Below are 72,089 nucleotides of genomic sequence, written 5' to 3' on the forward strand. Positions count from 1 at the left end.
AATCCATAATATGAGCCTCATTCATTAAAAAGTGAAGAAAATATTTCAAGGAGTAATGAGAAAAAAAATTCCTCTTGACCTGAGGATAAATTGCAACAGATACATTATGCCACTTAAACTCAACATTTATAGTAAAATATGAGTTAGTATGAAATGAAAAATTCATTATTAGTCTGAAATGGACATATCAGGAAAAATCAATAGTGTAGCTATGAAGATTAAAAAAAAGTACTAAAACCACTTTTTCTGAAATTTAATTAGATGCAAGGAAACAGAAAATTTGAAGCAGTGATTTCACCTGATATTTCAAGCACTTGTATTTGAAAAAATAGTAATATTCAAATTTTTAGGCTTATCATTTCAAACTTGGGCATAATTTTTTCTTTTTAATATTTTTATTAGGTATATATTTCATATACATTTCCAATGCTATCCCAAAAGTCCCCCACCCGCTCCCCTACCCACTCCCCCACCCACCCACTCCCACTTCTTGGCCCTGGCATTCCCCTGTACTGAGGCAGATAATGTTTGCACGACCAACGGGCCTCTCTTTCCACTGATGGCCAACTAGGCCATCTTCTGATACATATGCAGCTAGAGACAAGAGCTCCGGGGTACTGCTTAGTACATATTGTTGTTCCACCAATAGAGTTGCAGATCCCTTTAGCTCCTTGGTTACTTTCTCTAGCTCCTCCATTGGGGGCCCTGTGATCCATCCAATAGCTGACTGTGAGCATCCACTTCTGTGTTTGCTAGGCCCCGGCATAGTCTCACAAGAGACAGCTATATTTTTTTATCCTCGCTATTTTTCAGAATCCTCTCTCTTCGTACCAGTGTTCTACCTTCCTATATCTTGCCTCAGATTATTGGCCATTACCTTTTTTATTGACAGGTGGTGCTTATATAAGAGATTCTCTTTGCAGAGACCAGATTTCACACTGGAATTCCACATTATGAGGTCATATTCCCTAATAGTGCCACTCCCTATGGCCAAGCATTGAAAGTATAAGGACCAAACCTATTCAAACTACCACCCAAGAATTTCGAGTTTTCAATTTCCTAAGTTTTTAAGTAACCCCTGATTTTATTGGGAAATATTCATGCATGCAGAACAATTTGATAGTTCATAAACTCAATTTTAACTTTGTAAAAAATATTCTGTCATTTTGCTAATAATAAGCTATTATGCTTATCAACCTTTGTATCAATTCAAATAAAAGTAAAGTACTTCATTGATGGGACAATTTTTATGAGTTGTATTTATGTATCAGCTAAGTATATCATATGGTTAAAAACAAAACACTTGTGTAGTTCACTTATTGGGAAATATTCTGGCAAAATAATTATATAAATACCTACATTTAAAGATGGTAGGAAAAAAATCTAGATTGCTTTCACTCTGCTATTGAGAAGTTTAAGAAGAAGAGAAAAGAAAACACATACACAAGAGGCGAACAAATAGGAAATGTTTAAATTTATGAATAATCAAGCTGAAAACAAGGGTTTCAGAAAAAGAAAATAAAGGTACAGAGATATTTTAAGCCCCAAAATGAGACTTGGAAGAAGATAATCCAACTACACAAACTTAAGGTCACACAGAGGGCAGATAAGGAAGGGGATAAAGACTTGACTGTGAAAAAAATTAAAGAATTAAAAAAATATTCTCAGTGATAAGTAATCTAACAGCAAGTCTGTCCAATAGAGAAGACATATTCACAACATACCATAAAGTAACACTTTTAGATCAGAAATTATGTTGATCTTTAAAGCAAGCCATCCTTGGAAAAGAAATTCATTATACCCTTAAACAATACCACAGGGTATTGTTAAACCACACCCATTTTGGATGGATGCTGGTAGTAGGTAGGTACTGAACCCTTTTGGGGCTAGAAGTCTTAGTGCTATGATTACTAATTAGGTGATAGGTTTATGAATTCAGACTAATTGGTTCATCCACCTAGTGAATTAATCTGTGGGATTTGAGGGCTCTGGTGACACAGAAAAGATCTCTTTGTTCTCCAAACCCTAAACTTTGAAACTAAGCCTTCATTTCACCCCATTTCCCACCAATTACTTTCTGAAGAAAGTGTCTCAGCTACTTAGATTCAGACTATATTTGGGAAATCTAGTCTAGATTTTGAGCTGTCAGGGAATGTGGTCTGTGTCTCCTTCCAAATTCATTTCAAATACAGTTGCTCAAATTTACTAATAAAACACTGAAGTTAATTAAAAGGTAATCTATTGCCTTACTCCTGGGAACATTACACCCCCACAGAAGTCTTAGAAATAACCACAACCTGCCAGTTAGGGAAAGATATTTGGTTGTGAAATGGGATCATTAATATAGATGATACTCTTAAAGGAGCTGTGAAGGTCTAAGTCCAACTATAGGAGCAGGCCACAGCTTCCTGAATCACTGTTAAATCACAAATCCCTGGATCAAACCTCCCCTTAGCAAATCTTTCAACTTGCATTTCCATTTATTTATTTATTTATTTATTTTCTGTATGTTTTCAGTTTGACCCTTCACTAGTTTCTTTCCCCTTTTTCTGAGAACATACTGCTTACTGCTCTGCTTGGAAATGATTTTACTTAGGAGCAAGAACCTGTGGAGGGAACCAAAAGGGAAGGAGAAAAAGGAAGGTACTGAGGAAGGAATAAGATAAACAAGAATTCCCCAAGGATATCAGAAGAAAAGAGAAAGAACATGAGAGGGGGACATAGAACCAAAAAGCAAAGAAAGCTTCTTCTAGGAGAGAAAAGTAATGTCTAACTGAAAAAAAAATCCAAGGCTAACATTACTAGAACTAATTGATCTATGTAATATCTTCATGAAGTACAACTCCAAACTCACATATTTCCATTTAAACCAGATCTGATAACTCATCCATTTGATTCAACTAGATTATCTGAGAGCTTTTCTTCTAGAAGCTTTCATATTTTTCTTATTATTTTATCCTGTTTCAGGAAATATTAAATCTGTAGCAGAGATATACCAGACCCAACTCAAAATACCATGAAAATCATTTCAATCAATTGCTTGAAAAGTCACTTTCCTCCAGAAGAATCTTTTCCTCATTAGAACAAGTAATCTAAACTGAGGATGCTAGCAAGTTTAACCATTTGTCAACTAGTAGGAATGTCTCAGAATCTGAGCACACAAATGTACATAAAAGCCCAACTTAAATAACTTTTCTTTGTAACAGAGACCATTCTATAAAACTACAATCAATCAATCGGAAGTTATGGAGTCCAGTCCCAATGAATACATATACAAAAACACTCCATCACCTAAATCTGAGGGTATATTGTGAAAGCAGAAGAAAGATTATTAAAAGCCCTAAGATCAGGAAATTTGCTGTGGGAATGTATCTCCTAATAGCATGGATGAACTCTCACCAACATGTCAGCCAAAACATGATCTGAACAGGACAACAAAAGACATGCCCAAGTAGACTTAGGAAAGCCCATAAGATGTCACCTACAAAAGGACTTACAGCCAACTAAGAAATGCTGAGAGTGGAAGAAATAATCCTTTCCAGGAAGGTGGACACCAATTGGTTATCCAATATCAAATGGTCCTCCCTGAAATCATACATGCAAATAACCTTATACAAACCAAGTAGAGTGTATTTAGAATATATGTATGCATATATATGGATGTAATAAAAAAACTAATGAAAAAAGAAATCATGAATTTGAAATGGAAAAGAGGAATTATGTAATTATATTATAAACTCAAAAGTAAAAAATATTCTTCCCTCAAATATAACGCTAAAGTGTGTTTTTTTCTCTTCTCTAATATCATGCATGATTATGTAATGTGAAAATCTATTTAGCATTAAAAATTCCTCTTATAAATTTGGACCTTCTATATTCCCTTCTTTCTGGCATGCATCCCCACTACAGTGGTCTTTCAACCCCAGGAAACATAATACTTTTTGAAAAAATGCATTAGTTAAGAATTAATTTTATAGCTGATAATAAATTAAGAAATATTAGAATTATAATTGAGTCATGAAAATGACAATGTTGGTGTGACTGACATCGATTTGTTGCTCCAGTTTTCCTATCTTGTCCACAATTTGGATGTTATTTCCAAATATCCTTTAATTTCATAGGGCCAGTTACTTAGACATGCCTACCATACAGAAACAGATGAAAATATAAGGTTGGACTAAGGATACGTCCTATAATCTACCATATGTCACTAAAAATATGTAACAAAAGAAGCCATTTTGGAAAACATAGCAAAATGCAGCAAAACAAATAGACAATTACCAAGATCTGTAAGTTTATAACTGCTTGTAGGAGCCAAAATTGCAGAATGCATAAAAGTATGGATGTGGAAACAGACACCATGGAATATTTCACTCCTAAAATCAGAGGAGCTTATAAGGTACACTATGACATTGCACTAGAAAAGAAGGCTACTCATAATCACACAAATCATCTGCCATTCCATTACAATGGAGTCTTTGGTGAAACTTATGTAGAAGGAAGTAGAGCCTAGTTGCTAAGAGGTGATGAAGGGTAATGCAGACAGTGGAATGGAGAGTTAGTTTTTAACAGATAGGGGTCCTTAACCTCTTAACCAGGAAATGAAGTATTCTGTAGATGAATCACAGCTGTGGTTGCACAGCACAGTGGATGTTCTTACCACCACAAGTGGAACTCCCATAAATCCAATGTAGTTAGCTGTATTCTGTATGTTTTACTAAAATTGTTAGACAATTAATTTAAAAAAACCTTATTTCATGTTGTGCAACATGCAATTCCTGGCACATTGACAGTCCGTTGAGTATCTAAATGTTTTTGAAGCTCCTTTGCCCCATCTACATGGGTTTTGTTATAGCACTTTTATCAAAACAAGCCAAACACACACACACACACACACACAGAGCAATGAAACTTGTATATTGTAATTCTTCATTACACAAGGTCTTCTCTGGTCCTTCTTTTGCTTTTTAATCCTATATGTGTAAGTACAGAAGAGAACAAGAGATAATGTATGTGCTTATTAATTTTCATCAGAAAAATCAAATATCTTATTAAGAATTATTATAAATTTAATTTTTCAAGTTACAATTTTAGTTACATGTCTAAATATTTACACCCAAGACTACATGAAACAAACATGATATTTGAAAAGTTTTTAATGTTTTAGCTACCACATAAATTATATTTCAAATTTATGAATTTCTCTGATCATAACTCATTAAATTATATAAAACCAGATATAATTCCCAGAAATTTTCAAAGCCAGCAAACAATATAACTTTATTCATTAAAAAATTGTCTACTATTTACCAATAAATATAGTTTTTAAAATATGGTACTTTTCTATCTCATTAACTATATGGATATAGCAGTATATGACTGACAGTAAAAACCTGAGTATCCTAAGACCATATCTTAACACTCTAAAAATGCTTTTTGATTCTAAATATTTATGGGTCAAGGCATGAATTAATATGTGCATGCATATTTTTATTAATTTGTAATTCAAAGGTCTTATTTGACCTTTATTGAATAGTGTAAGGGACAAAGGCAACACTGAAAAGGTGGCTTTTGTTTATTTGTTGGCTTTCTTGTTCTACTTTTGTGGTTTGCTGTTGCCTATTTCACTCACCATCTCCTTATGATGGTTTCTCAGAGTTGAAAATGATGCAATGTCAACATATTTTGTCACATCTGTACTCTTTCATTTCATTCCTATTCATCTATCTAGGTAACTATAAACAAAAGCAAAAGATCTGTGTTCTAAGGAGATGGAAAGTGACTATTTCGGGTACTCGATCTTTGCTAAAATCATGAAAAATCAGAAGAGGATAATGGTTTATACTTCTAAAATGACATATCTCCTTTAATAATTGCCATCATATCAATCTTGATACAATCCTATTAGTGATCAGTGTAAAATTGCAACAGTGTGGAGAAGGAGTTGTGTGAGTGATGGGAAACATGAAGAAAATGCATTTAGAAAGAAGAAAGAAGAGAGTTTACAGAAGAGGGTTTAGAGTTCACCTTCCCACAGGAATACTCTCTGAAGCAATGACAAGTCTATGTAGTAAAAGAAGAAAATCCATAAGAGAAGACTGAAGGTGAGATATTTTGGTCTCATGCTTTCTTCAACCAGTGTTTTCAGTGAGTATGATTAATCGTCCCAGTTAAAATTACTGCAAGGCTGTGAATAAGGAGCTGCTATATCAAAGAACATTTGGAATTACAGGGCAGTAAAGAAAATATATTGAAACTAAGTGTATTGTAAAAGTAATCAAAGTGTTTGAGAGAGCTACGTAAGTCAAGAACTTTAAACCTGCCATCCCATGTAATTTTTTTAAATTTAATTATACATATTCCTCTCAAGTAAATAACATCAAAAAATTTAAGAAGTTTAAGTACTTTGAAGACATTTAATACCAACACTTTGGTCATGTTTTTTTCCTTGATTCTTCTCCGTTCCGTGAAGAAGGTTGAAGAATTTGTTATTTACAAACTCGTATTTGACTGTGGTTGAAGATATAGGGGCTAGTGTGTAAGAAGTTAGATTGTGGTGGTTTCTGTGAAGTATTTAGTCTTGACTAAATTGTGATTGAGCAACCACTACTGCTGGAGAGTTCAGATGAGGTTAAAGCAGACCATCTGGAACTCTCTCAATGAGGCTTCAAGGCACAATTCCTTTGAGAACCTATGTGAATTAAAAACTTGGATTCCTACAGCTAATGGAAAACCAGAAATGTGTCTGAAGAAGTATAAGTCAGTCATGTTTTTACATGAATTTACAAAAATCAAAGCTACTGTTCTGGGCTCCATGCAAGGGCAAGATGAACTTCTGGCCAAGGTGTCTTTATTGCTTATATGTGTTGTGAGTTTTTAAAGGCCTGAGCTACAGAAGAATATTAGGAAAACTTATTTCCCTCTGTTTTACTGAATCTTCAGAGAGACTGAAGGAATCCAAAATATAATGGAATTAAGAAAAGTATTAGAAAATTCTAAAATCTTTTGAAGACTTACGTCTTAGTCAGGGTTTCTATTCCTGCACAAAAATCATGATCAAAAAGCAAGTTGGGGAGGAAAGGGTTGATTCAGCTTACACTTCCATACTGCTGTTCATCACCAAGGAAGTCAGGACTGGAACTCAAGTAGGTAGGAAGCAGGAGCTGATGCAGAGCCATGGAGGGATGTTCCTTACTGGCTTGCTTCCCCTGGCTTACTCAGCCTGCTCTCTTATAGAACCCAAGACTACCAGCCCAGAGATGGCACCACCACAAGGGGACCTCCCCACTTGATCACTAATTGTGAAAATGCCTTACAGCTGGATCTTATGGAGGCATTTCCCCAACTGAAGCTTCTTTCTCTGTGCTAACTCCAGCTTGTGTCAAGTTGATACAAAACTAGCCAGTACAACTTGTAAAAAGATATAAAAGAAGTTCACTGTCTTTATACAAGTGGTGATAGACAGAGATGTGGTGCTATTTTGCTCCATCAAGTTCTCTTCAAGGCCTTGCCTTTTTGTCAGAAAGCTCTAAAATGGTCTTACATGTTTCTTGCACTATTCATCTTGTGACCTTATGAGCATACATAAAGGGGTATGAACTTTAGCACAAGGATTTGGTCTTGTGCCAAGCAAACTTCACTACAGAGATATCCGGAGAGTTGCTAAGGTTTCTTTCACCTGAAGATCAGTTTGAAGCCATTCATTAACAAGTTCCATCTTTCTTCTCACTGGCACTAAATTGTAATTACTATCAGAGAACCAACACATGGATTTCAAATCTGTTTATGGAAGATATCCATTCATATAGAGCATTGTGTGTGGTGATTTGATCTGGGATGCTCCTATAGGCTCATAGATTTGAATGCTTGGTCACTAGGGAGTTGTACTTGACATATATTAGGAGGAGGATATATGTCACTAGGGGTGGAGGTTGAGGTATTATGGGCCCAAGAAAGGCACAATGGAATTCCTTCTTCCTGTAATCCAAATTGCAGGAATCCTGCCTGGCAATTTGGATGTAGAATTCTCGGCTACCTCTCAAGCACCATACATGACTGTGTGTACTTCCATGTTTTCTGCCACTATGTAACGAACAAAATCTCTGAATACTAAGCAGACTGTAATTAAATGCTTTAATTTATAATAGCTGCCATGGTCATTGTCATGGTGTCTCTTCACAGTAATATAACATTAAATAATTCTCCAGCACTGTATCATAACTTCGATGGGATAATCATCATATTTCCCTTCCATAATATATCACACTGCACTATACTGATGATATTGTACTGGTAGGACTGAGTGAGTAGGAGGAAGGAACCACAATGAACTCATTGGTAGCATTTGTGCACATCAGAATAAAAGAAAATATCTCTAATCAAATTGAAGAGCCCTCTACATCAGCAAAAAACTTTGGAGTTTGGTGGATATCCCTTCTAAGGTTAGGAATAAGTTTTTGTACATGGTTCTGCTCATCACTGTGAAAGAAGCACAGATTTTTGTGTGACGATTTGAATTCTGTAACAGCATGTTCCTCACTTAGGCATGTTTACTCCAGTCCAAATACCAAGTGACTCCAAAAGCTGCTAGTTTTATGTGGGACTTGGAACAACAGAATTCTCTTCAACATCTCCAACCTGCTGTGGAGGCTCTTCTACCATTTAGATCATATGATGCAGCAGACACAAGAGTACTTGAGGAGGCAACGGCAGATAGAAATCCTATTTGGAGTTTATAGGCTCCCATAGGTGAATCACAGAAGGTGCTTTAGGGATTTGGGGTGCAAGTTTGTACCATCATGTGCAGACATCTATTCTTCCACTGAAATACTAATATGAGCTCTTGGCCTCATATTAGGCCTTAGTTAAAATTGAATGTTTGATAATGGGCCATTAAGGTGCCTTGCTACCTGAGCTGCCTATCATGAGCTGAACCTTATCTGAATCTAGCAAGTCATAAATTAGGACTTGGAGAACATCAGTTCATTATCCTGTGAAATTGGTATATTTTTAATCAGGCCTGAGCAGGTCCTAAAGAAATAAGCAAGTTATGTGAAGAAGTTGTCCAAATGTTGATGTTTTCTACTCCTGTTAAAATACTGTCTTCTGCTGGGCATGCACCTATAACATCATAGTGGATTCCTTACGATCTTTTGATTGAGGAAGAGTAGACTACAGACTGCTTTACTGATATTTTTAAAGGTTTTGCCTTTCCTGAATGTAATTCTTCTACTCAAACTTCCATCTATGGATTTACAGGATACCTTTATGGACCATAATTTTATTACTTATGATCTTTTAATTGAGTAAAAGAATACTGCAGTCTGCTTTACTGATATTTTTACAGGTTATACAGGCAAAATCTAAAAAGGGACAGCTGTAACACTTCAACCCTAGACTGGGACAACCCTGAAAGATACCCATGATGGGAAATGTTCACAGTGGGCAGAACTTTGGGCAGCAAATGTGGTCATATATTTTATCTGGAGAAATGGCCAGATATGTGTTTGTTCACTGATTTATGGGCTATAGTGTATGGACTGGCTGTATGATCAGGTATTTTGAAAGACCACTATGGAAAAATTGGTGCAAAAGATATCTGTGGAGAAAGTATGTGGATAGACACCTCTAATGGCAAAAGGATGTAAAGATATTATGTCCCATGTAAATTTTCATCAAAAGGTGATTTCAGGCAAAGAGGAGTTGAATGATTAAGTAGATAGAATCCCATTCTGGGATCAACCAGCCTTTTTGCCCAGCCATTTCTGACATTGCCCAATGGATCCATGAACAAAGTGTCCATAGTGGCAGAAATAGGTTACGCATGAGCTTGACAGTATTGATTTTCACTCCCCAAGGCTGACCTGACCGTATGTAATACTGAGTTCCAGATATGCCAACAAGAGAGGAAATAGTGAGCCACAGATATGGGACCATTTCCAAAGGTGACAAGCCAGTGACCTGGTGGCAGTTGAACCACTTTCTCCATCAAAGGACAATGCTTTGTTCCTACTGGAGTAGATAGTTATTTTAGGCATGGATTTGCCTCTCCTGAATGTAATTCTTCTACTAAAACTTCCATCTATGGATTTATAGGACACCTTATGAATGGTAATGGTATTACTTCTGGTCAGGGAACTCAGTTCATAACTAGAAAAGTACGATCGTGGGCTCATAAAATAAGAAATCCACTAGTCTCACCATGTTCCCCACTATTCTGAAGTATCTACCTGATAGAAAGATGAGATTGACTTTGAAGACAAATTACAGAACCTATTAGGTAGTAGCAGCCTAGACAGCTGGAAGAGGGTTTTTCAGAAGGCAGTATATGGTTTGAGTCAAAGTACAATATATGTTAGGTTTTCTCCAATAGCCAGGATCAATGAGTCCAGGAATCAAAGGGTAGAAAGGGGAATAATTTCACTCACCTCTAGTGGCCCACTAGATAAAAATTTTCCTTTCCTTCTCCATGACCTTAAGTTCTTTTGGCCTAGAAGCTTTGGTTCCAATGTGGGGACACTCCTTTCAGTAGCTATGACAAAGACTCCATTTAAACTGAAGCTCAGATTTTGCCCAGGTGACTTTGGGCTTCTAATATGTTTAAGGGTCACTAATGCCCTGAAAACAAAAGGATAAGAAAAGAATAATATTGTTAGTAGGGTTCAATGAACCAGACTACCATGAAGAAATTGGATTATTTCTCCACAAAAATCAAAATTAATTTTGAGATACTTAAAGAATGTACCCCAAAGACATGGTCACTTAATATAAATTTATAAAGCATTTGCTATTGTATGAGGAATAGTTATGTTAAGACATTTTTTATTACATATTTTTCTCAATTACATTTCCAATGCTATCCCAAAAGTCCCCCATACCCTTCCCCCCACTTCCCTACCCACTCATTCCCATTTTTTTTTTTTTTTTGGCCCTGGCATTCCCCTGTACTGGGGCATATACAGTTTGCGTGTCCAATGGGCCTCTCTTTCCAGTGATGGCCGACTAGGCCATCTTTTGATACATATGCAGCTAGAGTCAAGAGCTCCGGGTTACTGGTTAGTTCATAATGTTGTTCCACCTTTAGGGTTGCAGATCCCTTTAGCTCCTTGGGTACTTTCTCTAGCTCCTCCATTGGGAGCCCTGTGATCCATCCAATAAGCTGACTGTGAGTATCCACTTCTGTGTTTGCTAGGCCCCGGCATAGTCTCACAAGAGACAGCTACATCTGGGTCCTTTCGATAAAATCTTGCTAGGATGGCAGAGAAGCACCTGAAAAGATGTTAAGACATTTTTATGGCACTGTTATAGTTTTCATTTGAAACTTAATCATGACATACAGACAGAAGAATGTGTGTCAAGGTGACAAGGGGTGGATTTGTGGTGGATGTTCTTGCTTGTCAACTTGCTAGATGTAAAATGAATTAGAACTCAGAAATACAGAATACATCTGTGTGATGTGTTTGCTTGGTTTGTTGGTTTGAAGTGGGTGAAGGAACTTCCAGCCTATATCCCTAAGATAAAACATCTGCCTTTTACCTGAATCTTGTGGCAGGAAGAAATCTTTAAACCTGACCACACCTTCTTCAGTAAGCCTATCTAAGGACATGGAAGAAGCAAACTTTTGCTATTTGCCTGATTGCTTTCACCTTTCTATCAGGTCCTATTATTATTCAATGATAATACTTCTTCAGGATTCCTGCTTCTACTGAAGATCAGTTAAGACATCCAACCTCATGCATTGAGCAACGTCTAGATTCTGAATGTGCTTAGCCAACGAGAAGTGACACTATAAGGAGTATTAGGAGGCATGACCTTATTGGAAGAAGTGAAGTCTTGTTTGATGAAGTGTGTCATGATTGGAGTAGGCTTTAAAGGTCATAAACTTAAGCTCTGCCCAGTGCAGAAGAGACACTTCCTTCCTAGCTGCCTACAGATCAAGACACATAACTCTAAGCTCCTTCTCCAGCACCTTGTCTGCCTGTATACCACCATAATCCTGGCCTAAAGAGAATAGACTGAACCTCTGAAACTGTAAGCCTGCCCCAGTTAGATGTTGTCCTTTATAAGAGTTGCCTTTGTCATGGTGTTTCTTCACAGCAATAAAACATTACCTAAGACATATATGCGTATGTACATGTATGTATATATTCTCTATGTATATGTGTTGTATATATGTATATGTGTGTATATATGTGTATATGAATTTTCCTGTAACTATGCATACACATATATGTAAAATAAATGATCTTAATAGCTATAGATTATATAGACATAGATGACATTAGCTAGATATAGGAATATATATATATATATATATATATATATATATATATATATATATGTGTGTTCTGTTTCTTTAGAGAATCTTGACTAATACACCATGATTAGCCTGACTATGGTATTTTTTAGAGTAATGTAGACTTTGGGACTTTACATTAAGCAAACAGTTGAATGCCGGTAGCAGGAGCACAGAATTGGAAGCATGGAAAACACGGTACTGAGGAGGAATTGAGCTCTGGAGCCCTAGTTCAAGATGTTTCTGAGGAGAAGAATATTAGCATGCGGCCTATAGACCATTCTTGTAACATTTTGGTGAAGAATCTGGCAGCTTTCTCCCACTGTCCAAGAACTCTGCCTGAGGCTAAGTTGAAGAGTGATATATTAACAGCTTTGAGGGAGAAGACAGCTGAATATTTACTGTGTTGCTTGGTTTTTAGTGGCTATGCACACTCAGATCTGCAATAAAAAAATTAATAATAATAAGCTGAGCATGGTAAAATAAAAACTGTATAGTTCGGGAGAAAAGGAGCATCAGGAAAGGTACTGGATTCAAATTCAGTGCTAAAGGAAATAAAAGGGATTAAAAAAATCCTCAATGCGGGCTGGCGAGATGGCTCAGTGGGTAAGAGCACTGACTGCTTTTCCGAAGGTCCTGAGTTCAAATCCTAGCAACCACATGGTGGCTCATAACCACCCGTAATCCCGTAATGAGATTTGGTACCCTCTTCTGGCGCATCTGAAAGCAGCTACAGTGTACTTAAGCATAATAATAAATAAATCTTAAAAAAAAAAATCCTCAATGGGCTGGGTGTGGTGGTACACGCTTTTAATCCCAGTACTCGGGAAGCAGAAGCAGGCAGATTTCTGAGTTCGAGGCCAGCCTGGTCTACAAAGTGAGTTCCAGGACAGCCAGGGCTATACAGAGAAACCCTGTCTCCCCGCCCCACCCCACCCCACCCCCCCAAAAAAAACAACCAAAAGACAAAACAAAAACAAACAAACAAAAAATCCTCAGTGGTAAGTGGAAGAAAGACAGTGAGGAGCATGTTCTCATGGTGTCCTCCGTGCTTTCGGATTCCTATAATCTTCTCCCCCTCTCTTCTGCAAGGTTTCCTGAGCTCTGAGAGGAGGAAACTCACAGATACATCCATTTAGACTTTCTCATAATATGATATCAAGCTGTGGGTCTCTGTGCTTACTCCCTTCTGCTGCAGGAAGAAGCTTTTCCGATTACAAATGGGCATGGCCCCATTGTATGAGTGTAGCAGAATATCATTAGGAATCTTTTTGTTGATTCTTCTGTTTTTTTGTTTTTGGTGTGGTTTAGTTTGTTTGAATTTTGGCTATTTGTGTTTGGATCTGAGCTACCCAGCCTCCAGTCCCTAGGTATCCAAGCCATGGCTCCCTCTTGTGGTAGGTGTCTCAAATTAAATGAGATATTTCTTGGCCACTCCCTCAAGTCCTGTGTGACCATTGCCGCAGCACATCTTCTCCAGCACATCTTGCTGCCGCAATGGATTATACAACAAGGGTGTGTAGCCATGTTGAGGTCCATGCTTCTCTTTTGGTAGCCTGTAGCGTACCATCCCACACCAAAGAGACTAGAATGTAGGGTTGAGGATTCCAAATAGGCAAAAGCTTGACCTTTTAATGATCAATGAGCTCTGTGATTGTTGTTCTCAGCACTGGGGCCCTGATGTCGGTTTTTAGAAAGTGATCCTCTGTCCTAGTTTCAGCCTGGGTTATTGACAAATCTCCACAGGGCTTCCTTGGCCAACAAATCAATTAAATCCAAACTAGTCCTACGTGCTGGAATCCTTGCGGGCTACAAAAGATGGCCAGGTCAAACTCCATGTCCACCATGTCACTCAAACCACAGCTTTTCCACTATACTGGGTTCCACACCTGCTCCCAAGTGACCTCCTATTCCAGACAATCTTTTAAGCAGATTTCAGGCTAGGACAGACTGTGGACTGGGCCTTCTGAAATTAGACTCATTGCATTTATTTATTTATTTATTTATTTATTTATTTATTTATTTATTTGATGTGATGTAGCTACAAACCTGCAGGATCCAGGCAGTGGAATATGGTGGTTTGAAGAAAAATATGCCCTGTGGACTGGGCCTTCTGAAATTAGACTCATTGCATTTATTTATTTATTTATTTATTTATTTATTTATTTGATGTGATGTAGCTACAAACCTGCAGGATCCAGGCAGTGGAATATGGTGGTTTGAAGAAAAATATGCCCCCATTGACTCACATATTTGAATTGTTTGTCATTAGGGAGTGAGACTAAATTATAGGTTTTAGAAGATGTGAGCTTATTGGAGGAAGGGGTGGAGTTTGAAGTTTCAAGGGCCCAAGCTAGACCCAATAGCACTTTTTCCTTTCATCTGTTGATGTGGATGTAAACCTCACAGTTACCTCTCCAGAACTATGGCTGCCTGGGTGCCACAATGTTTCTCACCTTTATACAGTGGGCTAAGCCTCTGAATTGTAAGCAAGCCCAAATTAAACGCTGTCCTTAATAAGAATTGCCATGGCCTTGGTGTCTCTTCACAGCCAAAGGACATTGACTAAGACAGAATTATCAAATAATGCAAATTCCCAGGATGGGGTAATGGGACTAGGGCAGAGGGAACGGTGGAGAGCTTTTTCAAGATAAGTGCAGTGCTTTCAGAGATTGATTAGAGAATGAAAGCCTTGAAAAAGTATTCAAGCTTCACTTCTTTATGTAGATCTTAGTAAAACTTTAGTCCTATTCAAGTCATAAAATGCTCAACCTGGGAAGAAGAACCAAGGTCAATAAAGGACCTGTTATTTGTTCAGTTGTGTGAACTTAAAGAGGTTGCTTATAATCACCCAGCTCAATTTGTATTGGCAAAATGATTCATTACTTCTAGATGACCAGTGCTTTCCTCCCTCCTCCCCGTGCCTGTATGAATGTGCATTCATTACTGCACATTCTCAGCTCCCGTGTCCTTTTGTAATTGGCCAAGAACATCCTAGTGAGCTAGGAAAACATTTATCTTCCATTACAATGACTCAGTGAAAAAAACTGAAAATTATCTTCTTTTATTGAAAGAGTCTATAAAAGCAGGGCTTGATTATACCTACGTATGAGAAATGACACGGAACCAGGATACATTTTCATAATACTTCTTTTATATTCTTTAAATTTCAAAAGTTCTTTGTGTGAACCATAAAAGGCAGAGTAGAGTATAATATAATGTACTTGGATCGTTTCTTACGTTCTTATCCTTCAAAATTGTGGATGATAATTACTTATTGTTTGGAAAATCAGTAAGAATTGGAAAATTTCAGACAAATTTTTGTTTCTATTTAAAAAATATTGTGTGAAAATTTGAAATTTCTAAGATTGTAAAATCAATTTTAGTCATACATGTGATATGTGTATTTACAGAATAATTGACAATATGCATGTGTTCATGTATATGTGTTGAGGTGCATGTATACATAATGTGATAAAAGTAGATACTTGGTGTTTCTCTCCATCATCATCATTATCCATGTTACTTTTGAGAAAGAATTTGTCATTCAACCTGAAGCTCATCCATTTGCCTGGCTGGGCAGAGACCTCAGGGTGTATACTGATATTTCTACCTTTCCAAGGCCACCCTAGGTTACAGACACAAGTCTGTACAACTTGTTTATACCATTTTGCTGGAGATAAAAACTTAGTTCTCTCTTATAGTATGACTAGCAATTCATCCACTGGGTTTTTGCCCTGTCTTGTACCTGTTCTACATTGGCTAGAATGTTGAACAGGAAGTTTTAAAAAGGAGAGGAGAGGAGAGGAGAGGAGAGGAGAGGAGAGGAGAGGAGAGGAGAGGAGAGGAGAGGAGAGGAGAGGGGAGGGGAGGGGAGGGGACAGGAGGGGAGGGGAGGGGAGGGGAGGAGAGGAGAGGAGAGGAGAGGGGAGAAGAGAGAAGAAGAGAAGAGAAGAGAAGAGAAGAGAAGAGAAGAGAAGAGAAGAGAAGAGAAGAGAAGAGAAGAGAAGAGAAGAGAAGAGAGAAGAAATTAAAAGAGAAAAGAAAAAAGAAAAAAGAAGAGGCCAATAATGCAATGGTCTTTAAAAATCCAGGGTTACTATACATCCCTGTTGGAATTTTGTTGTAGATTTTTTGTTTGTTTGTTTGTTGTTTTGTTTTGTTTTGTTTTGTTTTCTGAGACAAGGTTTCTCTCTGTAGACCTGACTGTCCTGGAACTCACTTTGTAGACCAGACTGGCCTCAAACTCAGAAATCTGCCTGCCTCTGCCTCCTGAGTGCTGGGATTACTTATTCTTCTTTTTTTTGTGGATTTATTAATATTAATTTTAATGGTATTTGGGTTGCTTATTCACTCCTTCCAAGCCAATCATTTTTAGTTGAATAGAATAAATGAATTATTCACTTAAATAACTTCAGTACATATGACTGTCAGCAAAGTAACAATGAAGAAATCTCTGTAATTCTCATAGCTGTGTTGTTGCAGAAGGTTTAAGCAAACAATGAGCTTAAAGCATCTATTGTGTTCAATAACCACATTGGGCAGTTTTTGAAAATGGTATTTCCTGGTAGAATTGAATTTCCATTGTCTTCTTTCTACCAATAATACTTAGGAGTTCATAGCTGTCATTTCCTATATAATTTTGAAAAGAATTTTTATTCCAAAAAGCAGATTAATAATTTTCTTTAAATTTTTTTCAAAACCATATAGAACACAGAGCTAAGCTTTCAGGGGTGTGAGTCTCATTAGTGGGCATTTATTAGCATAGAGGAGAGAATTAAAAGTTCAATGAGCCTCTGAAAAAAATTGTGTGAATATTAGCTTCACAGCAGATAGAGAATATTTCCAATGGCCTTATAATAAATTATAAAAAAATATTAATTTCTTTCGCTGGTACCTTGTTTTAATCTTGAAGTGCCCTCCCTCTGAAAAATAACTTTGTAAGTCCTTCCAGTGCTTCAACTGTCAGAATCAACTCTTATAAACATCTTTTCATCTTCACAGGCTTGACACAAGACAAATCGCAACACCTAAGTTCGTTCTCTCTCTCTCTCTCTCTCTCTCTCCCTCTCTCTCTCTCATACATACATACAAACGATGTGTCCTTACTCATAGGATATTCATTTATTTCCATATACAGTTGTATCATTTTTAATTTTGATAACTGCCATAATTTCAATTTCCTCTAAAATACCATATTTAAAACACCTGAGAAAACACACACACACACACACACACACAAATATAAAATTTAAAAGATAGTAACAAAATATCAGAAGTACCTCTAATGTAAACATTTAAAAAAGTAAATTGACATAATGTGTGCTTTCAAATTCAGAAGATAGACTGCTTATAGTGTGCAAGTAAAGAGCCCTCAAAGATGGTGCAATTTACTAGAAAGAACACGAGACTGATTTTGAAAGTTTCTGGATCCTGCTCAGAGCTATGTGGTTGTTTAGCTCTGGCAGGATTTAAAATATAGTCAACTCTTCATTTACTTCATGCGTATGAACTAAATTAAACGGTGCCCCTCCCAGCCGTATGCTGGTATTTCTGCACAGATGCAGTCAGTAATATACACTGTGCAAAATCCCAGCTGCACAAGGAAAATGGGGCTTTCATTTATTTTCTATTGCTTAAAAAAATGAACTTTAAAAGCAAGTGAAAAGAAAAAAGAAGATTATTATCTAGGTTCATACTTTTGTAATGGAAAACAGAAAGAGATAGAAGCAAAATGGTAAAACTTTAAAAAAATAGAAAAGGCATTTAAATGATGAGCAAATTCACAATTTGTAGTAGGTGGCCCCTGCTCCAGTGAATGACTCTGCATTTTGCTCCTTTGAGGCAACTTTAATTAGATTCAGTGGGTTTATAAAAAGAGGCAAAGAAGTCAGGGAAGAGAAATGGTGGTAGAGAATATGAGAGGAGGAGGAATGAAGAAGAAGGGAAGATGTGATCAAAATACATTATATAAGTTATGACCTCAAATACTAAATACAAACACATTGTAAGTGTGATAAAGGCACATTATTTGTAAACACTTATAATACATATCCTCCAAGTTAAAAAAAAAAAAAAGTCATTGTGCTTCAAAATAAGGATATTGAGGACAATTGTATGTCCTCTACAGTTCTGTTGGCACAATATGCTCTTGGATAGGAATCTCATGGGCCGTTTGTTTGCAACAAGTATAGATGGCCTTTAAATATACAACCACCAAATCCCAGACTCCATTGTGGGTGCCAACAAGTGCTTGTTGACAGGATCCTGTTATGGGTGTCTCCTGAGAGGCTCTGCCAGTGACTCACAAATACAGAAGTGGAAGCTCACAGCCATCCTTTGAACAGAGCACAGGGAACCCAATGGAGGAGCTAGAGAAAGTACAAAGGAGCTGAAGGGGTTTGCAGCCCCATAGGAGGAACAACAATATGAGCTAACCAGTAGCTCCCAGGTACTAAACCAACAACCAAAGAGTACACATGGTGGTACTCACGGCTCCAGCTGCATATGTAGCAGAAGATGGCCTAGTCAATTATCAATAGGAGGTAAGGCCTTTGGTCTTGTGAAGGCTTATGTCCCAGTATAGGGGAAAGCCAGGGCCAGGAAGCAGGAATGAGTGGGTTGGTGAGCAGGAGAAGGGGGGAGGAAATTGGAAATTTTTGAAGGGGAAACCAGGAAAGGAGATAACATTTGAAATATAAATAAAGTATTTAGTAAAAAAGAAACAAGGAATTTTATAGTGTTTCACATCTTAGTATTCCAATAAATCTACACATATCACCAACACATAGGATTTAAAAATTTTTATCTGTATTTTGTGTTTGTGTCCCTGTGTGTGTGTGTCTGTGTCTGTGTGTATAGTCATGTGCCATGGCGTAATTAGGAGGTCGTAAAACAAATTGTAGGAATCACATCCTTCCTTCTACCATGTGGATTCAAGGGATTATATTCAAGTTGCCAAAGCCTTATCCTGCTGAGCCATTCTACCAGCCATATAACCCTCACTAACATATTAAACTCTAAGATAGATTAATTTTATACAGAATAATTATTTTCTGTAGCTCAATTCTTCTCACGGTGAATTTATATCCAAAACACTCTTCCTTCTAACTTCCTGGAAGTTCCAACTTGTTCAACATAGTCGTTGGCCTACAATTTTTTAACATAAAATTTTATTATCTGCACACATTCATCAGAGGTGTATGTGTAGCAACAGTTTTCATTCACTATGTATGTATATTTTTGTAATGATCCATCAAAAGCATTGTCATTCAGGACTATATTTAAATAAAATAACTATTTATAAGTATACACACACACTCAGACACACACACTGTCACTATTATAGTCTCTGTCTTGTTCTCAATTTTTCTCTCTCTTCTATAATTTGCATCTTATAAGATGAGAAATAATAAAAGCTTTTCAGCATAACTTATTAGTGGCAAATATTCAAAACCTTTACTTAGGGAAAAGAACATCTTCAGTTGGAAATAATACCATTTGGTGATTAGAATAAAAATCTGAAAGCTCACATTTTCCCAAGACAGCCCACTACTTTTACTACACTGATGTATAGTAACTGATAACTGATGGCGAATAAATATAGCTGCTCCTAGAAACTCTTGATAATATCCATATTCTGGCAAAGGCCTAACATCTTTGTCTCACTAATGAACAAATGTAACTATGTAAATTATGTTCAAAGCATCTCAAATATGCTTCATTATATTTACAACAAACAGAGACTAAAAGAATATTCAAGAGGACTTCAACAAAAATGTCTGGCCAGCACCTCCACAGAAAGAAATCAAAACAAGGAAAAATCAGCAGGCTCTGCCCTGAGACAGATGCTAAGGCAGAGCATGGGGTAGCTTTTCTTCGCACTCAGAAAGGACTTGTTCAGTGTGGAAAAGTGGCCCATGGATAATCTTAAATACCATCCTAGATGCCTGTTATGTTTATTGCAGAAGAAATCTGAAGCTTGGAAGATCTGAGAGTGTCATACATAGCACCACCTTGAAGCTCCATTCAATATAGGGTCCAATAAAGAAGCCAGTTGTTCAGCCAGACTTGCCTCATCGCAAAGCTTGTGGGCCTAACTCACCCTCAAATAGATGTGAAAAACAACGAGGAAAGTTTCTTAGTTGTTTATGCAATCAGTATTGCAGTGAAACATATGGACTTCTTTGATCACAGGATTCTGTCCTGTAGAGAAGCTAGGATATCTGCCACGCCAAGAGACTTTTGATTTTAAATGGCCTCATGCACCTGTCAAGATCTCAGGAGGAAATATTAGTAACACCGAGGACCATAAAAGGTATTCATCCTCACCCAACCTTTACCTGGGATAACAACAGACAATCCTCAGTGAATAACTTAGTACCCTAAGCACCCCTGTATATACACATGGGGACTTTGGACACTAACAGGCTCTCTATTCATAGCATGCAGGCCATCCTTGACCCGAACCACAGACAGACAAGCTTTCAATTTACAGTATCAAGAACGTAGCACTAAATCTTCCTCAACTACCAAGTCCCTATCCTCACTGTTGCTAGAACCTGAGTGCTCTAAACTAGTTCCACTGTAATAAGAAGGATGTAGAAGGATAGAGCTTAGCTGATGTGACCTATAGAAATTGGCATAAGTAAAAGCTTTCAACAAGAAGCACCCACTCACAGCTACTAGAAAAAAATAATACTGCCATACTTAAGAGAGCTAGATCCTATGTGACATAGAGATCCCAGAAAAACATCTTGGAACAGTGAGACACTGGTAAGCATTTGTATCAATTAAAGCAGAACTGTATAGGTGCACTATACTACACCATACTATGGACCAATACAGTATAGATTATAAAACTAAGGTTCTGGGATATATCTCTAGAGAAGAGTTATCCATAAAAAGATGTTAGTGTAGCCATTACTAAAAACAATGAGAAGTTTCTTTTTCAATCTAAAATTAGAAGCACCAAATGGTCCAGGATTCCCACACTGCACACATATTCAAAACAAGTGAAATAAATCCATCAAAGAGACATCTGAAATCTATATTCATTCGATAACTATTCAGAGAAAACTAGATATAAAGCCAAATGTGGGTTCTACTCATAGATGAGTAAAGAATATGTGATATGTATAGAGAGAATTGTTTAGTGGTAAAAAGAATGAAGTATCATTTGTAACAGCTTATATGGAATAGGATGCAATTGGGTTTCATAAAAATATTAGTCATATTTTTCTCACATGACTTGATACATATAAAATCAAATTAGTGTAGCATCATCCGTAGAGGTTATGAATCATAGAACTGTGATGAAAAGTACCCAATTATAATTATATAAGTGGACTAAGATCTAATATTCTACAACACAGCAATGTGACTATAGTTCTCTACACATGCATAAATTTAACCATAAGTAGAAATGAAAAATTCAAAAGTGCCCAACACAAAGAAATGATAAACGTGTAAGGAATGGGAATGCATATTATACTGATTTTGTCACTCATTTTATACTGATATTTATCATTTTATTAAGTTTAATTTATTTATGGGTATGTGTGTGCAGTAACAGTACTATGTGTGTTAGGACATGTATAGGAGCACTCTGGGAGAGTAAAGATGCATATTTGTATGCTTGTGAAAAACTGGATGGTAATATTGATTCCTTCAGTTGTGCCCCATCTTCCTATGGCAATCTTACTGTCTTGTATTCAAAATTCAATAATTCAGTGAGACAAGCAACCAACTTGCCCTTGAGATTCCTCTATCTGATTTCAGAGCATTGAGGTTAGACATGGGTCAGCATACCTGCCTAATATTTGTTTGTACAAGAAATATGAACTGTGTTCCCTACAGTGTGAGAATCACATACACAAACTGAATCATCACTCTGCACTTCATAAATATGTATAATACATAAAATACTTTAAAATCAGCAAGCATAACCAAATATCATAAACAAGGAGAGTGTTGGACATTTCTATGTTGTACTAAGTAACTGGGATGATCTTCCATTTTTCTGCAGTAGTGTGGTCACACTCATAAATAACAATGTCTTAAAGCAATGCTGAACTTGATCATAGATATGCAACTCCATCAGGACTTCATTCGGATAGTTTGCACACAGTCTCAGATGATTTTGCTGGCTGGGGTGGGAAAAAGGCCTTCAACCTCTCGCTCATATTGGTGGAAGCTGAACTGAAGCTGCCATCCCTAGTTATCAGCTTCTTTCTTAATGAGAATTTCTGAAATACTGCTTGGGGCTCTTCTCAACATTTGGCTGAGCTTGAAGAGATTGTTCCAAAAAGATTAGAAGTGGGGATTGTGATCACATGCCAAGCATGAGCCTGGAAATGATCACAGCCTGATTCCTGACATATCCTCTCAGACAAATCAGTCACAGAAAAGTCCTAAACTAAAGAAGGGAGTTCAGTCCTGTCTCTTTGTTGAAAAGGTGAAGTGTTTGAAGACATCCAAGTAAAGGCAGATACATATAGCTAAATCAGTAAACAAGAATTGAATCAGCAATTGACTGTAGATGTATTATTACTCAAACCATGTTTGTATGGAATTCAATTTTTTTTAACGAATATACTTCATTTTCTAAATTTATAAGTGTTTCTAAAAATAACTGACTTTAAATGAATTTAATAATTTTTAATACCACAATGACATTCTTAGATGATAGACTGATACATATAATAAAGTTTGGTTACTCTTTTGTTAATAGAAAATTTTCAGCTCAAAGTATTAAAGAAATTATGACTGATCTTTTAAATTACAGATTAAATATTGGACTTTTAGGAATTATTGTCTGTTTCTGGTGTAATTCTCACACAGTATTTGTGAGACAAACACAATAATGATACTGTTTTCTTTTTCTGAAAACAATTATTTTTTATATAACATCATATCTCTAGCTATAACTGTTACAATATAATTAGAATATACATTTAGTACAATTATCATCCAATTTCATAAATTTTTCTCAATTTTGACTCATAGGGTTAAACTTTCACTTTATTTTCTAGTCCTTACTTGAGAAAACTCAAAAATAGTGATGTCATTGCATTGAAAATTGAAAGTTTTTTTCTTGGTTCTACTAATATTATAATATCATTTTGCCCATCTGTATGAAAGCAAGAACATGAGGTAATTATGACCAGTCATGATCAGGACTGTTTTTCTCCTAACGTGGAACAGAAAAGTGTCAATTGTGATGTAAATCCTTCATGACATTTGTTTTCCTGTGTAGAGTTCTAGTATTTGCTAAATATAATACAACATAAGCCCATGTATATGTCCATAGATTTGTGTATTTGCACGTTTGTGTGTGTGTTTATTCACTTTACCTCTAAGACAGCATGGAATATATTCATGAACTAATATTTTCTCTGTCTCCTTCATAAAAGACAGTAAGAAATTAAGAAATTATGAAATAAAGTACAAACGTTGATTCAAGCCATTTGCCTTTTTCTGTGGTTTACATTTTGATCTCATTTGTCAAGACACAGGCAAACTGAAGTGACAGGACCTTAGTGGAGGCTGAGTTGTCAACTTCCTGGTCTTTGAACCTTCAGAAATCTTCATAGTCTAGTTCACAAACTGACAAAGCTGTCAGAAGCACATTCAATTGATAGACCAAGATGTCAAAAGAAAGAAAAGATCTTAAGGTGCAGTATATCCAAAAGGAGTAGGGTAAATATGATTTTACCCAGGAGTAAATTTATCTTTGAAATATATGTTCACTAGGATGGAGAAAATAACACAGTTATTTGAGTCATAGAATCAAATTCTTAAAGTGGAAGAATATGTATAACCAACAACAATAAAACCCATTTTTTTTTGCAAGGCAGGAAGTACAGAGACTTTGTCTGGTTGGAAAGCATACCACAATCCATATAAGAAGTGGGACCCTCATTTCTGGGTGCCCTGTTTAGAAAATATTTCACTCGTATTTTCTACCAAAATACATTATTAGTCAAAGCTATGTGATAAGTCACTTGTTCATCACAGTGAGAGCTATTGCATGCAGAGATATTTTTGCTTGTTACTAGCCATCTTCTTAAAATGCAGCACACATATTCTATTCTAGGAATGCTGATGCTTACATTAATCTCAGAGAAAACAAAACATTATGTTTCTGCTATATTTAAAATATATAACGAATAAAATAAATAGTTTTTGTCATTCCTTAATATCCATGGGGTATTAATTCCAGACCACACAGACAAAGACACACACACACACACACACACACAAAAACACAATTTGTTATATAATATCTATGAAAGTGCTAGTAATTGATGCCTTAAATATTGTTACATAATCTCTGCATGTCTTCACATATGCTTAAATAATTTCCAGATGATATATTATCATGAAGACAGTGCAAACACCTATTAAATTGTTATTATATTGTATTATTTGGAAAATAATGGCAAGAGAAAGGACCCATTTAGGGGAGATGTAACTTTTTCTTCATCTGAATATTTGGCTCTATTGCCAGAGTCCCTGCAACAATGTCCACCCGAGTAATGATCTGAAGAAGAAAAGAAGGTATTTTGGTTCAACATGACTCAGCAGCTAGTGTTAGTTCAAAGTTCTGGAGCCTGACTCCAGGCATTTTATTTTAGGCATATTTAAGCACAGCACAGAGTGTTGAAAACTTTCTTCGTAATAATTAAGTCTATTGTGCACAATAAATCTTAAGACATGACTACTTTGAAAATCTTTTGTATAGTACATGTGACAGTTTCATTAAATTTAGGCTCTAGAGAAAAACTGAAAAAAAATTTAAAAAACAAGGTTATGATAAAGGTGTGGGGCATGCTGTAGAGTGAACTCACCATCTAGAAAGAACAAAAATCAGGAGGCGATTAACAAAGCCTGAACCCAGATTTCTAGGAAGATAACAGGTTATTCACCCCTCCTTTTAAAGGAACAACCCTGTGTTTTCACACTCTTGAGTCTCTTATTTGTAATTATTTGTGAGAATAAAACCTCTGTGCCTCCCAAAATCTAGGACTGGTTTAATATATGGATAAAGAACTCAGTGATAGGAACAAATGCTTACTGTGAGATGACCATATGTGTGTATCTATTTGTCTCTATATATGTATATTTTATACAGATAGATAGATAGATAGATAGATAGATAGATAGATAGATAGATAGATAGATAGACAGATAGAAAGATAGATAGGTGGATAGATGGATAGGTAGGTAGGTAGGTAGATAGATAGATAGATAGATAGATAGATAGATAGATAGATAGATCAATGTATCTATATCCATTTGTGCTATAACAAAATGTCATGACTGTGTCATATATAAATAAATGTAATTTTCTCTTACTGGTATCCAGAGAATGCAAGGAAAATTTTGTTTATATTTCCTAGAGAAGGCATTTTTTTGTGGATGATTTTATGGTGAAAATAGCCAGGCATAAAAGAAGTGGATATGAAACTCTTTCATGATAGAAAATTTCAAGAGATCCTTTCTTGTAACAAACTTTATAAAGGTATTATTATAATTATGTGAGAAAAACAGAATCATCTCCTAAGACCTTAACTTATAACATTATTACCTTGGTGGTTAATGTTTCACCTCTGATTTTGGATTTTCTATACACCTAATACACTAAATTATATTTACTATATTATGTTCATATTATATATACACATGTCAATTGTGACATGTTTGTATACATATATACATATGTATGTTAAAATATATACACCTCTAACTTATCTAATATTCTATTATCTACCTATCTACAAGTTAGAAACATTCAAGATGAAGTTGAAAATTGAAGTGTCCAGATGCCCTTAGCAGAAAATGAGGCAAGAAGTAGAAGCTGAATGGATTATGTTCATCATTACTGGGTTTCTCAGGGTTTCAGAACAACACTTCTATTGTTATTATTCTATTATTGCCTTAGTAAAAAGCATTCCTTTTTACAATACTATTTTTTGGTTGATATATATATATATATATATATATATATATATATATATATATATTACTTGGTCACTTTTTGTGTGGAATTGTAGAATCTAAATTGACTGGGCAATGATGGGTAGTGGCGATAAGAAGACTGACTATGAAAACACACAGTGGAATAATAATGACCTTGGGGAAAGATACAGCTAATGACTACTGGCAGACAGGCAGAAGTAGAGATAATGCATTGATATACTGTTGTCAACAGAGACTAAATAGGACTACAAGAGTGAAACTCAAAATCTATCATTGCAAATCATTCACTGAAAACACACATAATCATTAATCATATAGAGGCAGTTTATATAAGAAGGTCAGCCAGCCTTGGCTCTATGAGTACACAAATCCACCTTGCTAAAATAACATTTCAGTAAATATATTGGTACATTTTGTCTGTGATGTGAACTGGAAAACCAACAGAACCTATAAGAAGACATTGGATAGTGATAAAGATGCAAAGCACACACTAATATTTTAATCTCAAGCACTATGTCTGGTCGGGTGGCATCCTGTTTCCTACAATTGATGGTAGGAACGTCAATGAGAACTTCTAAGTTGCTCACCTGCCAAAGAGTCTAGAAAGAAACTTCCCTTAAATGTTTCATGAAGTCGTATTACAGGTAAACTATAACCTGCAGCTACATAGGATGCTTTGTTTTGGAAATGGAAGTTTCCTATCTCATGCTAACTATAGAGAAGAAACTTTAAAAATTAATGCACATTAACATATTGTGTTCCATATTACTGTCCCCAGCAGATACAAGATCCTCCAAGGATACATCTGTAATGATCTGGACAGAGTACAATCATCTGAGAACAGTTTCTCAAGTATAGTGTTCACACAGAAAACTGAAAAACACAACTCTGTTTCTTTTCCATGGGGTGGGGGCATCCCATGATGATTGAATCTGCACTATAAATGAAAAGTATTAATATAGCTAAATATAACAAGGTTTGAGAAAAATAAGTATGAAAAAATTGTTTTAAAATCAGATATGAATTGATTTCCTCAGGAAATGATGAACGCTGAGTGATTGCACTGGGTTCTGTGAAGAAAAATTAACACAATGATTACTTTTGTGAAACAGGTAAACAAATGTAACTTATTTCTACTTACATTAATATGTAAACAACTATAGTGATTGAACAATTGACCAAAAAATATACAGTGTTTCCCAAACAGACCAATATATTTTAAGAAAAATTTATATCTTTAAAGTTTTAGTGGGTTCATCTGAAAATTATAATAACAATATTGATTCTAGCTTTATCTAACAGATGGTTGAGTGAGAAGACAGATATTATGCTTAATATGTACCGCAGAGAGATATGCAAACATGTTATCTTTAACTATTGTTGATTTGAATGTCTAATGTCATAGCATGTATATTTCAACTTGTCACCTTTAATGCTTATTTTTAAGAATCAGTAATAATAAGCAAAAAATAAAACAATAGACACACATGGTATTTATTTGGGGCAAAAATTAAGATGATGGATGGGATGGATGGTAGCAAGAATCTGGGAGGAGTTGGGGACAGGAAACTGTAATCAGAATATATTGTATGAAAAAATCTATTTTCAATAAAAAAGAAGAATGTATAAAATATTTTACACTTACCTTTAGTTCCATTATAGAATCATAACTGTCTTAAATGATGCTATTATGTAGGTTATAATGCTGCCGTAGGAGTTCAAGTTCAAGATAAAACTGCTTTTAAGTGTAAGAATGACTAATGATGAACACTGATAGTTTCAGGTTGTTCTGACCTCAGACTAGGATATAAACACACAAATCCTTCAGCTTTTGAGACATCATACTTAATTGCCACTTCTTATGATTGAACCGCATTATATGGGGTGAATAGGTAGATTATTAACTACATTAATCTTAGCACTTATGAAATTTGTTTCTTCAAAAAGAGGGATTCAGAACATCAGAAGTAGACACAAACCTTTTTCCTAATCGTGTATGTGCTTTCTGGAGCCCTTAGACCCTGGCATTTCACTGAAGCAACCTACAGCATGAGAAAGGCATAAGAAAATGTGCAACTTTTAGAAAAATAAAGAAAATTGTCACCAGTGCTGCTTTGTGTTTATTTTAACAACATAAGTTACAAAGTGAAGCTGTGGATTGTATAAAACACAGTGAATATCAAAGAAGTTCTGTATACATATGTATATAACTGGGTATATGAAAGAAATGTTTTAACTCAAAACAGGTCAATTTACAGACTACTTATGCTTTATAAGTAGAAAATAATACTCATAGTAAAAACAGTTACCATTCTGAGCAGTTTTGATATAAAAAGCCCCTAGGATCTTTTACTTTAAAGAGATCCAAACTAGCTGTCTATGCCACAATCAAGATGAAGACTTCTTGATGCTCATTTTCTGATAGAAACTTTCCTATATCCATTTCTTTCCTATTAACAGTTATCGTCTTGGGGTTCTGCTTCTTACACAATAGTGTGTGTGTGTGTGTGTGTGTGTGTGTGTGTGTGTGTGTGTATGCATATACATATATATATATGCATACACACATATATATATATACATATATACACACACATATACATATATATTATATATAATACTTGGTATTCAATTTTTTGTAGCTTTGAAATCAATAAGAAATGATAGTGATTCGTGAGACAAGGAATTTAAAAAATTTAACATGTTACTAGGATAACAAATATATTTTTCAGTAATTGCGTTTTTGCAGGAAATTTTTGTGCCACTAAAGTTTAGCTGATGCAGTCAGTGAAGTAACAAAAGCATGTGCATTCACAAAGTAAGCTCTGTGAATGTTGATACTTTCAGTTCTCAGCAGGGAGTCCCAACCAAACAATATCAAGACTGATGAAGCAAGACCAGGAAAAGCAGACACTGTAACACAGAAACAGCAGGCTCAATGAGGGGAAACATTTAAACAGAGACAATGTTTTGAGATTGGATTCTTAAAGAGTATAGCTTTAAACATACACATATAGTAACTCCGTAAAATAGAAAATACAGTTTGGAAGTTTTCATAAAAGCCCTAAAGATACATGTCAGATAGAGAAATGGATATTTCTAAAAAGAAAAAGCGATAAGCATGTTATTTAACAGTTTTGTTCTCAGAGAAGGAAGTTGCAAAGTATGACAGAAGGTATCAGAGGCATGGGGAGATCTTATGAATGAGAATCTAAACTCCAGGGGCACTAGGAGGAAAAGTAAAAAGAATATGGAGAAATCTATGATATATAAGTCAATTCCCTCAGATCATGGCCACAAGGGATGAATTCTGTACTTGTATCATAACACACCCCTCTGTTTATATCTAGAGAAAAAAATAGTGGTTCCTGTAGCAATGCCCTCTGCTAAAAATTGGGGGATAACTATTTGAGTTACTGGAAATATCTAAAGTCACACTGTCTGATTTCTCCATCAAAAATCCATTACTCAATTCAGTATGCAACATCCAGAGTCAGGAATGGTCCAGCTGAGCAAGGAGATCTCTTTCTTGGTAAGTATTCCCTTGGCACTGTGAGCACTAGGAAGGCATTTCTGTTGAATCTGCTCACACTTTTAAAGATAGAAAAGCCTGTATGTATCTGGATATGTATAAAGGCTTTTCTTCTTCTTCTTCTTCTTCTTCTTCTTCTTCTTCTTCTTCTTCTTCTTCTTCTTCTTCTTCTTCTTCTTCTTCTTCTTCTTCTTCTTCTTCTTCTTCTTCTTCTTCTTCTTCTTTCTACAGTTTGTTTTGCCTGACTAATACAAAACAGGTTGATGGGAATCTAACTTAGTTATAAGTTTTCAGGAAGCTGATACTTTCCAAGGGTGACTACCTTTCCAATGCCTGGCCAAAAAAAAAAATTCCTACCTGTCTCAAACCATATCCATAGATAGTTGATTTTCTTACTCTTTACCTCATCACAAATCCTTCCCTTAGTTTTTGTTTTAGTCAATCAGTGAAATTGTCTTAGTTAATATTAATATTCCATGGCAAAATCCAGGTTTGCTAATTCCACAAAACACGTTGTTATAACTTCTAACTCTACGCCTGAACAGAAAAATTCTATGAAAAATGCTGTCAAAATGAATGCTGTTATTTAAATAATGATGCTTTTTCAAAGTGGATTTTTACAACAATAAATACCACATGTCAGCTACTTGTCATAAATGATACAAGATTGCTATAATGCTATTGCAGATTGGAAATATAATTCTATCTTTGAGCATCTAAAGGTCTGACTAAAATGATTCTTTATTCTGAATTCTGTTTTCTCTTTAGAACCATAGAACTGCTAACTACATATGAAGAAGAGAGAAGAGTCTAGAATTTACTGGGAACTCACCATTATGATGGACTTAATAGCACCTGAGAGACTTTTGATCTGAAGAGAAACATAAATATGTGCATTTTATTCTCAGTTGTGATATTAGCTCCCTATCTTCATGCATTTCATCAATAAGGACTATATAATATTGAGAAGCATATTTGTGCTATTTCTTTTTCTGAAGCAGATTATGGAAGGAACATATTTATGTGGCTTACAATTCCATATTATAGTCAGTGATTGAAGAAACTTGGAGCACGGATTCAGACAGACACTGGAAGATAGGAACCAAGAAGGCATATGGATCATTGGCTTTTCATACATTCATGCTAAGCTAGCTTCCTTATAAAAGAACAAACCCCATGTGAACAGAATGGGCGATGCTCTCCAATAACCATGACAGTTTGTTTGAACAACCTCAGAAAGCCAATGACTCAACTGAGACTCTTTGATGTGATTCTAGACTGTGTCAGGTTAACAATTAATGCTAACTAGAAAAGGGAGAAAATACTTTTTCCATTTGTTCTTCAATTCTTCATCACTGCCAATAAAAGTGTTCCAAGAGGAAGGATTTATAAGTCATTAGATATTCCAATGGAGTTAATAACATGATCAGGTCTACAAGCATGTCATTGGTTAAGTAGAATAGTTCATTTATAGAACTATAGAGCAAGGATAAAGCAGGGAAGGTTATATTTAACATCAGTGAATTGTTGTATGTAAGACCAATGCAAAGAGTTGTTAACAAGTAGGTACATATGCACCAAAGAGATGAGAATAGAGAAAACACTAATCAAAGTATGCTGTTGTGACTTATCTTTGATTTTTTTAAACCAAAATTTCCTTGTAATGATCAATATGCATAGATACTTTATGCAATGTTTTATAAAGTAAAGAATGAAAATATGGAGGACTATGTGATGTGGTAAATCTGTCAACAGAACAGAATTAACTGAGGAGAAAAACACAGCTTTAATGTGGATGACACCCTCAGATTGGTGAGCTGATATTAATTAAAAGTATAAAAAGAAAAACTCTGGCTTTTCTTTTGCTCCTTCTAATCTACCAGTGGATGGATAAACAGTCTCATGTACTCACTGTCATACATGAGAATTCTATGTGCCCACTCCAAAATCCATGTCTTCCTTACTATATTATTCGACTGTGGTTGAAATAAAAAATAAATAAATAAAAACTTGACGTTAAGTTATTTCTTAGAAGCGAATCTCAAGTGGCTGAGAAACACTTGAAGAAATTTCAGCATTCTTAGTCATCAATAAAATGCAAATCCGAACTATTTTGAGATTTCATCGTACACCAGATAGAATGGCTAAAATCAATAAAGCAACTGAAACTCATGCTAACAAGGATGTGGAGTAAGTGGACCAGTCACCTATGGCTGGTGGGAGTGCAAACTTGGAAGGCCACTACGGAAATCATTGTAGTGTTTTCTCGGGAGACTGGAATCCATTCCTTCCCAAAGATCCAGCTATGCCACTCTTTGGCATTTACACAAAAGTCGCTTCATTCTACCACAGAGACACTTGCTCAACTGTGTTCTTTGTTGCACTGTTGATAATAGCTAGAAACTGGACACAATGTAAGTGCCACTCAACAGGTCAATAATCTTTTAAAACAAACAAACAAACAACAACAACAACAACAAAAAACCATGATCCCTTCTGTCATTGAGACATCCCTAAATCACTGAAATTCATTGAGATGTCAAAATGAATGCTTGCGTATTTTTCCATAGGACCATTTACTAATACTTGCTACCACTTAGATGATGATAAATAAGTCTGAAGAAAAAAGTGTATAAGAAACCTTAAAATAATTTTAGATTGAAGTAAATAAACTTAAATAATATTTTTAAAAGTATGGTTAATTTACTCAATAAAATCATAAAATTCACAGGGAAATATATGGAATTAGAAAAAAGAATCATCCTGAGTGAGGACACCTGAGTGGTATCTCAGGCAAAGAAAGAAAAATATATTTCGTATTCACTGACATACAAATAATAGCTGCTAAGTCAATGATAACCAAGCTGTAACTCACAGAATCATTGAGGTTAGGAATAAAGTAAGGGACTTGGGGAGGGTAGATATATCTGCTTAAGAATTTGGATAGATCATCAAGGATGGATTGTAGGAGCTGGAATGGAATGATAAATTTTCAGAAAGAAGGAAGAGGGGGATGAAGGAGGGAATATGGGGAAAGAGAAAGTTAAGGGCCTTCTCATTAGTACTATGGAAATCTATTACAGTAAACATTCATTAATTATATACATACATGACAAGCTAAATGAAATCATCAGATGATGTGGTAATCAAGTCTCAGCCAGACAACTTTTGTCACCGTATGAAACATTCCAATTTTGTGTTAAATCTGAGTTGAGGGGACCATGAAAACAACTCTGGATGTAGCCAGAAATATGCATTGCTCCCTATAATCTGACAACAGGACCCTATTTGCTGAAGATGTTGTCTTTACAAATCACTGAATAGGGAAAAGGTGAGATGGTGCCTACCTAGACCTGCACAGCTATGCCCTCGCATGTTTAGTATAGGATCCTACTATGTACACCACCAAAGGAGAAGCACAAACATCAGCTTATTGACAAATGATTTTATCTATAATGATGATATCTTGCCTACAACATAAGATATTACAACTGTGGCACTAAGCATATTGAAATAACTCATCAATATCTGATTTGACTGAATGCCCACTTTCACAGTTGGAGCCCATACATGGAACAGTATATGTGACCAAGAACGTGAGACTAGATATCCCAGTGACTTAGGGTAAAAACAAGCATTACAGTTCTGAAACAAACCAAGCAAAAATGCAGCAATAAAGTTAATCCTACTGTATTGATTTTAGATTATATACTTGCTCAGCCATGATCAGAGAAACTTCCTCCTGCAGAAGAGAGTTACAGCTAAGATACCCACAACCAGACAACACACCAAGGTTGATAGACTTGGAATATTTAACCCTAAACCAGATCTGTCCATCGAATCCTTCCCCCATAGGGTTCAGGAATTGGTACAGAACAGGAAGCAGAGAGAATGTAAGAGCTATAGGAGATAGAGGACATGAAGCAAACAAGGCCATCTAAATGAACAGGACTGATAAATCTATGAACGCCCAGAGACTGTGCAAGCATGCTCAGGGTTGACAGCACTATGAACCAGATGTGGTCATAGATGAGTGGACTCATGCTCTCCTTCCTAACACAGAAGCTATCCAGAGTTGCAAGTAACGACTTGCAAGTGAAAACTGAGCTTCCTGGGAGTCTATCAGAACTTCCCCTCCCTTGCTTTTTAAAAAAATGTTATTGTATTTTATTTTGATGTATAGTATTTACTTATTTACTTCTATTTTTAACCTATATATCTTTTGCCTATATATTATGGATTCCAGTTTTATGGGATGTCTGAGCATAAGAACAATTAAGTGGGACTCCTTTTTTTTTTTTTTTTTAAATTTATTTATTAATTATATGTAAGTACACTGTAGCTGTCTTCAGACACTCCAGAAGAGGGCATCAGATCTCGTTATGGATGGTTGTGAGCCACCATGTGGTTGCTGGGATTTGAACTCGGGACCTTTGGAAGAGCAGTCGGGTGCTCTTACCCACTGAGCCATCTCACCAGTCCGGGACTCCTTTTTTTAATATCTATTTTGTTGTGCCTTTTCTTGGGCTCTTTTCCTTTTCTTGTTTGTCTCTTTTGTGTTTTTCTGATGTGGTAGTTTTGGTTTTCTCATTATATCTTGTTTTATATTTTATTTTCCTCTAGAAATTGTGATTGTTTTCTAATGAGAGAGAGTAAGGTATAGATCCAGGTTGGAATAGAAGTGGTAAAGAACGGGGAGGAGTGGGTTTAACTGCAATTAGAATGTATTATATTAGTGACTCTACTGAATTTGTCCTTTTCTTCTTATATACCACATAAAATATTTCTATTTCTAGCCTTCATTCATTTCCAACAGCAATACTCAAACCAAGTTATGTGTGTACTGTTAAGCTTCACGGAATATATTTTCCACTAACATTGAAAAATTGAACACATGGATTGAAGCTTCCACAGCAATCATTTCATACCATACCCTAGAGTTTCTTCAGCAAGCACATTATTAACTGGGCCATTATTCCTCCAAAAACTGAAAATGAGCATTCTTAAAGATTTGAGTTTTTAACACATAATAATAAAAGCACTTAAATGTCATAAGTAGGTTTCAAATTCACCTTTTGTTCAGCCATATAATTTTAATATAACTTGTATGGTTTGTACATGGTTCCTATCTGTAGCACTTTTGGAAAGGAATGGGAGACTTGTCAAGTAAAATGTGTAGTAATGGTTGTAATGATTACGTCAGGAAGCACTGTGACTCGTTCCTTGGGAAGGTTTAATCTTTATGGGAAGCTGTGATGAGGATACTACATTGGTTAATAAGGCTCTCAGAGAGCAGTGAGGTAAACCTATAATCACTTAATAGCAGTTAACAAGGAGATTTCTTTTGCTTATTTCTTCCTTTTCTGTCTGTTTGTGTCAGGGAGATTTCATTACCACAGTGTAGCACATCTTTTTGGCAACAATGATATGAGTCTGTTAAAAAGTAAATTGAGCAATAACGCAGAGAGAAAATGGGACTATTCAAGAGCTACATGCAATTATCTGAAGGCCCCAAGGAGAACAAAGTGTAGCATCTGCTGCGAAGGGAAAAATCAGCAGTCGACATCTACCTCCACGCAGAGAAAATCAACAGACTAACATGGGCAAACATTTTAATGCAGCAGCCATCCACAACCTCACTCCACTCTTACTTATCCAGGACCAAAACCACAGAGACCGATAAAGCGAAGGTCAGCTAGGATTGTGTAAGGGCCACTCATAAAATTCTAATCTAAAACCTTTAATATTTTTTGTTTTCTCTCTTCTATTTTTTACCCAGTTTATTACAAAGACTTTTGAGCATATAAAAGAAATAAAATGAAGAGTAAAGAAAGTACTAGTATCTATGGAAGCAATAGATAAGTAGGCTTCAGATTTCAGCAAAGCGCAGATATATGGAAACCCAGAGAAGATTTAGAAGGCACAAACACACACACACACACACACACACACACACACACACACACACACACACACACACTATATTTATATATACACGCATATGTGTATATATTACATATATATATACACACATATGAACACATATGTGTGTGTATATGTTAGTTGATATGAACAATGAAATAATGAAGATTTGGCCTGCATAAATCTAAATAAGTTTTGTAATATCCATAACAAAAATTCTGTGGTTCATAATTTTAATTTTAACTGCTAACAACCTGTACATATACAAACACAAATAGTGAATATTTTTGTCATGATTATAAGAAAAAATTTGCATAGCAATACTTCTACTTATTCTTTTCTGGAACACCATGATCAAAATGGATTAAATTAATTTTTAGATTTGCAACACTAAAATGTAAAGGCCTTAGCCATAGTCTGTATGTGAACTCTTTTTTTATATAGCTATTTTTATTGGATAATTTCTTTATTTACATTTCAAATGTTATCCTCTTTTCCAGTCTCCCACCCTGGAAACTCCCTACCCATTTTTCTCTCCCACCGCCTTCTATGAGGATGTTCCTCTACACACCCACCCACTCCCATCTTCCTGCCCTCGATGATGCCCCTACACTGGGGCATCTATTGAGTCTTCTTCATAGGACCAAGGACCTCTCCTCCCTTTGATGCCTGACAAGGCCATTCTCTGCTACATATGCAACTGGAGCTCTGTATTCCTTGGTTGGTGACTTACTCCCTGGGAGCTCTGGGGCGGGGGGTATAGTTGGTTGATATTGTTAGTCTTCCTATGGGATTGCAAACCACTTCAGCGCCTTCTGTCCTTTTCTAACTTCTCCATTGGGGATCCTGTGCTCAGTCCAATGGTTGGATGCAAGTATCCATCTCTGTATTTGTCAGGTTCTGGCCGGTCCTCTCAGGAGACAGCTATATCAGATTCCTGTCAAAATGTACTTTTTGGCTTCCACAATAGTGTCTGCATTTGGTGACTCTATATGGGATGAATTCCTAGGTGGGACAGTCTCTGCATGACCTTTCCTTCAGTCTCTGCTCTACACATTATCTCCATATTTGCTCCTGTGAATATTTTGGTTTCCTTCTAAAAGGGACCAAAGCACCCACCCACACTTTGATCTTCCTCTTTGAGTTTCATATGGTCTGTGAATTGTATCTTGAGTATTTGGAACTTTTGGTCTAATATCAACTTATCAGTGATTGCATACCATGTGTATTTTTTTTTTTTTTTTGTAATTGGGTTACCTCTCTTAGGATGATATTTTCTAGTTTCACCTATTTGCCTAAGACTTTCATGAATTCATTGTCTTTAATAGCTGAGTAGTACTCCATTACATAAATGTACCACATTTTCTGTATCCATTCCTCTATTGAGGGATATCTGGATTCTGTCCAGCTTCTGGCTATTATAAATAAGGCTGCTATGAACATAGTGGAGCATGTGTCCTTACTGCACTAGGGGGCATCTTCTAGGTATATGCCCAGGAGTGGTATAGCTGGGTCCTTTGGTAGTACTATGTCCAATTTTCTGAGGAGCTGCCAAACTCATTTCTAGATTGGTTGTACCAGCAACCTCTTGAGGCCTCTTAGCAACATTCTGTGTTCCTAAGATTGAAAATTCCACCATCAACAGTGGCCAGTCTGATAATACAGGTAATGAGTCATGCTGATATAAATTAGCTAACTGAAGCACATCCTTGTGGGCCAGGCAATGCTCCTCTACTCAGGCTACCGATATCAAAATTAATCACACAATTTTTTACCACTTCTTTCAAGAATCTAGAAATTCCTATTTCTGTGGTTCATTCACATAATACATGTAGTACATAAATGTGGCTTAAATCTGGAAAGTTGTATTTGTGCCATCTTGGAACATCCAAAACTTTTGCTCCTGTTTGTGGGCATTTTAATTAGGAAGCAACCCAGAAATTTATGAAACGTTCATCTTAATCATAATTAAGATCAGTTGTCTCTTCTACTCTTTGTTTTCTTATTCTACAGGCCTAGTGTCAAGAGGTTTAGTGCATAGTTCCAGCATCCTGTAAACAACCAAATCTGTAAAAACAGAACTTTCCCCAATCTTTTTTATTTGTAATTTGGTGACAGAAAAAAAATATGTGATTAAAGTCTACCTTTTATTGAAGGTCAATAGTGTAAGTGAAAAAATTCATAGCTGAGCTGGAGATTTATATAAAATGAGATTATTGGATTTCAACAATGATAGTCTAGTTTATAAATGCCAATCTACAGGACCCTGTGGTAAATTTCTGTCTCCAATGTTCTTTATCAATGACAGTATGACCCTCTCATCCAGGCTACATAGGTATATAATTTTAGGATAGGAATATTTGAAAAATATACAGATACTAGTTTTTATTTGGGAATGACTTAAAAATATATTAAAAATTAATGTGTGGATTTAAGACAAAATGCTAAGCAATAATAGTGTATGCTTATATTGAATACAAGTGAAAATAGTATTCTGGAGTTGAGACAGGGGAAATAAAGACTTTGTGGAGCAAATCATATTTGGGATAAAATTGTTCTGTCAGGCTAGTCTTGCATGTTATTGTCATTTATTTTTAATAACTATAGAGAAAACAATGAAATAACTACAGAAATCATAATCTCTGGGGAATGTGCTATGAAAGCAGAATTTGAGCAATTCACTTCTGTGAGGTTCAACTGTTAATTTCACACAATTAGACGTATAAGAAAGTCACTTCAACACATACATTTGGTCTCCAGTTCCAGTCAGACACAGTTCCTTTTGTTTAGCTTTACAAAATTCTGGTGCCACAAGAGAGTGATTGGTGGGAATCCAGCCATAGGTCACAAATTGTTTCCACTTTCAGTGTGTAAGAGCACACTTCTTAAAACCTAAGAGAAGAAACATGTTATATATTGGCACAGTCATATTAGTCATCTTCCCTATTCTGATGATTTATACTTGTTTATGCTTTTCCTAAGAACATTCTCCTACAAAATCAATCACCTTGGTTCAAATCAAGGCTTTGACCTTGGTGCCTCTCTCCACCACCACACTGGGACAACTGTGGTGATATTCTGTATAGTGGTGGATGTAGAGAAACTGGAAAGTCACATTGTTCCTTCTTGAGGCTTACAAGGTAAATAAGATAGTATAACAATGGTCATTTTTGTTTCATTTTACTGATGAACATATGAGACACATATAGGAATTGCAAAAATATGGTGACAACCACCTTCTGCCAAGTAGAGATTTTGATTGTTAATCATGTGAGAATTTTAATTTTTAACAGAAATTGCCAAGACCTGTATTATAGCTGTAAGAATGATTTCTTCAGTACCAATGACAGGGTCTGGTATTCTTCAATTCTACAATTAATGAATGATCACCACTGGTCTTCAAGGGAGTCACATCACACAAAAAATCATGTGGCTTACTAGGTAATAGTAGGTGGAGGTATGGTATGGTATGTTGTTTATTTGGTTTTTAGAGTAGACAGCCAATAAGATACAGAAGACTTCTAATGAAAATCATGCTATAAATATGAGGTTATATCTCGCACATGAATTCAGAAAATGTTACCTTTGAGAATGCTAAGAAGGATGGACGCATTTTGATGCTATGTTGACTTAGGTAAATGTAGTGTACATTTTAATTATGAGCTCAATTATTGAACAGATTATTTATTGTTCATATGTACATAAACATGAAAAATGCAAAAAATGATTTGCAAATAATATCAAATGAAATATTTTAAGACTTAACATTTGTTAACTTCAGGTATATGTGTTCAATTCATTTTTACTGGTTTCAAAACTTTTTAGACAAAAACACTGTCGATATCTGAAAAGATGTTTTTAGTGAGTCAAGAAGTAGGTGATGTGTAGCAATAAAGACACTTGGTAATTTTGGTTTTGCCAAGAAAACTTGATTATATACTTTGCCCTTTAATTGACTTTCAGTAACCATTCACTGTTCAATTCAAGCACATTTCCCATCAAAAAAGCATCAACCATGACAGGAGAACACCTCCCTCATAAGAACACACTAATGTCTCTTTCTTTAGAAATGTCACAGATGAAAGTCAGAAGCTCAGATAATGAATGAAAAGTTGGCTCAGCAACATAGTTATTATTGTAAAATTAGCAGAAAATCAGGTAGTTTTCAAAAAGTGGCAGGCATATTGAAGATTAAGCAAAATTTCTTTTATCATCATCACAAGCCATTATTAGTACTAGAATATATATATACAAGTCATGTTCCTACTGAAGCAACAGGGAAAGTCAAGTTCCTAATGAAGCAAAAGGGACAAAAATCACGTTCATTACTTTTATGTATACTTAGAAGAAACAGATCTCAAGTATTTATTACAGTGCCTGATACAGAGCCTTTAGCACTTTATGCTTTAAAATTGATTAGTAGATGACTAGATGAATAAATAATATTATCGTTTGAAAGATCTTGGTGAACATAAATTGGCATGGACTCCAACCGACTTTGATGGAGAATACAGTCATTGAGAATACAATTGAGACATCACAGAAAGCAAGAAATACAGAAAAACAAAATGGACAAAAAGCTTAGAAGTCAGAATCTATTAAAAACGATGAACTCATAAAATTCTTAGGCAAATGGATGGAACTTGAAAATATCATGCTGAGTGAGGTAACCAAGTCACTAAAGAACACACATGGTATGCACTTACGGATAAGTGGATATAAACCCAAAAGCTTTGTATACCCAGGATACAATTCACAGACCATATGAAGCTCAGTAGAAGGAAGACCAAAGTGTGGGTACTTCAGTCCTTCTTAGAAGGGGTAAGAAAATATTCAAGGAAGAAAATATGGAGACAAAATGTGGAGCAAAGACAGAAGGAAAGGCCATCTAGAAACTGTCCCACGTGGGGATCCCTCCCATATACAGACAACAAACCCAGACGTGATTGTGGATGCCATGAAGTGCTTGCTGACAAATACAGAGGCAGATGCTCACAGACAACCACTGGACTGAGCACAGAGTTCCCAATGAAAGAGTTAGAGACAAGACAGAAGGCACTAAAGGGGTATGCAACCACATAGGAAGAACAAACATATCAACCAATCAGAGCCCCCAAGAACTTGCAGGGACTAAACCACCAATCAAAGAGTGACCCATGGCTCTAGCTGTATATGTAGCAGAGGATGGCCTTGTTAGACATGGTGGAGAGAGCCTTGGTCCTATGAAGGCTGCATGCCCCAGTTTAGGGGAATGCAAAGGTGGGGAGGTGAGAGTGGATGCGTGGCCTAAGGAGCACCCTCATAGAAGGAGGAAGAGGGATGATGAGATGGGGGTTTCCGGAGAGAAAACCAGGAAAGGGGATAACATTTGAAATGTAAATAAAGAAAATATCCAATAAAAAGGACAAAAACGAAGTACTAATCAACTTGCGGGTGCTTCATGGAAAGGAGCAGTCTTCTGAGGGATATTGCTGTGATGTCACTCATGCAGAAGTGATGCCTCTGTCTCGTACAAATGTTAGCTCTAATTACAACAGTCTGTGTATATTCAGTCCATTCTGAAACCCATATCGAAATTTGCAACTACTTGTGATGGGTGAAAGGGGCAGTAAGTAACTAAACTCTACATGATATAAAGAACAACACTCAAGGGATGGACCAGTGTGTGAGAGCATTTGCTATGAAAGCAGGACCTGAGACAAAGTCCCCAGAATACACATGCACAGGCACACGCGCACCCAGACACACACAGACACACAGACACACACACACAGAGACACACACACACACACACACACACACAGAGACACACACACACACACACACACACACACACAGGCTGCTAGGCTGACCCATATGACCTGTAATATAACTCCAGCCTTGGCAAATGAAGAGAGTGGATCTTAGCAGCTCTTTGACTAGCCAGTCTACCCAAAATGACAAGCTTAAGGCAATAAAGCACACATCAATAAAACAAGACACCCAGTATCTTCTTTTGGCCTTCCCATGATGTGCACTGTCATGTGCATCCATACACTCTATGGTTTACACACATATATACTACCCATACGAATAGCATACAACATCCCTGCCATCACATTATTTATATTTGACATCAAATTTAGTACAAATGTGTAGTTATTTCTTAGGCACATTTGTTTTTCTCAGACAAGTGTGAAACAAAAAAAGTATTAATTATTACACACTGAAAAATACTCTAGGTCTCCATGCAAGAGAAAAGCAAGATAATTTCCATATTCCCTAAAACATTCTACTTTATCCATTATTTTGGAAAGTTTGAATATATAATTTATTCAAGGGAGGGGTTTTAATTATGTATGTACTTGTTTACATCCCAAATGGTGCCTCCCTCCCAGCCACCCCTCCCAGAATTCTTCCTCCCTCCTCTCTCTCCTATACCTCTGTGAGGATGGTCCCCCATGTCGTCCTCCCACACTGGGGCATCAAGTCCCTACAGGCTTCATCCTCTTCCAAGGCCAGACAAAGCAGTCCTTTGCTGCATATATGGCAGGAGCCACAGACCAGCCTGTGTATGGTCTTGGGTTGGTGACTTAGTCTCTGGGAGCTCCCAGGGGTTCAGATTAGATGACACTGTTCATGTTCCTATGGGATTGCCATCCACTTTAGCTCCTTCAATTCTTTTTCTAACACTTTTATAGTGCTCTGCAACACCACAGTCCAATGTTTGGCTGTATCTGCATCTGTCCCAGTCAGCTACTTGTAGAAATTCTCAGAAGACAGCCATGGAAGGAAGGTTCACGTCTGCAGACACAATATAGCATCACTGATAGTGTCAGAGATTGTTGTCCACCCATGGGATGGATCTCAAGTTGGCACAATCACTGGGTCCATTTGAGAAGGAGTTTCTAATTTGTTTTATTAGTTCTACTTCTTACAGCCAAGAAATCTCTATAGAGGATTACTGTTACTTTTGTGACTCATATGTGCCATTGTATTTGATCATGTGACTCAAAAGAAGAATACTATTGAAGAAGAAATCTTCAAGTGACTCTGTACATATAAACTGATGCTGTGACTAGCATAAGCTATCCAGTGACTGGGTGAGTTAGATACAAAATGTGTCTGCTGTGCACTTGACTCCTTGTCCATGTTCTTGGTTCCCATTCAACTCTGACAAGTTGTGACTTAGCTATTCTCATACTGTTTGAACCTTCCAACAAGCACATGCATAAGTGAATTAAATTTTCTCATTCATACAGGAAAAAAAATCCACAAAAATGTTGTGTTCGTTGCAATCTAGTTTTAGATTAGAATACATATGGAACTGAAATAATAATTTAATCACATATTTGAAATAGGTCAACTCATCAGTTTTAACTTTATTTGTATGGCATCAACAACAAAAGTTAATAGCTACATGAGGTTACTATTTTTAATTACATTGACAATTATTTTAAAAATATAAATAATTTAAATAGGAATAAAATTTTCTATAAAATATTTTAAAATAATTAAGTAATATATCTCAAGTTTAATTATAGCTTATAATTGAAGACTAGAATATGTAATATTTCAAAGTAGAATAACTATCAAAATCTCTATAGGAATTCAATATACTTCTGCATAAACTTTTGATAGTGTCTGGGTAGTTATATATAACATTATGCAAATTGATCCTAAATATGTTTGGCAAACAAACATAGCAGCTGAAATTAGAGAATTCATACTCTAAAGTGGTGAGATTCTAAATAAATATACAGAAGTGTTTGGCTACCAGACATAATAATAATACATAACAGGTCGTTGTTTCATCTAGACCTTTTTGTACTGCAAAGGCAGCAATCAATAACAACTGCTAATGACAGCCAGTGACATTTTTTCACAGCACTGACAAAAACATGTCCTAGGCATACTTTAGAAGTACATATGCATCTGTGTGGAGATCTATGGAGAAAAACATTACAATGTGAGAATAGCAAGACATTTTTGAAACTTAAAATGTCTTTCATACATATGACTAGATTATTAAATTTTAAACTATGAAATTACTTCTAAAGTAATTTTTAACACGTGAACTATATGCTAAGGAGAGGTTTGATATATTTTTACACATAATTAGTCAATAAATGTTCATTTAAGGTTTCATGTAGCTCTTCTTTAACTACTAAGAAAAATAGTCATAGTAAAATCTAAAATCAAATATCTCATGGTTCAGAAATATATGAACAACATAAAAAACATTCAGGGATCAATATGAGGATGTGAGGGCATTCTGATCATCTATCTGGTGAATGCCCTCACTATAGAAATATATGAGTTGAGTCTCAGTCTCTCAGTCTCTCAGTCTCTGTCTCTCTTTCTCTCTCTCTCTCTCACACGTGCACACACACACACAGACACACACATACATATGTACACACACATACAGACACACACATACATACATACAAACAAACATACATGCACGTACACATGCATAAACTTTGTTAAACAAACAAAACATTCATTGAACATCATCAACTATGTTAATCACCAGCTATTCAAAATAGATGTTAAGATGTGTTAAGAGAGATATATATTTAGCGGTGGGTATAATGATAAGTCATTTGGAGTTAGCTTAATACTATGTCCATTTTATATCATAATAGCAGTAGACTCTCCCCTGGGTCATGGGACCTATCCTGCCAATCTCAATCTCAATCCAATGAGAATGTTACTGCTAACTTCCATGACAGGATATATCATTATTGCACTAACTCAGTCCTTACTGGAGCTCAAGAGGTCCATTGCTGTGTAACACTGATGATTGCATTTTTCCATCAATAGCTTTTGTAGCACTTTCACCATGGTTGAAAGATAACTAGCAACAGCAGCATGATCACCAGGCTTTTTGATTTAATTATGTGCTCTCTTTCTGCCAGTGCTTGACAAATACAGAAGTAAATGCTCACAGCCATCCATTGGATAAAGCACAGGGTCTCCAATGAAGGAACTAGAGAAAGCATCCAAGGCACTGAAGAAGTATATGTAGCAGAGAATGGTCTAGTCAGTCATCAATGGAAGGAGAGGCCCTTGGTCCTCTGAAGGTTCTATGCCCCAGTATAGGGGAATGCCCGGGCCAGGAAACAGGAGGGATTGGGTTGCAGAGCAGTGGGAGGGGGAAGCAGAGAGGGGATTTTCAGAGGGGAAACTAGTAAAGGGGATAACATTTGAAATGTAAATGAAGAAAATATCTAATAAAAAAAGAAATGTGCTCTTATCCTTAAATTCTAGAAAGTAGACAGGAAACATGACTCTTGTAATGTTTGAGGCAACCATGAGAACTCGCTGGTGAACCACGCTAAAACAAGTGACCCATTCTCAATTGATTGGTGGAGCTCTCTGTCCTTTTACCAGTTTAATATTTTACATGATCCATGAGTCGAGTTTTGGCTAAATATACCTGGTTGGATTGATTTGTTCATTTTCTTTGACAGTTGGTGTTTTGAATAAAAAAGAAGCACCACTAAACTGTTTTCTCTAAGAAAATATACTTTGTTTTATATTTAAAAGTTGTTTATGTAAAACATCCTCTTTTCATATACCCTTTCTATTTTAATGTATTTTATTTAAATTATTTTTATTTTTATTTAATTTAGTTTACTTTGGCTTCCCATCTATATATTCATCTAATTAACTATCAAGTTAACTAGCTAACTATATACGTGTGTGTGTATGAACACACACACACACACACACACACACATATATATATGTGAATGATACTCCAGACTCAAATAACATATAGAAGTAAAGAGCATTTAATCCAGCATGAAAGGGTCCAATTCCATCAGGATGGGATGACCCCAAGTGAATTCACAGATTAAGCTTTAAAGCCAAATGGAAGAACATTAGGGAGGATAAGGTGACCTATACCTTGATTGATAAGTTCTATCTCTGGGGGTCTGAGTGATGCTGTGGTTCAGGCTAACTATTATTACTTCGTGGCAAAGTGTGGTAGCTCGGAACCTCTTGGCACCAAGCTTGTCTCACTGTCCTTGCACAAGCTGGGAGGGGTCCCTTTTACATAAGCCTATGATAGCTCCAGTAACTGACTTACCCATTTCTGGGAAGTAGCAACTCAGGCCTCATCTCCTGAACTGCTAATCTGTAGCCTGCCATGGAGTCAGCCTGTCTCAGGTTAATTCACCTTCACATATATACACATATATATGCAGTCTGAACTCACTTTTAAGTACAATTAAGTATTTCTAACTCTTTCCTCAAAATGTTTCCCCAATCTTTGTTTTTACCTTTATTATAGAATCAGATTTTTAAAAAAATGATTCTTATATTGTCTTTGTCTTCTATTTTGTTCTTATCCCATATTTTAGGAAACAAAATATGTATCTCTCACAAGAACAAATATTCGGATATATATTTGAGTGAATAGATTAACATTTTGCATATGGGACGAGAGTAAAAATGTCAGCGATAACCCGTTCTTCCAGTTAATTGTGAGACGTCAGCAACTTTGCTGTTAGGAGAGAAATTGCAGAGGGGGAAGAGTCAAAGCCACTCTGCCTCTGAGAAGCACACGTTAAATGGTTTAGAGCACTGCTAATAGATTGAGGCCGAAGTGTCATAAAACTTTCTTTGCTTATCTCTTTTAAGTTTTATGCTCTACATCCTGGATCTTATTATTAATTCTTATATTGGCCTCTACTTATGAATTCACAACTGCTTTGTTCTCTCAAAGGCACTCCAGTTCTCTATATTTTATGTCTGGCTTTGCTAAATCAATTAAGTTCAATTGGATTTAGCTAAATAAGTCACAAAACCAAATCCAGAAGTCTACATTAACAAAGGCAGACCACTGCATTCTTTCCCAATGAATATTTAGTAGCCTCCATATTTCTTCAATATGAAAGCACACTTGATTTATTATATAAATCTGTACATAGAATAAAATTGATTAGTCCTAAAATCATAGCCTGCATTATCTAAAGAGAATAAAATGTAGTAAAAGAAAGCTAAGTCATTCATGAGAGTTGTTCTGGTTGTTTAAACATACAATCTAAAAAGAAATCCTAGTAGGACTTGGCTTGCACCACCCTCCATGAATGTTTTTGTAGAAATCAGTGTTCAATGGGAAGCTGAGCAAGAACTATAAGTGACTTGTTTATATAAACCCAGAATGGATAACTGGAATAATGTAGACTTGTCTTTTGAAGAAAATAATCGATGGAGTTGAGGATCATTTCGTGATTCCTTTGTTTTACAAATGTACCAAGTTTCCAAGAAGAAGCGGCCAATAAAACTGGCAGAATGGAAAGGGTGAAACACAAAACAACTAATAGGGTCTCTGGGGAATCGCGGCGCTGCTGGTGGTTTTTACCACTTATGCCTTGAAAAAAGAAATTGTTGCAGGAAAAAAAGTATATACGGTTCTATGTATATAGATATCAGAACTGCATTAGAAAATAAAATTTATAGACTTATTCTGTCTTGTGTTGCTTGTTTCCAATGATCAAGGCTACCTAGCTTTCCTTTTTTAAGATTTGCTTATGAAACAATAATTTTATATTTCTCAGATATATAAAATCTGGGTAATTAATGAACAATCCCTAAGCAAACAACAAAGTATAATAAAGGGAATAATTTGAATCAGGTTATTTATTGCACATTTCTGTACTATTCCCATATGTTACATGGACACTAGATAATAGTATATTTTAGAATTGTTCTATAAAATAAACATTCTACAAATTAGATGTTGCCATGCATCATTTAATCTTCTTTGGGAGAAATGCTTCTGTCTGAGTGACTTTTGTTGCTTTGAAGAGACACAACGACCAATGCAACTTATAAAAGAAAGCATTTAATTAGAGGCTTGCTTACACTTTGAGAGAGTTAGTCCATGATTATCACGACCAAGATAGGGATCATGGTAGCAGGCAGGCATGACACTAAGACACTAAGTGAAGTTTCTATCTGATCTATTATGTTCCAGTAAAAAGAGAGCCTAGCTTTGAAACATGAAAGTCAACACCTTTGGAAGTGGAATACCTCCCCCCCCCAAAAAAAAAAGATACCTCCACCAACCTGGTAAATCTTCTTAAACAGTCCATCCAATTGGAAACTAAGCATTCAAATTAATGATCATGTGCTTACCATTCTCATCCAAACCGCCAAATTACCTTTATTAAATATAACAGTTTTTCAAATGTTACATAGTAAGAAAAATAAAATTACTATCAATAAACCTGCTGTAATTCCTAAATATTTAAAAATGTTCAGGAAAATTGGAATGTATCAATCAAATATCACAGTCATATGTATATAAATAAAAAGTAATCAAAATTAATTTATTATGGTATTCTTATTCTAATACTTAGAGTCAAATTATTAGTCCAGGTTTATCGTGTAAATTGACTATGTTGCTCTCTAGATCATCAGAGATTTAAAATTAGCATCTGTAAACTCCATTTTTTTAAAATGTAATTAAAAGTGGTGATGTGATCCTTAGATAATTGAACACTGCACTCTAAGATTGTTCAATATCTCTGATATACAAACTCCACCATGCCATCCTAGAGCTAAGTGTCAGGATAGCAAGACCAATCTAGTGTCATTTAGATTAGCTTTCATGATTCTGCCACCCGTTCCACAAGTTTCCCAATACGATACTTCTGAATTCACAGAGTATGGACAAAACCAATCACAGGTAATAACAAATACGCTGTGATATTTCCCAATAAGTTTTTACTGGTCTGTTGACAAGCTACTAGTTTCTGCAAATTAATTTTGCACCCTGCAAAATTGTATTTTTTTTCCTTTTTTGGGGGGGGTGCAGAACGGGTCCTGGAACTCACTCTATATATCAGATTGGCCTTAAACTCAGAAATCTGCCTGCCTCTGTCTCCCAAGTGATGGGATTAAAGGGAGATAGTACCTGAAGAGACCACCTCCAGTAGATACACATGGACCCCAGTGAAAAAATGGGGTCCCTGTCCAACTAAAAAGATGGAACCCAGAATTGTCCTTGTCTAAAGGAAATGCAGGGACAAAAATTGAGCAGAGTCTGAAGGAAAAGCTATCCAGAGACTGCCCCACCTAGTGAGTCATTACATTCACAGACACCAAACCCTGACATTATTGCTTATGTGAAGATGTACTTGCAGGCAGGAGCCTGGTATGGTTGTCCTGTGAGAGGCTCTACCAGCACCTAAGACAGATGCAGATACTCACACCTTACCATTGAACTGAGCCCAGAGACCCCAAAGGAAGAGTTAGGGGAAAATCTGAAGTAGCTGAAGGGAATTGCAACCCTGTAGGAAGAACAACAGTATCAATTGACTGGACTCTTCAGAGCTCTTTGTACTAAACTACCAACCAAAGAGTATATAGGGGCCAGTCTGTGGCTTCTGCTACACATGTAGCAAAGGATGGGCTCATCTGACATCACTGGGAGGGGAGGCACTTGACTCTGAGGAGGCTTTGAGGCACCAGAGAAGGCGGATGCTAGAAGGGTCAGGCAGGAGTTGATAGGTGGGAGAAGACCCTCTTAGAGGCAAATGGGAGGGAGAGAAGTTGGTGGGGTTCATGGAGGGGAGACCAGGAATGAGGATAACACTTGAAATGTGAACAAATAAAATGATTAATTATTTTTTAAAATTTAAAAAGGAAAAAAATCATTATCATTAATGTTTTGCAAAACTAGAAATTATATCTCAAATCAAACAAGTTCAAATAATCAGCTCCATGGCACTCCATTGTCCCATCATAATCATATCTAAAACCAAGTCAAGGATAAGGTTATTCATTGGTCTCTGGCAGCTAGTTGTAAGAGCAAAGACTAGGTGAATTATTACTAATATAATTTCTGAAGCCAATAATTCCATACTCTTCCATGTGATTCATTCCACTCAACTAAATTTCCTTGTGTCCTCTTTTATTATGAGCCCTGCTAACGTCATCTGCAATATAATTCCATCAGTCGTAGAACATGGCCAGAATAAAAACTACACTTACTTTCTGCTGTTCATTTCAATTATATCATGATTGTCTTTTTCTCTGACACTGTTTTATGGTTACTTCTTTATTGTATTCAAAACGAAAATTCTTCCTAAGCCCTCCATTTATTGATCAGAGGGTTATTGCTTCTATGTTTTCAAGAAACTACATGTGGTATGAAAAGTTAAACCTTCATCATAGTTCATTTCTCTATAGGATAGAATCTTATCTCTGAATGATTATCTTCAGTCATACTTATGATTAAAAAAAGAAAGTTTTATAGATAACCTATAATGAATTATTCTATTGCTTTGTAGATAGTAAGCCGGCTCTGTGGACAACACGTTTGTCCACACAATTTAGACAATTTTAGTTCTATCCCCAGAAACCTTGTAAAGGTCAAAAGAAAACCCCACTAAGTAAGCAGTAACTCACACACATGCACGCACACAACACACACAATCAAATACGTTTTATGAAAACAATAGAAACGCTTGGCTTGCAGCTTACTGTCAGGAGCCTGGTATGGTTGTCCCCTGAGAGGCTCTGCCAGTGCCTGACCAGTACAAATAAGGATGCTTGCAGTCAACCATCAGACTGAGCAGAGGGATCCCAAAGGAAGAGCTAGCGGAAGGACTAAAGGAGCTGAAGTGGATTGCAACCCAGTAGAAAGAACAACATCAACTAACCAGAGCCCCCAGATCTCCCAGGGACTAAACCACCAACCAAAGAGTACACATGTAGGGAGGGACCCATGGCTCCAGCTGCATATGCAGCAAAGGATGGCCTTATCTGGCATCAGTGGGAGGGGAGGTCCTAGGTCCTATGGAAGCTCCATGCCCCAATGTAGAGAGATGCTTGGAGGCTGAGGCAAGAGTGGGTCAGTGGGTGGGGGAGCACCCTAATGAAGGCAGGGAGAGAGGGATGGGATGGGAAGGTTGTGGTGTGAAAACTTGGAATAGGTTATAACATTTGAAATGTAAATACATAAAATAACCAATTAAAAAAATAAAAGAAGAGCTTGGCTTGCTTTAGATATCCACTTTCAATCATTATACTGAAATGAATAAAATTTTTCAAAAAAGATATGACCACAGATACTCACTCATGACATCCGAGGCAATAAGCCACTGGATTCAACTCTGTTAACTACATCATGCCCCATCGTATTCACTCAAAAGAATAGTCAGTGTACAGAGTCATCTTCCTAATGGTGCTTGTCATACATGTCATACATAATGCTGCATGTGATGTTACAATTGCTGTGATGAAACACATAGCCAAAAGCAACATGGGGAGGAAAGCCTTCACAGTTTTGTGTAACAGTTTCTTATCAAAAGCAGCGAGGACAGGAATTCACACTGGGAAGAAACCTGAAGGCACTAGTGAAGACAGAGGCCATGAAGGTGCTGCTTACTGGCCTGCTGCCAATGATTTATTCAGGCTACGCTCTTCTAGAACCCAGATTCACCAGCCCAGGGACGATACCACTCATAATTTGTTAAGCCCGTTCCATCAGTCACTAAGAAAATATCTAACAGGTTTGCCTGTAGTCTGATCTTATGGACACATTTTGGTTTTCAAATAGGGGTACCTTCTCTCTAATGACTCATTTTTTGTGCAACTTAACATAAAACTATCCAAAACAATGACCTTTCCTGGAAAGAGAAGACATACTTACTATCTCAGGGTCTTGAAGCTCTAATTTCTCCTCAATTTCTTTATTTGTTCAGTTGAAATTTTGATCAGAGTCCCTATTCTCAGCTATTTAAAACAAAGGCATCATGAATTTACATACTAATGGGTGGAACTAGAAAATATCATCTGGAGAGGGGAGGAGATAGGAGATTTTCAGAGGAGAAACTAGGAAAGGGGATAACATTTGAAATGCAAATCAAGAAAATATCTAAAAAACAAAAAGATCTAAAAATAATTAAATAAAAGGAGCGTAAAAATTTAAAAAATAAAAAAGGAATATCCTAAGTGAGGTAATTTATAAACCAAAGGAATGCATGGTATGGGTTCACTTATAAGTGGATATTAACAGTAACCTGCTACATTCTACAAATCAAAACAAACCATATAACAAGGAGCATACAAGGGAGGATACTTGAAGCTTGACTCTTACTTAAAAGGAGAAATAGATTCTTTTTGAAGGCACTCAGGGCTATGAGTTTTCCTCTTAGGACTGCTTTCATTGTGTCCCATAAATTTGGGTATGTTGTGGCTTCATTTTCATTAAACTCTAAAAAATCTAATTTCTTTCTATATTTCTTCCTTGACCAAGGTATCATTGAGTAGAGTGTTGTTCAGATTCCGAGTGAATGTTGGCTTTCTATTATTTATGCTGTTATTGAAGATCAGCCTTAGTCCTTGGTGATCTGATAGGATGCATGGGGTAATTTCAATATTTTTGTATCTGTTAAGGCCTGTTTTATGACCGATTATCAGGTCAATATTGGAGGAACTACCATGAGATGCTGAGAAGGAGGAGCTAAAATCATTCAGTGGAAAAAAGACAGCATTTTCAACAACTGGTGCTGGCACAACTGGTGGTTATCATGTAGAAGAATACAAATTGATCCATTCTTATCTTTTTGTACAAAGCTCAAGTCTAAGTGGATCAAAGAACTCCACATTAAACCAGAGACACTGAAATTTATAGGGGAAAAGTGGGGAAAAGTCTCAAAGATGTGGGAACAGGGGAAAAATTCCTAAACAGAATAGCAATGGCCTGTGCTGGTAAGATCAAGAATCGACAAATGGGACCTCATAAAATTGCAAAGCTTCTGTAGGGCAAAAGATACTGTCAATAAGACGAAAAGGCCACCAACAGATTAAGAAAGAATCTTTACCAATCCTAAATCTGATAGGGGACTAATATTCAATATATACAAAGAGCTCAAGAAGCTGAACTCCAGAAATTCAAATAAGCCTATTACAAAATGGGATACAGTGCTAAACAAAGAATTCTCAACTGAGGAATACAGAAGGGCTGAGAAGCACCTGAAAAAATGTTCAATATCCTTAGTCATCACGGAAATGCAAATCAAAACAACCCTGAGGTTCCATCTCACACCAGTCAGAATGGCTAAGATCAAAAATTCAGGTGACAGCAGATGCTGGCGAGGATGTGGAGAAAGAGGAACACTCCTCCATTGCTGATGGGATTGCAAGCTGATACAACCACTCTAGAAATCAGTCTGTCGGTTCCTCAGAAAACTGAAAATAATACTACCAGAGGATCCAGCAATACCTCTCCTGGATATATGTCCAAAAGACATTACAACTGGTAATAAGAACACATGTTCCACTATGTTCATAGCAGCCCTATTTATAATAGCCAGAAGCTGGAAAGAACCCAGATGTCCCTCAGCAGAGGAATGAATACAGAAAATGTGGTACATTTACACAATGGAGTACTACTCAGCTATTAAAAACAATGGATTTATGAAATTCTTAGGCAAATGGATGTATCTGGAGGAGTGCATCCTGAGTGAGGTAACCCAATCACAAAAGAAGTCACTTGATATGCACTCACTAATAATGGATATTAGCCCAGAAACCTAGAATGCCCAAGACACAATTTGCAAAACACAAGAAAATCAAGAAGAAGGAAGACCAAAGTTTGGATACTTCATTCCTCCCTAGAATAGGGAATAAAATACCCATGGAAGGAGTTACAGAGATAAAGTTTGGAGCTAAGGCAAAAGGATGGACCATCCAGAGACTGCCCCACCTGGGTGTCCATCCCATAGTCAGCCACCAAACGCAGATTTTGCTGAAAGGACCCTGATATAGCTGTCTCTTCTGAGGCTATGCCAGTGCCTGGCAAATATAGAAGTGGTTGCTCACAGTCATCTATAGGATGGAACACAGGGCCCCCAATGGAAAAACTAGAGAAAGTACCTAGGGAGCTGAAGGGATCTGCAACCCTATAGGTGGAACAACAATATGAACTAACCAGTACCCGCCCCCCCCGCTCCCCCCAGAGCTTGTGTCTCTAGCTGCATATGTAGCAGAAGTGGACTAGTTGGCCATCATTGGGAAGAGATGCCCCTTGGTCTTGCAAACTTTATATGCCCCAGTAAAGGGGAATGCCAGGCCCAAGAAGTGGGAGTGGGTGGGTAGGGGAACAGGTAGGGGGTAAGGTATAGGGGACTTTTGGGATATTATTTGAAATATAAATGAAGAAAATATCTAATTTTTAAAAAAAGGAGCCAGGCGTGGTGGCACACATCTTTAATCCCAGCACTTGGGAGGCAGAGGCAGGTGGATTTCTGAGTTTGAGGCCAGCCTGGTCTACAGCGTGAGTTCCAGGACAGCCAGGGCTACACAGAGAAACCCTGTCTCAGAAAAAAAAAAAAAAAAAAAAAAAGGTTAAATACATATTTGTTTTTAGACAGGTATCACTATTTATATCAAGCTTAAGTTGAACTCACCAGTCTCAGTTTGTCTTTGCCTCTTGAACACTTGGATTAAACACATATACCATCATCCCCAAACTCGTTTTTAATATGTCACTGATCTTCTTATGCTTTGTAACTTGACTAATTATAAACATGGAAAATACACTGTTTATCTCATTTAGTGGGATTCACTGTAAAAGTAATTTGGTTTCCTTTCTCACTAGTATTCTATAATTTATTGGTATTTTAAAAATATTCATTTAAAATTTAAATACAACCAACCATTTTAAATATTTTCTAAATCCAAAATTTATATCAGGATGATCTTAAAGGGATAAAGTTTCTTTCACCGGTATTTGATAAGTGATTTGTAGAAATATTTCTATCAATCTCAGAGCCTCTGAGAGGACAGGTATACCAATAAATTAAATAAAATTGTACACACACACACACACACACACACACACACACACACACACCACAGATTGATAGGTACTTACCTTGCATTATTTATTGGTAATATCATTATGGATATATATCCATATATATATGTACATATATTGATACATTCATATAATACATGTTAAATAGAATATGCTTATAAAACAACCAATCACTATTTTCTGTGTTCGACCTACTACCATGAAGTTTAGGATTTCTTAGCCCTGTTTGAATGAAGAAAAGTAAGACTTTGCAATAATTTTCTCAAATCGTATACACGTAAGTACTAAATTCAAAGAATTTTTCATCTCATTTCTTCCCCAAGGTCACTACATGGTCTACCTCAATGGAGCATGATCCATGTGGATCCTACACAATATTGTCCATCAACTACTGTCCTCCTCTGCTCTAACTGGGGAGTTTTAATACATTATCTCTCAGAGTATCAGGTTTCCTCCCAATTGTTAAGAATCCAATAGAGCCAATGGTGTGGCTTTAGAGCATATTTCTAAGGTCAGTGGAGATGGCAGGTTATGCTTTTACCCTAAATGCATTAGTGAAGAGAAACTTGCATCCTTACTACTATAACAGGTAGCTAGGCTTGCAATGTCATTCCTCTCTAACCTGACAGAGAAAGAAATGAGGAAGTCTATATGTCCATAGAGTCATCTCTAGACAATTTTATTGTAGTATGGCCAAAATCAATGTGAGTTCTCGCATCTATATTTCATCAAACACTGCCAAATATTGAGGGAGCTTCACCTCTGCTGACTGTGTTACGTTGGAAGCTAAATTCCCTGACTTTAAACTACCATTAGTAATTTACCATGAAGTTGAGGCTATGTGTCCAGACCCCAGGGAAATTTATTTTGCTTTGATAGCACGGGCTTTAGTAAGACTCCTATAATAGCTGAGTGACCTTCCTTGTTCTGCTCCTCTTGTTTAATCTCCCAAAAGAGCTCTGCTTGGGTTAAACGAGAGCCCCCAAGCTCCTGTAGATATAACCAAGCAATATTTCAGGGGCAAGAGAAGCCTTGGGAGACAGAGGAAAACAAATGGCATTTCTGGCTTTAAATAAATCCTTAAGTAGAAGTTTTAACTGCTAAATGCTTAAGTATTTACAGAAAAGGCAATTTTAAAGGAAATTACATGATATGAAAAGGGGAAATATATATAGCAGCATATTACTTTGTGACTGCTGAACTAATGTACTTTCAGCCCAAGAGTTTTACTTCTATGGAATATATTTTAAATGTTGCCTCTTTACTACTCCAACAAATGATTTATATATCATGAAATGATATTAGATTAATAATCCAAATCAAATGATGCTAAGCTATTTCAATATATCTTTTAGGTTATTTTTAATTTTTGTTTGCGGTTTTGTTTTGAGAAATAACTCTTATAATACAATCTGATCTCCTCCAACTTAGTGTGTACATGAAGACACCCTTAAACTCCCCATCTTCTTGTCTGCATATCCTAAGAGCTGGGATAAGGAAGTATACTAATACTTGAGGATAATAAACTCTCCTTTCCTTAACCTGCTGTTGTCAGGTATTATTACAATGATGATAAAAGTAACTTACAGAGCTTACTTCATCCTATCTCAAATAGTCAACTTGAAGCTCAGCAAAGTGCATGTTCCCACAGACTCAAAATGTCCATATATAGGACTTCATATACATCTTTACATTCTGTTGAGGTTTCTTTACTTTCGAATGTAGTTGACTTAGAAAAACTAAATCAGCTTCATTCTTCTACATCCTCCTAAGTCCATAAAATATGTTCCATGTTTCAAAAACAAATTATGAAACAACAGTGATCATACTAAAGGCCTGGAAAGCACCCATTTTATTGTGCTTGGTGGCCTCATGGAGCTTCCTGTTCTTAAGCATTTGTGGTAAAAATTGAAGGAATTTCTATAGAGTCTAATTTTTCATTCCTGTTGAATAGCCAAATTTCTCATATTCTTCTCCCATAGCAGTACTTGAACTTATGTTAAATAGAAGCAAAATTTCAGTGACATGGCAGCATTATAAGGTAGAATTTATTTAGAACTCTTATGAAAGAGACAGAGTCTGTGACAGTGGGGTTTTGTTGCAGGGAAAGAAATTGAGAACAGTTTCTAGAATTGGATAAAGTAATGAGAATTTTTTTTAGATATGAGAAATGAAAAAATAGGGTATGAAAAATTACAAGGAAACAACTGATGGAGGGAGAAACCTTGCAGAGCTGGGTAAGTAACATTTCAGTAACAAAATTAGAAGTCACCCACTTTTTGTAAAGGATGATAAACCTAAGTAGATACTAAAAAGGAAGTGAGATTGTATATCAGAGAAATTCTAATGAACAGATTTGAAGTTTAGTGCTATTGTTGCTTCAGCGGATTTTAAGCAATATATGGTGGGTTAGCCTACCACTAAGTTATCCTAGAAGGCACAAGAATGAGTCTTACTAAAATATGATGAAGCAGAGGTTTATGGTAGATGTCGATGTATTATCTTTTAATAACTCACTTACTTACCCAGGCAGACATGTAGGCATTCATCATCACACACACACACGTGTGCAACATATACACCTCACATACCACAGATCCACATACCCAGAAAGAAGGTAGGGGAAAGAATGGGAGAGGTGGAAAGAGAAAGAGAAATTTCTTTTCTATTCTTTGGCAAGGAGTTCATTACTATTCCTCTAGTACATGCTTAATTGCATAAAACAACAGCTAAATATAAAGAACTCAAGCATATGCTATACATACACGCTTTAAAAAACTTTGGTCAATTTAAACTTACAGATTAGACTCCATAAGACTCCATACAACTCCATAACTAAGTGTAACCTAACAAAAATAGTTTTAACTTGTAACTGTAATAAAAATTAGGAGGTAGTAATTTTCTCTTTCAAGATAGGTTAAAGCTCCACAATGAAGCTCTTGTGAGGCTATGACATTATGCAATGCATTATGATGTGTTGAGTGATTCGGCCACTGTGATGTCATGGTAGGATGCTATTGGCCTTTGGATCCATCAAAGGAGATTATGGAGGCATGAGAAGGGCAGATGCCCATGGGAAACTGAAACTGAAGAAAATAACCTTCAAGTAAACAGTATATTTCTGTATAAAAGTACATATTGACATCAGAATCTCGTGCAGAGACTAGAGCCTGGATTAGTCCCTGTAGATGGAGTAGGAAGTCAGTATCAAGAAAAGAATTGCGAGTCTGACTTGATAAATAGTGAGGTTGACAGGCAAAGAGAGGGAAGAATGGTCAGTTGACTGATAAAAAGAGCATCTATATGAAGTTAGACTTCTGGAAATTCATCAGGAAAAAGGAAAGAGTAAAATGGAAAAGTTATAAACTGACTTTGATGTGTTGTAACAGTTCTTGAGATTTTTATTTTAACTTATAATAGTAAGTACTATACATTCCATTTCAAATGGTAGAAAACAAGTTATTTCTTATTTTTCAAAGTATATTTGTTTGTGTGTGTGTCACTTGCACGGTCAGAGAGAGAGAGAGAGAGAGAGAGAGAGAGAGAGAGAGAGATCTGGTGTGAATGTTGACCATGGATAACTTTCAGGATCACATTTTCTTCTACCTTAAATGCCAGGATCAAGATCAGATAGACAGATTTCCACAAAAAGCATTTTTAAATGTCAAATGATCCCACTGCCCCCAAGTTGATATTTATGTGGGGAAAAATGCCAAAACAATGCAAAAACATATACTAATCCCCTACAGTTAACATAAACTATCAAAGTCATATTTTCATGTTTTTATGGGTTCCAGAAATTATGCATGTAAAAAATTTCTCATTCTGAAATCAAATTTATTCCACTGGAAAGTCAATTCTAATTTTTAAAAATGATGTCCCCTCTGTCTATATTAACATACATACTTAAATCATGAGAAATGGAAATTTATACTAATTCCTACATCTGGAGTCCTTAAAAACCAGGTATATTGATAGAAAAAAATTAGAAACTTGAAAAGAAAAACTTTCTAAAATAGCAACATGAAGTTGCTTATCACTTCACCAAATATTTATTGAGAACCAAGTGTAGATGGGCATACAATGGGTAACAAAATTACACGGTGTGTGGATTCAGATATATCTGACATCCTTGATAACAGAGTTTAGTGAATAGTATTCAGGAAATCTTGGGAAAAAATAGGTACAAAGTTAGAAACTAATTAGCAATGTAAAATGTCAATGAATTGTGGCTTTTGAATCTTAATTGTAGCATTTAACTATAAGCATGTTAAAGACCTTGACAGATGAAAGATGGGCACCACAGAGGGAGCTGGAGAAAGGTGTTCTATATGTTTAAAGACCATGACTCAGACAGAGATAGAGTATTTGAAATGTTGAAAATAGGTAGCAGGAAGTTGAAGAATATCCCACTAAGGCTGGTAACACTGTCAGACTTATATTTTAAGGTGAAAAATCCGTTCTGAATTGTGCAGAGCATAGATTTCCTGAGAGATTTGACAAAAAAATCCTTATACAAGAGGATGGTTTAATGTTCCAAGCACAGAAAATCATGGTGCTAGAAAGGTGGGAAGGTAAGTTGGGTACTGTTTTGTTGTTAAATTGGCAAGATCTGATAAAGCCCTGATTAGTGAGGAGTCAGATAAAGGAAGGATAGAGAGGAAATCTTCCTACATTTCAGCTTATTTATGTTGGTGGTTGAGTGAATCAAAATATACTGTATAAATGCAAAGATCATAATTTTAAGTTGATGTATGTACAATTGGAGGTGCTATGCTCAACCAAGCAGATACTAAGTACACGCCCAACACATTAGTTATAACTGTAAAGTTAATATCATATAAGAAAGATTCTCATGGAGATAATTAAACTGCATAAATTACACTAGTCATAACCAAGTCGAACTTGGAGGTGGTTGTAATTCTGTGAAGAATCTGAAAAAGAATATTGCTTTATTTTCTATTCTTTTAAGCATAAATATAATCTGGAGAACCCTAGTTCTAACTTGGTTCTCTGTCTCTCTGTCTCTCTGTCTCTCTGTCTCTCGGTCTCTGTCTCAATCTCTCTCTCTCTCTCTCTCTCTCTCTCTCTCTCTCTCTCTGTGTGTGTGTGTGTGTGTGTGTGTGTGTGTGTGTGTATTTTTGTGCTGGATGATGTTTGTGTAGCTATTTGTTCTCATATGCTCACACACACCTGGAGACTAGAAGATGTTCATTTTCTGTCACTCTTTGCCTTATTGCTTGGAGACAGGCACACTCACTCACTGATCCTGGGGTTAGACTGGCATGATCTCCATCCCTGATATCATCCCATCTCCACTGTGAGTGTTACAGATGAGAAAATGCTTGGCTTATTATGGAGGTGCTTGGGATTTGAACTCAGGTTCTCAGGCTTTAATAGCAAGTGTTCTGATCCACTAAGCTATCTCCCTAATTTCATGATTTGGTTATTCATTAGCTGCTGTGATATTTTATTTCTATTGTACTTGGGTACTAATGTTAAGGGGGTCCTCAGAGTAGTCTATGAAATGAATCTATCCCTCAGACTTCCTCTTGTAGTTCCCATGTCTCTACAAGGGCCTGCAAAGGGAGGACCTTTGTAATGCAGAGATTCTCCACCAGCACCTTCATATCCTGATACAGTGATCTCTGATGTTTCAAACTCTATCAGTGTGAAAAATAATAATTTATGCAATTTGAAACACACACACTCACGTGCACACCTCTATGTTATTATGTTACAGTATCAATTTTAACTAATAGAGAACCTATCCAGAAAGAAGCAGATACAACCTCGGACCAGTCTCCTTTCTGATTCACATGTGGTGTACACATATCTGCAACAATTATCTATGACAATATTTAGAAACATCTACTACCTAGAGAAGTTCAATACAGAATCAGTGTCTAAGATTTTCATTGTTGTCCTTTATAAAAGTTACCTAGGTAATGGTGCATCTTCAAAGCAATGGAAACTCTAAGACAAATAACAGTATCATACTTCATGTCATTTCTGTGATTACACAGGAGCCACGGAACTGCAGCTACCAGAAGGTAGAGAGTGGATGTTGGGATTTAAACACAGAACACTGGAGAAAAAGCTAATTTTGAGCATGAATTTTTCTACTCTGCTACACTAAGCATGGAGCACAATGTTGAGATTTATTTTGGAAATTCTTCAAATTAGTATTATGGTGGTTTGAATGTGCTTGGCCAAAGGAGTGGTACTATTAGGAGATGTGGCCTTGTTGTAGGAAGTATGTTACCTTGGGGATGTGCATTGAAACTCTACTCCTAGCTGCATGGAAGTCAGTGTTCTGTTTGCCTTTGGAACTAGATATAGAACTCTCAACTCCTCCAGTGTCATGCCTGCCTGCAAGCTGCCATGCTTCCTGACATGATGATAGTGGCCTGAACCTTAGAACCAGCAAGCCACCCCCCAATTAAATGTCATTTATAAGAGTTGCCATGGTCATGGTGTCTCTTTACAGCAATGGAAACCTAATAGAGATACTAAAGATTTTCAACAATAAACAAATGAAATATTTATCTCACAACAGACCAATAACTGAAGCCATCTTGTATGAGAAGAGAGTGAAGGAAAGGAGGTCTAATGACCTGCCCAATTTAGGATATGTCTCTTGGGAGGTCATAGTGGTAGTGGTGGGGACCAAGACCTGACACTACTATGCTATGATGTGCTTAGAGATAGGAGCCTGGCATGGCTGTCCTCTGAGAGGCCCTACCAGAAGCTGATGGAGACAGAAGCAGATACTTACACCCAATCATTGGACTGAAGTCAGGGACCAGTAAGGTTGAGTTGGGGGAAGGATTAAAGAAATTGAAAGGGTGGGACACCCCATAGGGAGACCAGCAGTCTCAACTAACACAGACAGAGGCTCCTGGTACAGATGCAGCAGAGGTCTCCTGGGTAGAGCCTCAGTGGGAGAAGACATGCTTAATCCTGCAGAGATTTGAGGCCCCAGGGGGTGAGAAGACCTGAATGGGGGAGGGGAGGAGAAGCACTCTCTCCGAGGCAAGGGGAGGAGGAATGAGATGAGGAACTGTGGGAGGAAGGATGGGGCAGGGGGGGGCAACAAATGGAATATAAATAAATAAAATAATTTTTAAAACAGAGAGAATCCATAGGCCTCAGCCTAGATAGGTTGATAGCTATGGTCAGAGCAGCAACTGCTATGATTTACACAGATAGAATTTTGGTGTCCTGTTTTGAGGATATGGAAGTGGCAGGTGTTGGCAGTGCTTGGGGAAAGAATGTGTACTGTGAATTACCATTACAGCTAGTGAGTCTCTTCTACCAATCTGTATTAGTGATGTGATGATCAAGTTATAACATATTTAACACAGCAACGCTACACAAAAGACCCGTTCATTTTGCTGTCTAAGTGGAAGAGTTTGAATTTTGGGAAACATATCGTCCAAAAGACAGACACTGAAATAAATGTGAGTATAGGCCATAAGTAGGTTCTAAAATATGCCTAATGTGTAAAGATGTGTCCTTTTTACAATGTTAGTTGGAACAGATGCACCAAAATTGAAATTGAAATAGATGAACTTGTTACTGTCTTGGTGAAAATATAAGAAGCATTTGAATTTTGTTATTGCTTCTTGGAATTTTTTCATAAATTACTAGAATAAACCATCTTTACTGGAAAAGAATTTCCCTTACATTAGACGGAAAAACAGATTTATAAATGAAAATGGTTGTTTTCTAAAAGTGTACTCAATTGAACTTTAGATTCCATGAGCAAAAATATTTTATAAGCATTACACATGCATACAGAAAAACATCTTTATTTTAAATATATAGGAAGCACTTGGTCAAATGAGATTAAGTTTTTGTGATGCAGATATGGTGTGCAATTAATCAGTAGAAAATGTATGAAGCATAATTTGTAGAATGAGATGTAATGGAAGAAAGACAAGAACTGACAAGCTATAGAAAACATGTATTAAATGCCAAGAATGCATTAAGTCTCAAGAGGGAATGCTGAGAACTTTCCTACCCAGGTAATGCTTCTTTCGTGGGATACTATGGGACGACTGAAAATGCACTTTTATTGTCATCTCTTTCTCATAGGAAACCTTAACAAGCTATTAATTCTTCAAGTGATGGAAGTGTTTCTTTAAACTCAAAAGAGCGACTATAGATCCCACTTTCCTTTTGTGAGGATTTAAAGGATGTGATCATATTTAGAGGATGTGATGCATGGTGGGGTCTATAGAATGCTACTGAATATTGAATACTCACAAAAATTGCTAAACACACGATTAAAACATTTGAGTTACATAAATGTACAATGAGTAATAAGGATATAAATAATTCATGACTTTTTTTGTTTGTTTGTTTGTTCAAGTTGTAATATACATGGATGTGCAGGATCCAGGCGATCAGAGAAACTGCCACCTTCCACGTTGGGCTCTCTCCCCTACATGCCTCCCTTTTATTACCTTTCCAATACAATATAACACATAATAATTGTTAAAGAGATCAATATTCTTAAATTGAGTGAGTTATATAGTGTGACATGTGGTTTGTGGGAATCAACTACATTGTACTTGATGGAGTTGAACTATGGACTGTTTGTGAAGTCAACTGGGCTTTGCCATTGAACATGGAGGGACCTTTGCATATGAAGTCTACACTACTAGTTCTCCACCTGTATTTCGTGATTCCTTTGGAGATGACATATCAGATATACTGCATATAAGATATGTACATTAAGATTCATAAAAGTAGCAAAATTTCAATTATGAAGTAGCTACCAATTTAATTTTATGGTTGTGGTCACTACATGAGGAACTGTATTAAAGTGTTTCAGCATTAGGAAAATTGACATCCACAAGTCTACCAGTACTGGAATGGTTAGCATCATTTTTTTTTAAATAGGTTTTTTTTTGTATTTTTTTATTTATTGATTGATTATATTAAGTACACTGTAGCTGTCTTCAGACACTCCAGAAGAGGGAGTCAGATCTCATTACAGATAGTTGTGAGCCACCATGTGGTTGCTGGGATTTGAACTCCGGACCTTCCGAAGAGCAGTCGGGTGCTCTTACCCACTGAGCCATTTCACCAGCCCCATTTTTTCTAAATGGGTTTGTGTTACCATTTTTTCTCAAATTTTAGTTTTGAGATTATAATATATAAAAGCAACATTGTTTACACTGACAAGGTTATATTTATTCATATATGTGTATATACATGCATATATACTCATGCGATAACAATTAGAAAAAGTGAGGCCAGGACTTGAAGGAGAGCAGGAAGGGATATATGCGAGTCTTGGGAGGATGCGTCGGAATATAATTGAGTTGTTCAACATTCAGTTGGTGATGGAAGGTCATCTGGTAGCATAAAAGGCATTAGATATACTTTGTGTCAGACATCAAACATATAAACTAGATTGTAGTAGCTGCCAGTCTGGATTCACTGTCCAGCTGCTGGATCTCAGCAACATTCACAGAGGACCCTCTCCACAAATGCTACTTCAATTTTAGATGTCATGGCCCAGTAATATTTTTTGAAAAAAGTTCACATTTCATAAGGTACAGATTGAAATATTTTCGTGTGTGTGTGTGTGTGTGTGTGTGTGTGTGTGTGTGTTTATAATGTATATAAAATCCAGGAACTGAAATTTGATGTGGGGAAATTTTTGATTGTTCTAGCTATGGGAGCATTAGGTATAGATTTTTCAATTAGTTTTATTTCTCTTATTTGTATCTTAGGATACATCAAAGTTCTTTATTTTAGTGCAGTTTACTTCATCTTAAAAAAAAACACTTTAAATCCTCTTTAAAACTTATATTCCTAATTCTGAGACCCCACTCTGTTTTCTATATTCACTGTTAAATTATTATATTTCTTTACGTGTAAGTCTGAAGTATATCTGTATTTCATTTATTTAAAGGTATGCATGCATCCACACTTGTCTGCTCCAGCATCACAATAACTACTTCCTTCTAGCTCCTGATGTCCTTCTTACCGTTAGACGTAAAATGCATCGCGATTCCCCTCTTGCCTCACCGTTGACTCTCACAGGTTTATTCCACATGGGATACCAAAGGCCTGTTGACATCCCAAACAACCCATGCTTCACTTGCAGCAAGTGTAATGCCATAGATTACCACAACTCTCTTGTTTAATTGACAATTTAATCAAATTTAGATTTCTGTTAGCCAATCTCTAGTTGATATCCTATGTCAAAGATGGCATTCTACACTATTATTTCTCTACTTTATAAAGAAACAGTATCAAAGATTAGATGGAAATGCCAGGCTCTGGTATTTTTCATATTTTTATACAGAGTCGCAAACAGTGTGCACATTTTTGTAGTTTGTAATAGGATACATCTGCTTTAAAGTCCCTACTTTGTTCTTCATTTGAAGATTATAAACCCTGAAGACTTTGTACATATTCAGGAATTCATAATCTGTTTCACAGTTCTGTTTTGCTCATTAATTTCTTCAAATAAAACATCTATTATATAGATTTTAATATGGAATATTTATGAATACTTGTTTCACTCATCCATATATATTTTATTACAGATATTCTGTTTTACCATGAATAACATATAAATAAATGCATTACAGATCAAGTGACATAAATATATTTACATTACCAACAAATGCCAGAGTTTAGAAATCCCGTGTACTAAAGTTTGTCAGTAAATTTAATGAAGCACCATTTCCGCAAAATGCCCATAAGCTATACACTATCATAAAGTCAAAAATCTGTCTGATATATCAGTATAGATGAGAGTCCTATTATACAAGTGAAAAATTTTCTTACATTTCCAGATGAAGTGTTGCATTCTCAGAGAAATAGAATGCAACTTATCATTTGTACAATTCATCTTGTGTCTATTGATATTTTAAATAATTGAATTTATAAAAATAAGTTATGAAATGCTTTAGAGTTTCTAGTCTGTTAAGTCAATTAAATCTCTCTCTCTCTCTTTCTCTCTCTCTCACATTAATAGCCATCTGTCCCTGAAGTTTTCTTGTGGCAACTTTAGCAAGATAACAAATTTAATTTATTTGGCAGATGTATCAAAACGGAGATAATATGTACTTAATGTCCTAACTTTGAAAAAATATATTTTTGGATAAATATATTTATTTCAAACAGATTATACTGTCAGGAAAAGTTGTTTGAAATGTGTTTAATTATGTATAGGTCCAGCTAATGCTCCTTTTATGCTTGCGCTATTTTATATCCACATTTTAATATGTGGTTATCTTTCATCAATATTTATGAAATAATCTTCCTATTCTAATTATTGTCTTTTTTAGTTCTTGATTTATAATATATTTATTTCATCTACTCTGGCTTTATCTTTATTATCAATTTTATCTTCCTCTAGTTATGTTTCAGGAGAGAGAATTTTTTTGTTTTTTTTTATTCTTCATTATAAATGTATATAAAGTTAGAGGTTTTTCATTAAATATTGCTGAAACTTCATCTCATAAATATTGTTCTCTTACATCTTGAAAAAAATAAGTTATATCATTTTATAATTCCATTCCTGATATTATTTTAAGAATCTGAATTGGTTAGATGTATATTATTTTGTTCTTAGGAATATAGTTTCTTCACTATAAATCTGTAGTTTGTTTCCTTCTTAATCCCACAATTAAAGAATATGTTTCATATTATTTCATTGTTTTAAATACCCTAAAACTTTATTATAATTAATCATATCTTAACATTGACTAAGTCTTCCAAACATTTGAAAAGGTAAATTATATTATTGTATTTAGCAGTGATTTAATATAATATATTCTCTGTAAGATTATTAAATGCTTTGCATTATCAAGGCCAAGTTTCATATAATATTAGAAAGATACCAATTTGTAAATGAGCTCTGATTTTGTTCTTCTGAGGTATTTTTATTTCTATTTATTTTATGTGAGTTTATGTCAGGGAGAAAACCCTCAGATAATTAAAGCTGTAAGCCCTTCAAGCAAATTATAGGCAAACAGATGTTTTAGCATTGCCTCAAGTGACTCCAATTTTCAGCCAGCTTTTAGAGGCTTCAGCTGAGAGATCCTAACTTCATCATTGATGTAATCCTTAAATGGATGACAGCAATCTGCTTAATGCACAAGTTAGTACTAAACATACATTTCAGGGTGTTTTAAAGATTAACTGGTTAACCACTTTAAGTATAGATTTTTTTTTCCAGTAGATGCAATTAAGTAAAGGAAGTTCTCAAAGTATTTTTTTTTTTTTACTTTAACTTTGCCACATTTCATAGAGGCATACAATTAGTATAATTAAAAAAGCATAATAATTTCATTAAATGTATCTTTCTGATCAACATTGTGAATCAATATATCAAGGCAATTTCTATGAAGTGTCAAGACCTGAATTCCTGAATTCAAACTCCAGGACATACGTTTTCAAAGCAAATAATTGACTTTCACAAGTTATGTTGTAACCTCTACAGGTACTGCATGGAAAATATCTACATGGGCATGGGCTCACAATCAAAACACTTCATATATATCCATAGAAGAAAAGAAGAAAGAAAGAGAGAGAGAGAGAGAGAGAGAGAGAGAGAGAGAGAGAGAGAGAGAGAGAGAGAAGGAAAAAGAAAAGAGGAAAGAAAGAAGAAAAGAAATGAAAGAGAAGACAGATAGACATCTTGAAAATATGCCAAATATTCTGTATTGTTATCTAATGGATCACAAAATGGATCTTCCCATTATATATTATTATCCTCATAAGGCATATTCAAATTGTATCTGGAAATATTAAATTATCAGAAGTAAAGGAAAAGAACTTAGTCAAACTCTCAATCTCCAATTAGAAACAGAAAACACAATGCTTAAGAGCAAAATTTGGACATTAATACTTTTCATGTAGTTAAGATTTTAGAAGATACTGAGTAGTAATATTTAAATTGAGATGTTATATAAAATTTATTATGTCAAATAATTTATAATATTCAAGGACGAGAGATAGAATCCAGTGGTATGAAAGATTAAATTATAGGGAACAGTGGAACAGGGTATGTTAAATTGGCATAAGATATGGAAAGGCAAGGTAGAGGAAGGAAAAATGATGGAGAAATTACTAACATTAAAGACCTTTCAAAATGCCATAGAGAAACATTATATTATAGAAGCTTCCTAAAATATATACATAAACATATATAAAATGAGTTTAAAGGAAGTTACCAAATAATGGTTCCAGAAAGCATCCATTATCACCTACATATTCTTGAATAAACACCCCAGGGTAGGAATGGGTTACCACCTCTTTTGGACTTTACAATGCTTCGCTCTGGGTGTGATAAATCACCATAGCCAAGGCAACTTATAAAAAGAAGGGTTTATTTGGGGCTTTAATCTCACAGAGCTAAGAGTCTATCATCATTGTATTCAGGAGATATGGCAGTAGGCAGGCATCAGAACTGTAAAACTATGCTAAAATGTCATGTTGTCTACCACATGAATGAATGGAATGAGAACTGGAAATGGCAAAAGTTTTGAAGTCTTCTTTAGTGAAGTATTTTCTTTGTTAGTTACTTTTCTATTGCTGTTAAGAGACACTATGACCAAGACAACTTATAAAGTAAAGGATCGAATTTGGGCTTCATAGTTCCAGAGGATAATAGAGTCCGCAACCACGGGTGGCAAGGAGCATGACAGAAGGAAGTCAGTCATGACAACAGAGCAATAGCTGAGAGCTCCCATGCATAGACAGAAGTTGCTACAAAACTCTTCGAAATGCCACCCTTCCTTCAACAAGCCTACAACCCCACTCTACCTTGTAAATCTCCACACATAGTGCCACTATCTGTGGAACTAGTGTTCAAATAACAAGCCTATGTGGGACATTCTTATTCATATCATTATATTGACGTTATCAGTGAATTTCCATAGACCACTCATCCCACAATATTGCAAAATTCTTGATTGCACTATAGACAATTTAAGTCCCAGTAAGACTATTTAAGAGGTGGCATATTTGATTCATAGAATGTGAATACAACATATAGTGAATAAAAGCGTTTTGTTATTTATCTGGAGGGATCTTCCCTATCAGCTAATTTTTATGTTTCTGGAAACTGATATCAATGGGACTGGAAAAGAAAAGTAATCTTTATTCTACCCAGCTGTGATCTCTAAAATCTATAGTGATGATCAGTCTGGCAAGCCAGGCATACTTGTGTTTTTAATATCATTTTAATATCATACATACCATATCTATATATCTATACATCTATATCTCTATATCTCTATATTTTGATATCTCCATATCTATCTCTATATCTTTATACCTCTATATGTCTATATCTCTATATCTATATCTCTCTTTATCTGTCTATCTATCTATCTATCATCTATATCTATATATCTATATATCTCTATATATATTCTTTCTATACTGTTTACTGGAAGATACTTTAAACCAAATTTTAGTATATGGAGAGATATGATTGAAATTAGAAAAGTAATAGGATTGGTGATATGTATAATGCACTTTTTGGTGGAATACATTTTAAGTGGAACTTAAATACAAGAAAGTATACTTTTAAAAGAATTCATAGTAAAATTGTAGCAAGTGGCAAAGTAGTGTTAAAACTAAGAGTAGCCATGGAAACTTGTCCTACTGCAAGGCATCAAGCCCTATGGACTCCTCCCTAGAACTGTCCCTTCTCTACTGACCACAGTTTTGAAACAGAGTAATAGAGAACTATCATCAACCCATTGAGCAACAGATACTTACATTGTGTTGGTCTTTTCAAAGATCTAGAGAGTTCTAGAGCTCAGGTCAGTGCCAAAAAAACAACATGTGATGTTAATTTAATGGTAGCTTTTGGAATGTCAACTATGAAAAAAAAATTCTTATTTTCTGGAGCCAGAATATGAATTTGGAGATAAACTGTATAGATGCTGATTAATTCATAGTCTCAGAATTTTCTGAAATTAGGTTTATGACAACTTTCTTTCTAAAAAGTACTGTTATCTTAAGTACGTTTTAAGTACTTAAGTACTGTCACTATTGTAGATGCGTCTGGAGAGAGGGAAGCCTGGTAGCTCTGTCAGAGTAAATAATGCAAAAAAAATAAAAAAACATCATTTTTATCCTGAAAGAATACAATTGTGAAAAACAGAAGAAATTTGATTTTCTTTTTTTATATGCAGAGATATATTAAAGATGACAGAATTTGGGAATGCTTTTGCACTGAAATAGAAGAAAAATTTTAAAAATATATATACCTTCTATTTAATCACTAATCAGGCCTATACCTTTTTAGCTTCTGAGATCAGAGCATCAGGGTGATATGGCAGTAGACAATTAGATGATTACTGTGAATTCTTCTGAAAGTTTATAATGAGAAAGATTTATTTCTTAACAAAGTAAAGTTTACTTCAATTGAGACAGACTTTGAGGCAGCTAAAGGCCTGAGAGTATGCATTCCCTCCTGCTTAGTTTTCTATAATGGGTCAACACATTTAGTTGGGGAAAGCTTTTCTAGTCTCTCAGAAGCCCTGTGCTTGCTCTTGCAGAGATTTTTCTGGGTGTAGTAATGGGAAAATTTGTAGATTCTTGTAGTCTTCAATTGCCTTGATCTTTGAAACATATTTTATGAAAAATTATTGTAAAAATTATACAAATGGCCCTGAAACTTAGTGTCTGATTGAAATTTTTCATTCTCTCATTGGAAGAAAGAAATTGCTATGCTTGGGGGTAGAGAGAGCTGCTATCTGCAACACAACTTACACATTGATTTCCAGCCCATTAAATCGAATAGAGACAGGAATCTAAAATTATGCCCAAAAGGCAAAGAACATAGTTTTATGAACATAAGAAAAATTATTAGTGATCTCCTTTTTCTATGATACTTTTCTATCAATAATTATCCTCTGACCACTTCAGTGATGTTATTTTGAATAAATCACAAAAATAAACAAAGATGAATGAGTATTATCCCAACCCAAAATTACGGAAAATAATTCATTGAGATAAAATTTTATTTTCATGAAAAGTTTTGAGGGTACTTTGTAGGTGAGTATAAATTAAATATAAACATCATCATCATTAATATATCATCCTGTATCTCCCCTATCTATGTTTGCTTTTGTTATTACTAAATTACATAGTGTTTGTATAGTAAAAGCATGATATTTTGACACATTGAAGCTATAGTGGATGCTTCCTTCATTGATATTTAAGGATCTTATGTCACACAATGCTATTGTAAATTAACATGTACTCATGGCCAATATATAAGGCTTTTTATTAAGAATCAATAAACTTTTTATCCAAATATTTATTCTGATTTTATATTACTTCATATGCAGTAGTTTAAAGAATTGCAAAATCTAGGAAATAGCTATAAAACAATTATTTAGTGAAATAAATTGTGTTACTTTTTCATATAGAAATTTTTCCTAAAGACACATGCAGATTTTTGGAAGAGCAATAAAATAACCAGAGGAAAAAATAATTTCTAGTGATAAGGGCACAGAGGTGTTAGAAGAATGTGAAGTAAAGCATGTATCGGGCTGTGAAAATATAACAGGTGTATTTCTGTTATCTGAGCTACCTGAAGACCAGCTGAGAGCAGTTTTCAAATGCCTAGTGAACAGGTTATACTGAAGCCTCTGAAAGCAACCAGGCAAGACTGTATTTTAGAATGATGGTCACAACAACCATCCTCAGAATTAGTTGATTGAAGAGTACAACGTCCTGAGAGAAACAACACACTAGAAGGGTAGACAAAGAGAAAGTGATCATACTGAAATGATAGTGATTACTTGTTGGGCAGTGTTTTCATTGAGTTTAATTTTATTTCCATAAGGAATGATATAAAAGGAAGAGAGAGAGCATCAGAACAATGTTGGCCATCTTCCTGGATAGAGTAGGGCCCTGAAGGCTTTCTAAGACAATGCCAAGCATCAGCAAAGGGCAATGGCCTTACATTCATAGATTATAGTTTAAGGTTCATTGCCTCATGGTTGAAACAAGAATCACCTATCTGAATAGGATGTTCATGGTGGAAGGATGATCCTTTGAGGATATCCTTTCCTCCGTTACAAAGTATAAGCAACATATGTCCAGAACAAAGGGAATCAATATATCAACTTTGAACACGTGGAGCCACAGATCAGGAAGGCAATCTGTTTTCAGAGTGGAAGATGACTCATACCCTGATAACAGGTCATCAAGTCCATTGGGAAGACTCCTTGTCATTTCCATAGCATTATTCATCAATGTTTTCATTCAGTTTCTTGCATTGTTGCTCCCTAAGAGCTGGAGATAATTCTTTATCATTGAAAAACAGGAATTTAGTGATTTGTCTATAATATTGGTGAAAATAATTAAAAATAAAATGCTCTTAAGTCATTTTAAAGAAGATTGACTTCATTTTCTGTTTAAGATACTGATAAGTTGTTATGTGACACTACTCCTTTGGAAGCATAAAATGTCTCATCACATAGGGAACCAATGACATACCAAGATTCCATACCATAACTTAGTGAAAA

The sequence above is a fragment of the Mus musculus genome, chromosome 16 (genome assembly GCF_000001635.26).
Source record: "Mus musculus strain C57BL/6J chromosome 16, GRCm38.p6 C57BL/6J".
Classification (NCBI taxonomy): Eukaryota; Metazoa; Chordata; class Mammalia; order Rodentia; family Muridae; genus Mus; species Mus musculus.